The following is a 69,547-nucleotide window of genomic DNA, read 5'->3' as shown; positions in this document are numbered from 1 at the left end:
TCTATGTCTCTGGTGTGAAATAAGTGGTTACATTTATAATCACATCATATTTACACTTCTTCAAGGTTAAAGTAAAAATATTAAATATATCTAATTGTACATTTTTTTTTTGCTCTTTTATTGTAATCTGATGATAAAGTAATATTTTTTTCTGTTTAAAGGATTTATATTAAGCCAGATGTCTGCAACCAAAAGTGCAGAACACTTCCAAGTATTATTTATAAGAGACCTCCATGTGGCCATCTATTTATAGGCATCAGACTCACTTTTAATGTCACCTCCTGTAATGAAACAGACTTACTTGTGCTTATCCTGGAGATTTTTTTTTTATTTGAAAGACATAAGAGCTGGGTTTATCGTTAGGGGCATACAAATTACAACAACAACAATGAAGAAAGGCCTCTCTGGCTTATGGCGATCATCACAGCTGCTCCTGCAGAATGGTGCTATTTACTGGAAGAACATGCCCACACTGATTTTTTTCTCTCCTTCAGCGTTATTGCAAAAGTTGTTGTTAGCATTGCATCCCTAGACAGAGATAGAAAAAAAGTTGACATGATTTAAAGACTGAACAAGTGATCATCACTCAGTACAAAAAGAAAGAGTACTGTTTCATAAGCGCTTGGCAAATCTAATAGATTCCATACTTGCTGTGTATAAAACTGCTTTGCTATATTTGCCATAACTAATGAAAGCCATGAGAGCTGAATACTACAGCAAAACGAAAACACACGTTAGAACCATGGTCCTGACCCCATGTAGGCTGAAGCTGTTAACTTGAATGAAATAAAATTTCTAAAACCACAAGCCCAGAAAACAATAATTAACCCCAAGCTATGACATGAATCATGGCCGTCTTAACTCACACGTTTTCCCTCTGAAGCACAGGACTGTGTTCATAGTGAACTGGTGACACGTTGTTTTGTTGTTGTGTGAAATGCAGATTGTGCACTCAATCCACCAGAAAAAAAAGAGCTGAAAAACTTTCCTTGCATCTGCATTGCAAGTCTCAGATGCTGTATAGCCGCAGGGGCCATTTCCTACTGTATCCTCCTGCATCCTCTCCTCTCTCTAGCCTGGCACTTTTTTTTTTTTATATTTTCTTCTTTTTTTTTTTTTTTTTTTTACTATGACTTTGATCTGTACTCCTTTCAACTCTTCACATATGTTGGTAATAGCCTTGGTGTTCATGGAGATTTTCTTCTCCAGTGCAGGGTAACGGTTTGATAATGCATTCACGCCTTTTGAAATGACAGCACTGCAGACAGTGTCCTTCCTCTCATCTGTAAGCCTGTGTCTGCTGCTCAATCTCTTTGGTTCAGGACTCTTCACAGGTGTGTCAGGCAGAGAAGTAACAGCTGCAGAACATGTTTTACAAGTTCCAACTAAAGTTTGCTGTGGAAAGATGATCTACACTTGCTTACTACAGTAAATTCCAACTGCTGCTTCATGACTGTGCCATTAACACTGCTTTACTTCACATCATGGTTTTCTTATATAAGTCCTTTCTTTTTTACTGGAAGCACAGCAGACCTTAATCTCCTCTGTCAAAGCTGTTGTAGGTTAGCTTGTGTACATATTGGTTTATACTGTAGTACTTTGCTTATCAAGTGGTAGCCACAAATGCACGGTAGGATTGGAATAAAACTGGATTTCTGATATATTGTAGGCCTACTTGTACTGCATGGGATATATCCATTTAATGCTACTTTTCCCTCTAACCCTCTACAGGGGGTAATATTGTACTTTTACACTATTCTGCATTTATTTGACAGCTGCGGTTAAAGTATGAAGTATAGTCATAGTTTCAATCACTCATGCGATTTCTTGGTGGGTGAAGCTATGCTTGAATATGCGTGATGTCACCAAACTCTCCAAATCCACTAATAAGAATCATTACAGGGTAAGTTGCCTTGCCCCAACAGGTACACCAAAGTCAATGTGAAGGTGAGAAAATGTCTGTCAAGTGCAGTTTGCACACACCCACACTGTGTGGGAGGACTGTGGGCGACCAACAAATAAAATGCATGATTATTCATTGTTATTACTAACAAACAGTATAATATCTGCCAGTGTTTGCTTTCCCTTAACCAGATGTAACATTCAAATTCTGCTTATACTTGATTGCATCAGTAGAAACAAATCAGTAATACAGTATAACATAACAGTGACTGTGTTCATTCTGCATATTGAGTATTTTAATTTAGACCTTTAATTACATTTTCCTTATAATACTGGCACTTTAAATTAAGTAATATTTCCATCCCAGGACTACTTATACATTTATTAACTTTTACACTGTGGCACTGGAACTCATACTTCAGTAAAGGATCTCAGCGCTGCTTGTAACATGCAGGCTTTCTGGATTATTCAAGTGTGTGGGTTTGCTTGGTGTAATTTAAATCATTCTCCAAGGGAGTTAACTCCAAAATACAAAGATTTATGGGTATGTTTGCAGATGTTGACATGATAGTTTTTTTCACTCCCTGGAAAGCTCTGCAAAAGAAAATGAACCACCAAAGATGGTAAATTACAACAGAAAGCACATGCAAAGGAATCCTAAACTGATTTATTACATTTTAAGACAACTGAGAGGTGTGATTTACTGCATTCAGTTAAACTTTTAGTAGATGCTACAGTCGTAATCAAAGCTTCTCTGGCCTTTTCCAGAAGTTGTACGGTGTGAAAGGTCACAGAAAGTCTGTCTATTATATCCTATATATCTGCAAAGCCAGAGAACAAATAATATTCTAATATCCCCCTAAGTCAAACAACATGGGAAGCTGAGGCCTGAGAAGGTATAGATGAGCACTAAACACAGCAATTATAGGGCGCAATTACTCTGAGAATCATCCTCCAGAGACCTGTATGCCTCACACTGAAGACAATAAAGAGCAGCAATGAGGGGAGTAATGGTCTCTCAGTACTGCTCAGCTCAGAGGTATTTAATTCTACAATCTGAAAATATTCATCCACTTATTACCTTAACTTTATTGGTGCCCGAGAGGATATTAATGTGTAAGTAACTGTGTAGTGTAATTATAGGTGTCTAACAAGTTGGTCCAGTTAGTTCAACACAGAAGGATTTTGCAGAACATCTGTCTTTTTTCAGTAAATTGAAGACCAAATTACTATTTTAAACATTTTACATTTAGTTATATGTCATTTTTCAGACAATAATGGCAACCTCTCTGGCTTTTCCATATTTAGAGTGACGAACAGCTCTGTGACTGTCATGGAAAAATCCAACATTAGCAGGGACTATAATGGGATAAACCTTTCCTGTGCATGTGTACGGTGTTGTATTTGTGCTGTTGGGAGACATGGGTTATAGTGAATGGTCTTTTTGGGTAGAAATAAACACTATCTCTGTGTAACCACTGGCAATAAAAAAAAGCAATGATACTGACTTAAATATGGGGAAATGAGAGACTGTCATAATGTGTTCTGTGTGCTTTGTTTTCAGCAGATAGGCAGAGAGCTTTGAAGTGTGGATTGGCACAGCAGGGTGCTAGCTTCTGTAAAAGCAGGATGCTAAACGCTAAGGGATGAGAAGGACATGAGGTAGTCTATTACCAATACAGGAGCAAAGAGAGAGAGAGAAAAAAAGGCAAATCCAATGATAATGTACATCTGTTCCAGTGAATTTATGAGCTTTGAACATTTTTTCATGTGGGATAAGTGGATCCTTTTTCTTACAGAATCTCAGAACTTCAAAGCAGATTCGCTTTGGATAATGCAAATGATTGGAATATGCCGGTTCCTGCCTACTCAAGAGCATGAAAAGCAAAAGGGAAAAGGGAGAATTAAAGCTAATTGGCATGGCAGTCTTTTATGTGTGGAACGAAGGGCAAAAATAAAACACTTCAATTATTGTCAAGTTCATTCAATTAGGAAACAAGCTGACAAAGTGCTAAAGTTCAATGTGCCCGACCCAGTAGCCATTTGCATTAAATGTCACTTTTCGCTGTCGACATTTCCCTTGTTATATCTGATGAAATTATAATTAGCAGGATTAAATTCATCCTATAATCACCATGTTGGCACAAGAGAGAGAGCGAAAGAGAGAGAGAGAGAGAGAGAGAGAGAGAGAGAGAGAGAGAGAGAGAGAGAGAGAGAGAGAGACTGTTTTGTTCAGCTCTGATGTTGTAGTGGCTGGCGCCTGGGGATGGAAGTTATATGTCTATTGGTCCAGTATTATGCTGTTCATGCACAGTGCTTGTGCATGTCATTAAAAACCCTGCTGTCCAAATATGTGTGAAAACATCTTAATTTAAAAAGAAATCCCTCTGTAAACAAAGCAAAGGAATTGAGCAATAGCAAGTGGTCACCTCCATGGCCGATGAAAGTGCAAGTAAGGACCGCTAAAGTTTTTGCTTATTTTTCATGACCTCTCCAATTAATGACAAGCAACTGAACCACAAAAGGGCAGTTTGTGTAGGAGACATTTTGCACAATGTTGCAGTGTCCTCACCGGCACAAGATTTGCTGTTAATTAACTTCATTTGTCATACATAGGAAAAGCTAAGCAAAAACACATTTGTCATCTGCAGAAAGCAAAGGTCCTCTGGGGATAGAAACAAACCTCAGCTCTGTGTATAAAAAAGACTGATGGCTCTCTCATACACTCTGTACCTCCCACAGTTAATTACTTTGAAATTAAAGAATAATTCTGTTTATACTCTATATGTCTCTTATTGTCAACAAATCCTGTGAAAAAACAAAACAAAAAACAAAACGAACAATGAATTTATCTTTCTAACAAGTATTGTGTGTGCATCCAAAGCCTAATGTATATTTTCCCCCTGTGTCATAAAGATCTGTTGTTATCCAAAACTATTAAAAACACATCAATGAGCCACACTGTTGCACTGGGTGACATGATCCTTCATTACTATCAACATGGGCAAGGCAGCTTTAGTTTGAGTTAGGTGAAAACTACAGTGCCCAGCTGTTTTAGGATGTTGCTTCTAGACTTTTACCCCTCGTGGATGTCGTATTACTATACATTATTGGATGCTTAACCTGAGATTGCTAATTCTAAATGTCTGTATTAAAATCATACACATTGAGGATATTGTTACTTCTAATGTCTTGGTGTTAGATGGATGTTTTATCAAAGAAGAGTTGAACTCTTCTTTTTCTTCAAAATATGATTACATGAATACTGATTAATTCATGTGATGAACTGTCCACTTACTATGAGTATAATTACTTAAACTGCAGCAGTGGTAATTTGCTAGAAACTGAAAATGTCCCTCCACCACTGCAATATAACAGGTAGTATACATCTCTTTCCACCAGTTGTTCATCCACTTCATTCTGCAAAGAGCACAGTTCAACTTTTCCAAATTCCAGATCTGCTGCCTGGACTTCGAGAGACTGACTCCAGACTTCTTGAGATAGCAAATGAATAAAACAAGGCTCCAGAAAGATGCATTGGTTTTTAGTAGATCATTGGAGCTCTTTCTTTTTGCAACATCAAAGGCAGCCGCAGCTCTTTGATGTGGCAGCATGCTGTTTAAGGTACAGAGTGAATGGAGAGATGTCAAGCTGCAAGGTGCCTCTGTAGTTTACGTTGAGTGCTGCAGAAAGCTGCAGATGAAAGGAGCAAACAGAGTTTGATAATGAATGTCCAACAAGTAGGACCCATCTCAGACAGCGCACACTCAGCAGGGTGCCTCCGCTAACCTTGAGCGCAGCACCCCAAACCTTGGGCAGACACGGGAGACCAGACTCCATCAACTTTGCCTCTCCTGAAAAAAGGGGGGCTCTCAGATGTGAGCTTTAATCTTCCTGTCAATTAAATCCTGATTGACACACACACCCATGCACACATGATCATGCACATGTGCTCCCCTTAGCCAGTTACCTTTAAAAGAGATGCCAGCCACTTCCTCTGCTGAATGCCTCTCTTTCTGGCTAGGAGAGGCCATTTCTAATTATACACTAATCCTTCCAATGTATGAGTCAATTTGAGGCTTGATTGGCTGCATTGCTACAGTATTGCTGCACATAATGATCCTCTTACAGTTAATGTCTCCATTAATCAAATGAGGTAATCCACCTTTATTCATCATGCCCTCCTCAGGGAAATGTGAGATTACAGGTTGTTAATGTGTAATTTCCAGTTTTTTTTTATGTGACATCATTGATAAAGTGGCTTCTCATTGCTTGTATTAAAGGGCAGAAGGATTTTTATTTCATCATTTGTTAGGGGACTGGGACTCCCCACTGTTGTTTGCTTAGTTTAAGTTTGGTGTCTATAAATGTTGATAAATCAGAATATTATCATTAAGTTGTAGCTCTACCCTTTGCAAATTACTATGTATATATGTATAGAATAACTTAAAAGATGTCAAATATAACAAGTCTGTGCCTTTTTAACATAAACGGCAAGCACTGTATTTATCCCCATCCTAACTCACTTTCTGATACCTGAATGCATTACTGTTACTGCATTAGTGTTAACTGTGTGTTACTCTGGGGATATAGGAACGGATCTGGGAAAAACAACATAAAACAACGTTTTACAACATTTTTTTCATAGTTAGGAATGCATTTATACCTGACATTAACAAGGTTAAGTAAGTTTGGTCATTTAAAGGACAGGTTTACATTTTTAAAGTCTATCTTAACTACCTCTTTATTTTTACGATCCCACCGCTGACGCTGAGCAAGCAAACACTTAGCAACAGAAATTGATACTAATGACCTTAACTTTGTATTTTTTCACAGAATGAAGACCTTGGACTTTGTCCCCTATCTCTTACACTGGAACAAATGAGACTTTTTCATGGGTAGTAACCAATAACTCTTTAAATACACATCTGGGTGCTTGTATAATGTATTATACAAGCACCCTTATAGATAGTCTTCAAAAAATGGGCACCTACCTTTTAAGATTGATTGATCAGTTCATTGATACAAACACACATGTTGTCATATGCAGTTTCCACTATGAGGATAAAATAAAGTTTTTATTTTGGGTTGACTGATTGCTTGAATCTTTAATAAATGTATTATTATGTGTACTATATTGATGTCACTAAACTACTGCTCTGTGTGCAGAACAGCTGTGCATTCTTTTAAACTTCATAATATCAAAAAATAAATAATCATTTCTGAACATGAAAGATAGTTGGCTATGTATAACGACTTGCCTGTAGATTTACTTCAGAATACATAAGACATGGTGATTTGCTTTTGGGAGTTCTGAATCTCTGGCAAACCAATCAGCACACATACAGTACATCAGTGCACCTGGCCTGACACTGAGCTCATCGCATGTGCTTTTGATATCTGCACAGAAAGAATGCACAGCGGTGAAATGACTGGAGCCAAAGTATTCCATCTTTGCTATGAGAGAGGGAAGGATCCAGCACAGAACTGCACTCTTATTCATTGACATACAGTTTAAACTGACTTGGTGGACAGGGTTAGTGCTGGGCAGCACCTTTAGTGGAATACCCAGAGCTGAACTGACTCCATATGGATCAAGACCTAACTTTCATGCCCAGTAAATTGCAAGCTGAGGAGTAGATCCTCCAGGCCCTCCAATTTTAAGTCAGTCTGTCTGTGGTGGAGACATTAATACTTTATTCTATTACAATTCTCAATACTACTAACTACTAATAACTATTTTCTACTAAACAGGTTAAAAGATCACTACAGTCATAATGACGGAAGTTATATCGTCAAAATGCACAAAACTGGAGCTGTATATTTTTCATGTTTTGACTCAGAGCATTAAGAATTCTGTTGTTGCAAGAGAGGACAGAAATATTCAGATATCTTTTGGGATTATTTCAGATTTTTCTTTATTGACAATTTCTTACCTTCTTGTTTCTTATCCATTCAAACCTGTCTGGACTCCCTACTGTGATTTGGATGACAGAATTCCACGTTAGGATGCCTGACAGAGAGTACTCTGCATTACACTCCCCTCGGTAGAGTTCCCCGTTTCTTAGACAAGAAAACGAAGAAGAAGGAAACAAAGAAGCTCTCTTTATAAAGTTTTATTCTAGTCTGTCTTTCATTACTTATATCTTTGTGTATGAGAATTTTGCCCCACAGGGCATAGTGAAGAAACTGTCACAGCTTGTGGTGGGAGCACAGGAGGGGAGGACACAAGTGCAGACACACAAGCAGACAGGTGCAGTGAAGGAGCTTTAGTACATTAAGTGATGAGGACCAGGCTTATAGACAGATGGATGGACAGGCAGGCAGGCAGGCACCGACAACAGGTAACTTCATACAGGTAGCTTGAACGAGAGTCCACAACATGAGCAGCACAAGGGGAAATGCACAGACATTACCAAATGATCTAGCAACTGACTGGGGATAAAGGTTTTCACTAGGCAAGAAACTCTGGGCAGATGACCCAGTGGCTGGAGGAGAACTGGTGAGATGAGCTGCTCCAGGGGACAGCAACGAAGGAGGGTCCCTCTTAGAGGAAGAGCAGGGTACTGGGAATTAGAGCAGGCAGCTAGCAACAAGGAGGCCAGACAGTCCAACAGGTGAAGTTGGGAACCAGACGCAATGGTGGCTGGCAACTGCAGCATCGGGCAGAGAGTCCGACAAACAGGGGCAGGATCAGAATGGAGGCTAGCTTGCTTGGACCAGGTTGGAAGTTACAACGCTCCTGGCTATCTGACTGGGATGCATTGCAAGCGACTGGCAGGCCCTGAAGCTAGTTGGTACAGAAGCAGGCCCAAGGCTGCACGTCTGGTGCTAGTTGACCTTGAGACAGGCTGGGGGCTAGCCGACTGGGTTGCAGGGTGGAGGTTACCACATTGGAGCCTATAGCCCACTGGGAGGTAGGCTGGAGGCTAGCTGGCCAGAGGCGTGCTTGCTGGGTAACAGGCTGGAGCCTAGCAGGCCTGGGTCTAGCCTCAGGAGACAGACTGAGAAGCAGGTTTCTGGGAGGCATGCTGCATGGCTGTACAGGTGGTAAAGGTGATAGGCCTTCAAGAAGCAGGACATGGATCAGGGCTGATAACAAACTACCACCTGTAGAAGGCGAATTTAGTGTCCCACTTCCAAAAGGTATACTAGTATCTCCAGTAAGTTTGGCATTTTTTATTAAGAAAAGTGTCTTTAGATATTCCTAAGTCCTCCAAGGTAAATGGCAGGCCAAGTAGGAACTTGATTGCTGGGTCGATTTTAGGCTAGATTGTACTGTCACTCCTTGTGGTAGGAGCATAGCAGGGAGGACCTAAATGCCGACACACAGGCAGGCTGGTGCAATTAAAAAACATATAAATATATTAAGTGTCGAAAACCAGGCTTACAGACAGATGAATGGACAGGCAGGCCGGCAGGTACAGACAACAGGTAACTACATATAGGTAGTGGGAATGGGAGTCCACAGCATGAGCAGCATAAAGGGAAACAGTCAGAGATATTAGAAAAGTCCAGGTAGAAATACTGGGAGCTGGTGTAAATCCTGGGAGCAAATGAGGGACAGGTGTATAGGTAGGTGGGTGACTGGGAATGGGAAACAGGTGAACAGGTGGATCTGAAAACTGTCTGGGGACATCTGGTGCATGGATGGAGTACGACAAGAGGCCAATAAAAAGGGCTGAGACAGAAATTCTGACAGGAACAATAAACAAATCATGATACTCAGGAGGGAACTTTAATAACAGTAATGATAAATCATCTGACTGTCCAATAAGTCAGCCTTGCACCTATTTTATCTTGACATCAAAGAGTGCAGGAGGAGTAAGCAATTACAATGAAGCTTACATCAGATACACAGTATACTGGCTAAGCTGCAGGTTCTTAGTGGCAACAATATTATCACTATTGAAACACTGTAGAATTATTACCATACTATGATGATCATATTTTCAGATTATTTCGTACAAACCATTTAAGAACCTCTCATAACAGCTTGTAATCATTCCAGTAAAACCAAAATTGACTGTACGTTGTACAAAAAGAAAATACTGGGGTGTGGTTAGGATGAAGAAATAAAGGAATGTTACAAAAAGAGGAATAACGAAATGTGTGAAAAGGGAACTAAATAAAAGAAGTTCCAGCCTATTGAACAAACCAGAATGGTTCATTTATGCAACAGTTCCATCAAGTGGTTGTATGAGCAAATTGCAACCAATAAGAAATTACCAACATGGACTTAACGGTTTTCCCTATCAATACATTTCTGCTGGTATTTCTTGTAAATATGTAAAAATGAACTAATTCTGTTCAAAGCTTCTGCTTTTTAAAAAATCAATCACTGTATTTCTAGATGCTGTGCCTTCACCCTGAAAACCTCAGGCAAGAAGATGTGCAAATGCCATTGCATGTCAGTGAATAGTAGTCACTGGTATGTTGCAAACTATATTTAACTTTGAATATCAAAAAACTCCCTTTTGTGATGCAAATGTATTACAGTGCATGGGAAGTTAGTTCACGTGGTTTCAACAGTGTCATTTGCTGGCAGGATTTAGTTTCCATTTTACAGAAGGGACTTGTTAGCAGAACAAGTTTTGGTTTCAGCTATGGAATGAGGAAGAGGAAAGTGTAAGGCAGTGCAGTGTATCTGCGCAAAATACAGAAGGAGGGAAGAAAGCTCTCTGTGGAGACGTGAGTGATCATTTTACCATGACATTAACTGTGTGTTGGATGCGTTAGCTTGTTCTTTTTTGTAAATGTTTTAAATGAGTGTGTAACACTAATAACACAAAAATGGTCAGTGTGTGAATGAATAACAAAAAAGCTACAATGTTCTTAATTAAGGATACTGATTTTACTGTATTTGATGTAAAGGTACAATATGAGTGAGACTGGTAGTAGCAGCATAATGACGTGACGAAGTGATGCTAGAAGCAGCTGATGTTCATGTTGGATGTCTCTGAATATGGAAGCCATCAGTCTGAAAGCATGCTTGCCCAGGAGCTTGTACTGAAACAACGGACAGAGATACTCCATGCACTGTGCAGCAGTGGGTCAGCAGAACATCTGGAAAGGGTTTTGGATATATTGCTGGCCCAGGGGGAGCTTATGTGGGAAGACTACCAGAACATACAAGTACCGGGTAGAACACTGTATACCAATGCCAGACAGTTGCTCAACCTGGTTTATACAAAAGGTGTGGCTACCTGTGAGCTCTTCCTTACCGCTCTCAAACAGGTTCTGCCTGAAGGGCACCAAGCTGCACTCTCCTTCTCGGGATGCTGTTTAAATCTAGAAAATAAAGAAGAATCTCAGAACACATATACTGAGAGTCTTCTGACTCGGAGACCGAGCCTTGTCAACAGGCTACAAGGCTGCATTGACGGTGTTCTCGAGGCTCTGGTTGTATCAGGACACTTCACTTCAGAAGACTGCAATGAAGTGCAGCTTCCTGTACACACCCCCTCTCAGCAGGTACTGTACATAGTCACTTTATATTAAAGGTATAATATGTAACTTTTTTGCATTGAAATGTATAAAAACATTTGGAGTTGTGTACTTACATTATCACAAATGTTGCCAGCAATTTTTATACAGAGAAATCTGTCATTTTAATCAAGGTAATGGTCCGTTTCATTTGGCTGCCTGTCAATGGTGTCATATGTCCTTTGTGCAGGCATCAGCGTGTTAGTCTACCAGAAGCAGTCAAAGTGGACTGTTTAGATCTTGGTCATTTTCCACCATATATTTTAACAGAATGAAGGATTGTAGTCATTGAATGTCTGGATGTTAAGTTAAGTTTGGAAAACAGCTAGCCTGGCTCTGTCTAGATTTAAGGTTAGTCAATTTTAGAGGCACTGGTAGTCAGACTGGTAAGGCTTGCTTTTTCCCAGCATTTCCTGTCTTTGTGCTAAGCCAAACTATCTTAATATTTCATCTCAATCTTTTTACTAACTCTCAGCAAGAACATTTCAAAAACTATTCCCATAATAATGAATCTGTTGTCATTCGCATGTCAATCAGGCAAGGCGTCTGCTTGACCATGTCCGATCAAAAGGCGAGTCAGCGGCAAAGGTGGTCCTGTATTACATTCAGCAAAAGCAGGAATCTGGATCCCCACTGAACCAGGAGAAATTAACTCCCCCAAAAGGTATGTCATTATCATAATCATATTGAAAACTATTATGGTATGTAAATATACAGACATCATTACTACGTGAATCTATCAGCAGCCTAAACCTATAGGAGATGCACTTGTTTAAACTTGTGGGTGCTTTGCCTAAAATATAGAAGATTTAGTAGTGGTACACAGAGATGACTCATTCAAAATGTGGTAAGACCTATACAAATGCACAGTATGTATCATTTTGCAGTGCTATGTACAATTGAAGTTTATCTCATGTGTGCGCTTTCTGTCACAGCGTTCTTAAAGTATCAGAAGAAGCTGAGCAGTTCTGTGTCTGCCCAGTCCTGCTTTCTCAGTACTTATGGAGGGACTGGCCACATGTCCTTGGATGACATCTACACTGAAGGCGAGCTGGAACTAGCTCATGACAGTGCTAACGTCCATGGACCTTTGGGCCTGGAGGACATAGTTGGTACAGCGGGGACAGTGAACAAGGAGGCTGACACAGTGCTAGTATCTGGGGAGGCGGGCAGTGGAAAGAGCACCCTACTCCAGAGGCTGCACTTGCTTTGGGCTCGGGGGGCAGCCCTCCAGGACTTTCTGTTTCTGTTTCCATTCAGCTGTCGCAGGCTGAACTCAGAGCACAGGGAACTGTCTTGCCAAGAGTTGCTGTTTCAGCACTGCTGCTGGCCAGATAGGCAGCAGGAAGAGATCTTCCAGTTCATCTTGGACCACCCACATCTCATCCTCTTCACTTTTGATGGTCTGGATGAGCTCAAGCAGAGCTTTTCAGATGAGCACAGGCTCTGCTGCCCCACCCAGCGCGCACCTGTTCACATACTATTGTTCAACTTAATCCAAGGTTCCCTAATGAAGGGGGTATGGAAAGTGATAACTAGTCGTCCAGAGGCAGTGGGGCCTTTGTTGAAGAAACACCTTCGCAAAGAGGTCCTCCTGAAAGGTTTTACCCCAAGTGGGATTGACTGTTTTGTGAGGAAGCATCACAGTGACCCCACTGTGGCTGTTAGGGTTTTGGAGTCACTACAGACAAACACAGCTCTACTTGGGCTGTGCCATAGTCCAGTCCTCTGTTGGATTGTCTCACAGTGCCATAAGGAGCTGCTGGGTTGTGGAGAGGGCAGTCTACAAACAATCACAGATGTTTACCTGATGATCTTACAGCACTTTTTACAACACCAAAGCATCCCAAAGAGCACTATGGGGTTAGGTTGGCTTCAGGAGCACCTAAAAACAGTCTTGCGTCTAGGCAAGCTTGCCATTGAGGGGATAGGAACCACCTGTTATATCTTCTCATGTACAGACCTGGAGACATGTGGTGTAACTGAGAAGGATATCAGCATGGGCTTTCTCATTCAAAGCAAAGATATGTCCTGCACCCACAGTAAATGTTATGAATTCCTTCATGTGACCATGCAGTGTTTCTTTGCTGCTTTGTACATCATTTTGTCGAGTAACACTGAACGTTCAACTATCCTTAAACTCTTTGAGCTGCAGGACATGAGAGAGACACGTCTGAGCAGCAATTGCTTCAGGGCCTGCTTGCCCGCCACTGACCGACGAGAGCAGGTTCTACAGGGGGGAGTTAAAGCAGCTGAAACACCAAATCTGCAAATCACTGCCACCTTTGTGTCTGGACTACTGTCCCAGCGCCATCGCAGCCTGTGGATCCACTGCTGCCCCAGTGCTATGATGGAAAAGAAGGTCAAACAGGTTTCGAGATGCCTGTCCAAAGGCATGCAGAAACACTTTAAGTCTATCCCTCAACCTGTAGCAGGCGAGAAAAAGAGCATGCATGCAATGCCAGGCTTTGTCTGGCTTATCAAATGCATCTATGAGATGCAGGAGAGCACAATTGCTCAAGATGCTATCAGTAAGCTAGAAGTGGACCACCTGAAACTCACCTACTGTAACATAGGTCCTGTAGAGTGCACTGCATTAGCCTATGTGCTCCAGCATCTAAGAAGCCCTGTAGGTATCCAGCTGGACAACAACTCTGTAGGCGATGTTGGAGTGGAGCAGCTTCTTCCCTGCCTGCACATTTGTGATTCCCTGTAGTGAGTATGACAAATTTAAGTTATTCCATTATTTATTTTCCATTGTTAACCTTTAGCAATCTTTTCATTATAGTGAACAAACTTCCCCTAATAGTATTTTCTATACTATACTTAAGTGTCCTAAATTTGCTGTTATCAGCCTCAGAAATAACAACATTACAGATGAAGGCATCCGCAAACTGATTGCTAAAGGTATCCAGTGTGACAACTTCCGGAAAATTGCGTATGTACTGTCAAGATGATTAATAAGACTATCATGAAGTTACAAATGATATTTGATCATTTACCTTCCATAATCATTTTGTTTCTCTCTAGGCTCTTCAACAACAAGCTAACTGATGCTTGCACACAGCACTTTTCTCATCTTCTGAAGACCAGGCAAGATTTCCTCTCTCTAAGGTCGGCACATAGAGTATTTTCAGCAGTCATCAGATGTGGCACTAATATGGGCCTGCACTAGTAACTATGTGAGTCTGTGTGGTTCGAAAGGAATAACAAATAGGCTTGGCTATTTTCTTTCAGGCTAGGCAACAATAATATAACAGCAGAAGGAGCAAAGCAGCTGGCAGAGGGACTGAAATCCAACCATTCAATGCAGCATTTAGGGTAAAAATATTCCTGCAGACATCCATGCATCTTATTGGTGGTGCATTTCCATTTACTAATGTTTCTTTGTATTCCCAGGCTTTGGGGCAATAAGATAGGTGATGCAGGAGCAGAGGCCCTGGCCAGTGCACTAGAGAACAGCAAATCTCTGTTGTGGCTAAGGTAATGTTTGCTTTAAATATTGGCTTTCATGTAGACTTAAGACAGTGTGGAAAATATTTTACAAATGAAAAAAGTATTAAAATATGCCCCACTTATGTGTGAGGTTACATAATGTTCACAAATGTATATACAGTGTATATCTGTTGTACAATATGTTTCTGTAAGTTGCCAGATATACATCTCTGCATGTTTTGCTTATTGGCAATACATCTTCCTGCAATTGTGGAATACTTTACTTTAGTATAACTCATTTTATGCAGCCTGGTAGGTAATGGTGTCGGGAGTGCAGGAGCATGTGCCCTCGCCAACATTATCAAGAACAGCACGTCACTGGAAGAGCTTTGGTAAGTGTTGGAGGCAACTGGTAACTGTAATGACAAAGCACATGACATTTGTATTAACCGAATGGCTGATCTGACATTTGAGCTCTCACTGAACAGTAGTGCTTTACACTCCACCCTCTCATTTCCTGTAAAAGGTTGACAGAGAACTGCATAACCAGAACAGGAGTGGAATGTCTGATTCAAGCCCTAGAGCACAATACTCATGTGAAATCAGTATGGTAAGTAATGTACTCTGAGCCATATACTCATAAATACAAAGGTTGCCACTGTTTCTTATGTGGTTAGTGCATGTTCTTGGTGGTTGTTTGCATTATGCATTTGGGGCAGAGCATGGTCATGCTGCTAGTTTCAGTGCCAAGGAAAACAGTGATTGTTGACACGGCTTCCTATTCTGGCTATACTAGAATGTTATTTTAACTTCAAACTTCCTTTCCATTTCCAAACTGGCTGTACATTGTCATTGATTGATTTTGTTTTTTCCTCTTACACTGCAGGTTGAGAAACAATGAGCTCAGTTTGGAGGAGGTAGAGGAGATGAAACAACGTGAATCAAGACTTATCTTCTGATTTTGTATTAAGCTGACTGAGAACTATGTATTGTTTTACAAACTGTTTGTATTTCTTATAGAAAATATTTTATATTAAAATGTGAAATGTAAAATATGTTTGATAAAGTGTATCACAGTTTCTCAGGTCTAAATGCCGCTGTTCAGGGTTTATCTGAAGACACAAAATATATTCACCTTTGTTTTAGTTTCTTTTGTGGGTGTAGGTAGTGATGGGATCACATACCACATACCACCAGTATCACTGACACCACCACCACTACTACTACTACTACTACTACTACTACATTTATTTATATACATTATACATTTAACTGACAGCTATAGTTTCTAATTTCTAAATTCAAACCCACAACGTATGATTATCTTAAAATGTATGACACATTATTATATATTAAACCTCCCAGCAGTATATGAAGCAATGGGAAGTAGCTCTACCTAAACTACCTGCAAAATGGAAATGCTTCTTACATACATTATGAGTGCATCATTAATAATAATCCAATAATATGATATTTATTTCATATTATCTAATATATTACACTGAAAGAAGCCTATTCTGCATTCTGCTTTTACTTTTGATTCTAAAGACATTTAGATACCCATAATACTAAGGTAGTTTTAACTAGGTAACATTTTGAGTGTTTACCTGTTATAGAGGATTTATAATTTAGTGTTGCTTCTTTTATTCAAGTAAATATTCTACAGTAAATACCTCAGAGACTCAGAAACAGCATCATCTGCCCTGGATGCTACACTTCAACCTAACTACGTGTTCTGCCATCCATGGGAAAACCCCATAGAGTGGGACATTTGTATAGACACGATGAACAGCCAATCAGCGCCTGAGAATGAAGCGCATGACCAATGCCTGTCTGTGAATGCAATAACGTCATGCATTAAGTTTAGTGAGGTCGTCTCCTGTAAATAATATATCTCATAGCTGTAGCGATACACTGTATAATTTCACTTATTTCCCATGGATAACAGATTTATCTAAATGCTGTTAGTATACTGTATGGGGTGGCAGTCCACTGCCAGCCTGCTTGCTGTTGTCCAGCTTGCTAGGCTAACTTTGGCGTGATACTTAGCTGGTTAGGACGCTAGCATTAGCTAGCTATTTAGCTAATCAGAGGTTAACTGGCATTACGGGAGAAATCCAGCTTGTTTTAGAGGCCTGTATCTAATTGGGATGGACATTTGAAATGACAGTCATCTGCAGCCTCTAACTGAAGTGACGCGTATCAAAGGTAAGGGGACCATGCCATTAACACTGAATGAAAGTGTGTATTTGTTGCATTTAAAGGCTACGGTACGTTAGCTACTTCCCTCTCTTAAAGGGCCTTTGACTGACAGCTCTTGCCTGGTGATGACACACTGCTGCTCTGGTTGTCAGGGAAAACGTTCATTAAAACGAGTTATGATGTTGTCAGTGACACTGGAATAAACAGAACTGTAAACGGGTCTGTGGTTGTCACCTCAATGATCGTGCTAAATAAATGTCAAATCGGGTAAGCTCTAGTTCGTGTTAGGTTGACATTACTTTCAATTTTCTACTTGTTTCTTAGCTGCTTCTTAGCCTCAACACCGTTGTCTTAGTAGCTACTCTGACGATACATGATTTTTTTTAAAACAATCGAGTTAATATTGTAAACCAGCTTCTGCTGTTATGCTTAAAAGAAATGATGGATAGTGTGAGTTCTTTACTGTGACGGGTGCTTGATTTTCACGTCTGAGGTGTCATTAGGGGAAATCCATTCGCCTCATATTAGTGTTGCAACTGTGTGTCAGAAGAAGTGAATTGTCTGCTCACCGTCTATTTTTAGAATATTCAAATCAGTAGATACGAGTAATGTCACACGAGGTCCTGCTAATAACAGGGAAACTGCACAGAGATGACTGAGCAGAGAGAGGGAGAGTACACTGCTGAGACCATCGCGACATTTCACACAACAAAACACAACAAGCAAACTGGACCAGAGAATTGTGGGTTAAAGATCAGTATTCAAGATTAGTTTAAAAAGACATCGGAGATTTTAACTTATGTTTCTCTGTCAAAATTATCATTTATAATTTACCTGGTATCATTCATCATAATTCCTTATCCTTCGCCTTAATGTATTTACAACCGTTTTAGATCATGCTCAGTCATGATTAGTAGTTTCTTATTTCAGTGTGGCTCAACAGTCATCCATTTACAACTGATTTATGAAACTATATCCAGTTGTTTATGTCGAAGCCTGCTTTTAGACAAAAGAAACAAAAATTATGCTAGTTTCTATGCTTAGGAATGAGATGAGGAATGCAGTGGTACTAATGCAAATGCTATTTGTGTATTGTACTTAGAGTTACACTATTACACTTTTACTATGTACTTTTGTTTTACTTGTTGTGGTATGCTTCAGCTGTCTCAACAAAAACACACATGGGGCTACATACTGTATGTGCAGTTATATATTGTGTTGCTGTCAAATGTATTTGTTGGTTTGTCTGTTACGCCATTTTAATTATCTGTATACTGCTAATATGAGGAATATTTTATTTTTAATTGAGGAAATGAGATTACTGTAACAAGCATGCAGCTAACCACTCTTGCTCTTGTTATTTTAATTGTACCTGTCTATTGACATCTCAGCATAAACTGGTTTGAATAAATTTTTTTTGAGATGGTTGTGTTTGTTCTTTTTTACCACAGACCACAGGTCAAGCTTGCCTTGATGTTGGACCTCTTGCCTAGCATGCAGCGATGAGCTCTGTCCTATGGAGCCAGGAAAAGCCCAGTGGGGGCTTCAGGGAGGACTGGCGCTTCTACATGGTCGTGAAAGAGTGTACAGTGGAGAAGCCTCCCCAGAAGACCCTGAGGATCCCACGTGGCAGTCTTGGCCAGGCATGCCAGGAGCGCAACAGCCTGGGGAGAACACTGCCCCCATGCAAAGGCAAGAAAAGTCTCCGCATTCTGGACCAGACCAACGTCGTGCTGAGCCTGGATGAGCGGGACGTCCAGGAACTGGATGAGAAGCTGGCTGAGCTGCTGTTCCCCATTACCAACTGTGAGGAGAGATATGCCCTGCTCTGCAACAAGTCACGGCTAGAACGCGTCTGTGATATTGACTGTGGATCGAAGGTCCGTGTCCAGTTGCGCTCAGGAGATGAACCTCTGCCTGGTGTGGTCCGCTTCAAGGGCTCGCTGCTTCCTGACAGGGCACTCTCTGGAATCTGGTTTGGAGTGGAGCTGCTGGTGAGAACTCTTGTGTTTTGTTTTTTTTTTGCTCCCATTTCGTGGCAATGTTGATCTATTCGAAGATGCTTATTATTATTATTATTATTATTTTTGTCTTTGTTCATTGTGCATCTTTATTGTCATTGCATTAAAAACACAATGAAATTAAGTTTGGCAGCAATCCTCTTGGCAGCATATGTTAAAATAAATAAGACTAAAATCGAATAATAGAAAAATTAACTCCAGTGTTAGAGATTTATGAAGTTACACAGTACAAATTAGACAATTTCCTTTTTTAGGAAAGGTATTGTTGATGCTTAAATTTGATTCAGGTTATTTTTATAATAACACGACAAAAAGAAAAACAGGGACAAGAAAATTAGTCTAAGCAACACCACTGTGATAGTAAATGCATTTTTATAGGAAACAGTTATTAATGGCATGAGTCTGATAATTGCAAACTAGCTGTCAGTGTAGGAACACAGGTTACATCTGTGTCTGAATGGCTTATGTACGTTCCTTTCAGTCTTATCTGACACAATCGAAGCAGCTAGTAACTGGTTCTTGAGAGCTTTCTTAAAACAGGTGACTTTGTGTGACCCAGGTAACATTTAAAAACTTGCTGTCTTTATTACGGAGCTCCCCTTGTGTCATCTGACGAAAAAACACCCACGTCATGTCTAAATCTGTGCTCTCAGTTTACAAATACGTGCACACGGATTACAAATCCGAGAACATGGTTTATTAACTGATTTACACATGGCTCTTATTTTTGACCCAATGCGGTCTCTGTACTTTATATATTGGGAACAGAAGTATAACCATTTCTGCTTACCGCTAGCCTTCATTAGTGAAAGTGCTTATGACATTTGCAATGAAGTGTTTGTACTGCTGTTCCTAATAAATAAGGCATAAAGAAGTGTGTGGTTTTGCTGGAATCCATGTCAGCTTGTACTTGTATTGTTTGAAAGTTTTAAATACAACTTTTGAAAATAACAAAGTGCACTTTGAAACAAATCAGATTATTTGAGAACTAAGTTGGTGACTATTGAGAGCGGTTTGTACAGAGCACAGAGCAGTATTGCTAAGGCAGAATGAAAAGCTGAATATTCACAGTTCATCATATACATTTTTATTTGTGGAAAATGCACTTTTAAATTAAGTATTAAGTACTTTCATTTGGTTGTTTGGCTTCAAATTTCTTCACAAATTTAATAAAGTTAGAGACTGGCTACAAATGTTATTTTAGTGAAGGCTGAAACAAAGAAGAAATGACAACATTTTCATTTTAGTCCTATTATTCGTTTAATCTCAATACTAAATTTAATCATTCAATGTCATACCATTCATTCTGTACCGTATGTACAATAAGTAACAAAATACAAAGGCCTGCTTTATTGTAGCACAATGTTGTTTTTATTCTACTCAGTTCAGCTGTAGCTTTCTTGAGTGGGCTGATGGAGCTCAAGCATTCAAACTGTAGCTCAGTATAAAGGCCTCAGAGTTTGCACATATGCTTCAGACAGAATTCTAATTTTATGCCCCTTACCAAATAGAGATCACTGTGTTCTTTTTGCTAATATATGCCAGCAGTTATAGTGATTTGGCACATTTTAATATCTAAAGCCTGCATGAGAGAAAATAAGCACAATATGTAACAGTAGGGTTGTGAGAACATCCTGCACCTTGTTTGAAATTTTTTGATGTATTTATCATCGCAGTAAGTCAAGTTGTATTCCTGCTGCAGTAATCGATCATATTCTCTCAAAGCTCTATGACATCGACTTCCTTTCACTGAGGAATGCTGAGCAAGCAGCCTTGCTACCTGCCCTACTTGTTTTGACAATAAGTTGAACATCTCTCTTGCTCCTGTTCTGTTTCACTCTTTGCATTTGTCTCATCATCTTTCCTCTACTTTCTTCTCCCAGGAGGAGGGCCGGGGCCAAGGCTTCACGGAGGGCTCCTACCAGGGCCGCCAACTTTTCCGCTGTGAGGATGAATGCGGTGTGTTCGTGGCCCTTGACAAACTTGAACTCTGGGAGGATGATGATGATGAAACCTTGGGTGAGCTGGAGGTTGACCATGTAAATCTAGTGGAAGAGGACCAGGACTTCCCTCCACTGGAGATCAACTCCAGGGTCCTGGTGCAGACCAGGGATGGACCCGAGAGAGGCACCATCATTTTTTGTGACCTGCTGCCAGGAAATGAGAGCCTGGGCTACTATGTGGGAGTTGACATGGTAAATAAGGCTCTCTCTACATAGGTAGTTTTATTGTACCCACTACAGTATGTCTATAGATAGATGCAGGAACAGGTTGTAAATGTTAACGCTGAAATAGTTACTGTAGTCAATCGACAGAAATCTATTTTAATCAGTGGGCGTTTAAGTGTGGCACTTTCTCGGGAGGGATCACTAACTTTTTGGAGTCTGCACTGGTTGCTGCTCCTGAACAAGAAATAGCTCTGCAAGGTGAGTTGTCGTATGGATTTAGCAAACGTGTTAATTAGTAAGCTTTATAGGTAGCAACAAAACAAATATTGATTTCCCAAAATGTCAAACCTTTCCTTTAAATACAGTTCATCGCTGGTCCCTGACATTCTAGCTACGTCTTTTAACAAATCGTCATTCTACACAATGAGTTAAAATATGTAACTTCTTATGGTTAGAAATTCAGAAATTTAGGTCATATGCGTGGTCTTGGGGGGGAACATATGCTGTGGTTGGACTATGCTTTGCCATGCACTGTGATTGTTATGTGTAACAATTCGTTGGCTAACAGGGCAAATAATGTGCGTTCAAACCCAACTTGGCATACAGGAAGTGAAACTTGCTCCAATTTTGTAAAATCTACATCATCTCTGCTTCTTTAGTGTTTAATTCCATCACTTTTACATTTGCATTCAGTTAGATAGCACTTTTTAATAAAGTGAGGGGACATCACGACTCATGATGATCTCCCATCTTTGTTGTTGTTTGTTTGAACATCACTCCATGGATCCTGGACTCAGTAGAGGGCAGCAACATGCAAAAAGTCACAGGTTTTAGTTTAAATGCACAGAGACGATTATGTGAGTTACTGTGGATCCCAGGTTTTCTGTCATGACTTGCCTTTGTTTTTCTTTTTCTTTTTTTGTTGCGATCGTTTCTCTCTATGTCGAAGGAACATGTCTTGTTGCCTGGGATCACAGTAGCTGGTATCTATGACTACTGTTGTCAGGCGGGAGTTGTATTGTAGTCATAGAGAGATTGAAACACATAACTGAGGCATTTGACTGCTGATCGTTAGCAGCAGCACCAACAGCAGCAGCAGCAGCAACCCACTCAGTGCATCTGAGCCACCCACACAAAGGCAAGGCAGTCACGCGGGGAGTGAGGTAAAGACTTAGTGCTGTATGACCCAACAGCATGGCAAAGGGCCAGCAGGCAGCTGAGGAGAGCCCACTGCTCTGCCTCATTCTGCGTCCAGCCTCGCCCTGCCTTCTTTAGCAAGTGGCACTGGCCTCATGCTTATCTTAGATTATCCCACCGGAGCAGAAACCTGGATTCATAACTAAAGAAGAAGAATAGTGGTTGTGCTTTCAGAGAAAGTAGAGCTTCTGGGTGGTAGGACTTCAAGTGGAAGATCTCATGTTTAGGTGGAGAAGATTACACGAGCAACTGGATCATCACAACACACAGGATCAAGCTTAAGCATTATTTTTAGGTAGAGCGATAAGACAACAGACCTTATTAATTGTCAACAACATACTAGAGGAAGAAGCACATGTGGCACCAGGTTGAGCAGTTTTACAGAGGTGAAGAGCATCTGTGAGGGTTATAAGGGTCTCATGTGTCCAACTCTTTCAGGACAATCCTATCGGGGACTGGGATGGTGTGATTGACGGGAAGTTGCTGTGTAATTTTGCCAGTTTGGAGCACACTCGACTTGTCCCCATCTGCGACGTAATGCCAGGTGAGTCACCTAGTATTTGTCTCTGTTTTTGTACCATATGTGTGTCATAAAACCTTAACGTTTGCAGAAACTATTCAGCTGTCCATCGCTCGGACCAGCACCAAGCTCTTTCTGAGCGTTCTGAGTTTGTGTTTTGCTCACAGCGGGAACAGAGAGCCTTTTGTGCTGATGGCTCGCTTGTTTTTGAAAGTCAAGTGATATACTCAGGCTCTTTGTTCTCCACATTAGCGTATTGGTTTGTTTATGTGTGCTACCGCTGCCTCTCAAACTATTGTTAATTTTTAAAAATTTGTCATCTATCTTTGAGACCCCTCCTTTTGAGATCTCTAGGCAAGTATATATGACCACTAAGTAGAGCTTCTTTAAAATCTACCGCCAAAAATAATTTATTTTCTAATTTGTTAGGCATGTGGTGCTGGATAGTTAAAGTTGTCCTTTGTGACAGTCAGTCTTTGTGCAAAGGCAGAAGCAAGAAAACTTTATATATGTACATGTTTACTGACTTGCAGGTAAATACAATATCTTTAGCCTGTTTCCTTCCTCAAGCAATGCACAGTCTGTTGTTATTGGCTAAATGTTGTAGGCTGGGTTATTACTTCAGAGGCTGTAACACAACACAGTTATCCACATGGCAGATTACTTAAACTACAGTGTCTTCCATTAAAGTCTTTTTCTTTATCTAGGGAAACTAAAGCAGAGTTTTGAGACTACTTTTTGGATCTGTAATTGTGTTTTTATCAAACTACATTTCTTTTGCAAAATATAATCATTGTTTTGGGGTTTGTTTTTTTGACAATGTTGAGTGACAAATTAAAAAAAGGAAAATGGTAGAGGGTCAATGTAAAGTTACATACTAGCAAGTTGGCTGAAGACATTCAGTGCATGTTAGTTGGCAGATAGAGTTGTCGTGCCTCTAATGTGGATGTATTTCTGGGCTATACAGAATATTCCATGCAGGACCAAAGGCTGCAAAAGCACAGTTTTGCCCCCAGAGGCACCAACAGTGACAAGTCGTCCTCTGGCCAAAGCAAACCAAAGAGCAAAGGTATTGCACTGCTGTTATGATACAAACCTAAGTGATGTACCCACAACTTGGTGTAATGATAACTCTTAAAGGGGCATTCCATCAAATCGCGTGGTTGTGATTCTGCATATATATACAGTATATGTATATAAAAGCCATCAAACTACTTGATTTTTGCTGAATCACAAATTTTGATTTGTCAGTCCCTGATAGAAGAAGCCTTTTCGTTGTTACAGAGAACATGTACAATTTTAGGCAAGCAAAGCAAAGAATAACAACCAAGAAAACATTTTTAGTGGAATGTCCCTTTTTAAAAAGCTAATAATAATAGAAGGAATGCTTGACTCCTAAAAGAAACTCCTGTTGCTGCTGTATTGATTTAATTTGACTTGACTTGAATGGAATGTGTAACTACCTTGATTCTTTTCTTTTGCTGCGTGCTTTTATGGAGAAAACTGCCTTCAGTTGCTGATTTATTGGCATTTTTGACGTGTTTTTTACCCTTTTATTCTTCACTGGCTTTGCTGTTGAAACTCTCACAAAACATATTCCCAGACACACATGCACACACTTGCAGACACGTACACATTTTCCTTATCTGTCTGTTTTTTTTTTTCATGTACTTGTGCTATTTACAGGATTAGGTCATCAGTGTGGCAGTAGAAGCAAGTCTGAATTTTACTATACTTTAAATGGCAGCTCTGTTGATCCCCCAGCCCAGTCCAAATCCAAAAGCACATGGTACATTGATGAAGGTAAAACACTGGTACTCATGGGATGCCAACCATCTCATCAGCAAGCTCCTGTTCACAACAAGCTACTTACTAATCGGTTTTGCTCAGGCACACTTTTATTGGTGCTGTATATTTTTAATACACTAACACTGGCAGGATCAGGGGTTCCATTCCCAGTGGGCCATCCCTGTACTAAAAGATACACTCCGTCACTGTGGGTTGCTCTGAATAGAGGTGTCCTCCAAAAATAGCATAAAATAGACTGGAGATTGTTTTAATAATTGACAGTCGTGTGTAAGAACTTGTTTTTCCCACCTGCAAGAAACACATGGACACATCATCATTTTTCAATGATTATGGCACTTTTTAAAATTATTTTTACTGATTTGACTTAAGGTTTCTCATAATTATTAAATAAAAAGTCACCAAAATTTGTTTTTCTCATAATATATCATAACTAGGAAAACTCATTCTTAAAAGTTTTAAAATTTAAAATTTATACTTATACTATATTTTAAAATCTTTGGGCTTTTTTGCCATAATTTGACAGTTCATAGTGAAGAGGCAGATGGAAATCATAAGGGAGAGGGAGTGGGGGTGTGTAACCAAGATCCACTTGTATTTTATTGTATTTCAAATCTATGAGGAATAATTATGAGGAAAAATATTTCATAATTTTGACACACAGTAATGTCTAATAATATGAGACACTAAATCAATGAGGAATTATATATATTAGATATATATAGGTACATATATTATATATTATAATTATGAAAAGATCATCCAAATCCCATGAATATTATTTGATCAGTAGTTCACTATAAGTTTGCTGAAAACATTGATATGTATGTATGCTGTTAACAAACAACAAAAATAGTTTTCAGTAGGATACAGAAGAGGCACATTTTAGATGTATATAGGAGAAACACTGGGGTTAAGGATTGTTATATATATATATATATATATATATATGGCATTGTGAAACTGGGCATCTTTAACAATGTACCCATGGGAAAGTGGTCTCTGACTTTTTCTGTAAGATGACTGAAATGCTTCAGAAAACGGTGTCAGAGTGGATTTGCTGAAGTATCATATAAGTGTAATAGTACCCTTGTAATTATAAGAAACCTTAAATCAGTTACGAAAAGTTATCTGCTTTCTTTTAGAATTTTTTCAAACAGGTGGGAAAATTGGAGTTCCCTACAAAATGTACAATATATGTAGGTTACATACTATTATAACTTTAAGTTGGGACAAAAAAGCCCCCCTTCATTCTGCATAAGGAGGATGACTTATTCAGTTGCTTTAAGGTTCAAGACGTCACAACAAACTTTAAGTAAATGTTTGCAGAGAAAACAGTAGTTTGTTGCAGTAGCTTGCTATAAAGAATTCTCCACTCGTCTCGTCTTTCATCACCATTTTAGTGTCATATCCCACCTGCATGGAGTAATTGGTGTTGCATAAGGCTTTCAATGATGCTCAGTGCTACAAATGACTCATTAACTAGCTGTTGACCTGTTATGGTTGCAGATGCAGTTAAACAATACAAAAAATCTGTGTAATAATATTTTGCAGGCCACAGCATTAGTAAAAGCCTTTATTTCTGATGTCAGGACGGACTGATTCAGTCAGCACATTGTTTCATTGTTTTTGTATGTCCATTGGTGTGGGGTCACAATTTCAGGATTTTTTTATTTTATTTTTATTTGTTTATGAAATTCTACTGTTCATTTCATAGCCAATACATATCAGTTGTGAAGAATTTGAACCTTTTGAAATGTTTGTTGGAGTTTAGAGGCAGATTATGAGTGAATGTTTAACAACAACAACTCTGGATGTTTAGCTCTCTGTTTATGGTCACATTGAGGATAAGCTTCATGTTCTAATTGTGGATTGTGTTTCTACAAAAACTTCTACACATCCCAAAACATCCAGGAAATTAAAAAGAAAAAAGATACACAAGAAAAGATGCTTATGTACCTAAACATCATGGAAAATAGTTGAGTGCCTGCAATAGTATTTCAGTACTTATGCATGTAATCTCACATATTGTTTGAATTGCAGAAGTTAGCAGAAGTCAGTCATAAATGACTGATATGCTGTCTTCACAACTGCTTACTCATCCTGTGAATGTGTAATCACTGTCATGTTCCTCAGGGTCACTCTCTGTGTTTTAACTATGGTTATGGTGCTGTAATTTCTGTCATGAAGTCAACAGATAAGGCTACAAACCTCTGTAGTTCTTTCGGTGAAGGAACAGATCTTAGTCAGCCAATAACAGTCTGTTTGGGATACATTTGTCTGTCATCACAGTTCAGTCAGTACCTGTGATCTTGCATCACCCTTTCTGAGAGTCAGAATTCAGAGAGAACAATATACAACTAACTATACATATACAATATTACATAACGCTGATAAGGTTGTTGTGTATGTTTGTACTGACTCAACTGTTCTGGTGCACAAACATCCATTCTTAAAAAGGGTGACACTTTTCTTCCACAAACGCATAGTTATACTTTTAAATGGAATAATCAGAGTAATAATCAGAGTTATGAAAGTTATGAAATATTTTCCGTAAAGCACTTTCAATTTGATGTGCACATAAATTGATAGAAATTCTCATGGTTAAATAGATAGTGTCAGTTCAGAAGCATAGTGAATCATATTTCAGTTAAGGGTATTTTCATATTTTGGCCAGAAACTTGAGTCAAGGTAAAAACTTGTTCTTTCAGGAATTAGGGGGGGTCCATCATCAATGGTTTTTACACATAGGAATATTTCTGAGCTGTGGACCAGTGAATAGTGCTGATCAGTGATTCAGCACTGTATACCCAACACTATACCCTATTACAAATAACCTGGGTGCATTTTCTTCTTACTTAAATATAAAGTTGATATTTTGCCTCACCTTCTGACCAGTCACTCCAACTGTGGCTATGGTAAATATTTTTTATACATCTATAAATGCTACGGCATCTTTTTGTAGTTATCCAGAAGAATATGTTTGTACTGTCAAATAAAAACCAGAATGTGCCAATTGAGAAGTGTAAAAGAATGCTGGAAAATATGACATTTAATATTTACAAGAAAAATCTGGTTGGCCTAAGTGTGAAAATACCCCAAGACGCTGAGATTAAAAAAACCCCCAACATTTTAAAGTAGAAGAGCTTCACTCTCGACATATGAGAGTTGTTTTCTCTCACTATTTGATTTTGGAAGTTCCCTTTGTGCAGGTTCCTTTCTTCATTCCTTCAGATGGTGGTATTAAAGAGTAACTTTAGCTTACTCTTTAAACACTGACATCTACATTAGGAAACATAGCCTACACAATAGGATGTGTTTTGTACTGTAAAATGGACATTAACTTTTCTTTTCTCTCCTGCAGTTGGGGAGGATCCCGCCAAGTCACTTACTGACACGCCCCCCGACTTCAACCAATCCTCCCCGCCCTCCAGAGCCCCGCCCTCTTCCTCGTTGTCTAGTGACAACAAGTTCCACTCTCTGCCCTTCAGCCTCAACCGGAAAACTGGGCCCATTGATAGCATGAGTCATGGGCCTCTCTCCCTCTCCGTCCAGTCGGTGATGGGAGAGCAGCCTGAGCCCCCATCGCCTGCTGCGCCTCCCTCACCGCGACCTCCGACGCCTCCCCGTGGGCAGCCAGGCCTAGAGGTCGGCTCTCTGGTGGAGGTGAAGGAGAACCCCCCTTTGTGTGGTGTCATTCGCTGGGTGGGTCTGCATCCTGGCTTGCTGGAGCCTCTGGCTGGGCTGGAGCTGGTGAGACAACACAGCAATGTAAACTTAGAAGTTAGATTTAGATTTCTGTATCACTCAGTGAAAAAAAAAAAATCACAGTTAGGGTATAATGTTCATGGGACAAATTGCTTTCTCGCCAAGAGTTAGATGAAAAGGTCTATACCACTCTCATATCTGCCCTGTCAGTATAAACCTATACCCAGCAGCTGGTTATCTTAGCTTAGCATAAAGACTGGAAACAATAGGAAATACTAGCTTGGCTCTGTCTTAAGGTGACAAAATCTGCCTACCAGACCTCTAAAACTAACAAATTAAAATATAATGTTTTGTTAGTTTAATCTGTAGAAAAACTGTATAATACAAATGACAAATTGTGAATTTATTACGGGGGTTTGTTCCTGACTATTTCTTGGCACAGTCACCTCCTGCCTGCCAGCCTCATGTTGACAACAAGACTTGAGGATGTTTAACTTCTTTCAAACACAATGTTGCTGTTAGTAAAAGTTCTGAGTAAAGTGCAAAATCCAACATATTCGTCACTAAACAGCCAATCACTGGCTGAATAAATGAAAGCCCATGTTTTAATAGTGCATTCACATGCAGTACCTAACAATAGATGACCTGAACTTGACCTTCTCTTCCAGGAAGAAGAGTGTCCTGGTTGCACTGACGGCACCTTCAAAGGCACGCGGTACTTCACCTGTCCACCCAAAAAAGCCCTGTTTGTGAAGCTCAAGTGCTGCCGGCCTGACTCCCGCTTCCCGTCCCTGCACCACTCCTCCAATCCCATAGAGAGGTGCAACTCCATCGGTGAGTCAGTAGGAGGCGTACAGATTATTAAAGGCACCAAATTGACGATTGCTTCCAAATGTTTTATGTTTAAACTTGTATGTTGTGTGTTTATGTTTACCCAGCATTTGGGGGTTACCTGAGTGAGGTAGTACATGAGAACACGCCTCCCCGCACAGAGAACGATGGTCTGGATATCATGGTGGGAAAAAAGAAAGGCATCCAGGGCCACTACAACTCTTGTTACCTGGATTCAACTCTCTTCTGGTCAGTACTCTTTTGGTCTAAGAGTAAATACTTCAGTCATATTGATTGACTACATGGTGTTTCCTCAGCCAACAGTGCTGTGTTTGCCTAGCGGCAGAGGCTTATTAGTAAACTATTTTAACTCTGACCACTGGCTCTGACAGGAGGTTGTATTCCAGCTGTGCACTGGCTGGATGATAGTGGTACATCTGATGTTTCTGCCAACATTGCCAAAGGGCCTTTGAAAGAAGCAGTCAACCCAATCTACTCTCCCAAACTACAGGAGATCGCTTTACTATGCTTTGACCAATTTTGAAATCTAGTTTCAAACTCTACAATTCTTATAAAAAAATGGGTTTACCATAGAAGTAAATACAAATGCAATTGAACATCACATGAAAATGTACAAATATTTTTTCAATAATATCTGGGTTTTAATATAAGTGACTATAAGAACAATTAATACTAATCATCATCAGTTATCTTATGTAAATTAGAAAATAGATACATTAATTTAAATCCCTCTGTTGTATATTCTGCTCTACAGTCTTTTCTCCTTCAGTTCTGTACTGGACACGGTTCTGCTGAGACCACGATCAAAGACTGATGTAGAGTATTACAGAGAGACCCAAGAGCTGTTACGCACAGAGATAGTCAACCCCCTGCGCATGTAAGTCCCAGTGGTTCATTGCATACATACTCTGCTGCAGGTTTTGACATTGACACTTACAGTACAGTACACATACAGGTATTGACTTTTTTACAGTGAGCTAAAAGTTTCTGCTCTGGAGTTGAATGCTAAAGTTTTTACAGGATCTTTGAATAACACCTCACAGATGGTTTAAACTCAGATAAACAAAACAAAAGAGACCCACATGGTTTTGAATCTGGAATATTACTGGTATTATTTACTTCATCAAATCCTGAGTGCATACACAATGCAAACTGTACTAGCAAAGCTAATGTCACTGTACCATATGTGGCTTTTTAGCTAGCTTGTAACTTGCCCGGTCTTCGTCCTACAGACATGGGTATGTGTGTGCCACAAAAGTGATGAAACTAAGAAGGATCCTGGAGAACGTAGAGGCTGCCTCTGGGTTTACCTCTGAAGAAAAAGGTAGGAGAATGATACAAATGATTGGTAAAATAGAAAACACTGCAGCAAGTCATAAGAAACAAAAGAAAAAAAAGCAGTTTTAACATAGCACATGAATTCATGCCATCAACTTTCCAGCTTTTACAGTGTCTACACTGTACAGCAGCATTTGTACATATGTATGTTTATGTATGCATGTTACTTCCAAGTGTCTCAAATCTTACTGAAGCACAACTTGTACTACAGATCCTGAGGAGTTCCTCAATATCCTTTTCCATCACATACTGAGGGTGGATCCGCTGCTCAAGCTAAGGTAAGCCCAGTCATCTTCTCAAAGAATCCAAAACATCTCTGGTTACATTTACTTTTGTATTGTTATTACTGAAATAGTTAAACTTCTTTTAGTATTGTTTTAGTTGTTGGTTTTACAGAGCAAAAGAAATGCCTGAAATAGTTTAATGATGCAGTTATTACTCTTCACACACAAACCATACAGTATGTGTGACATGTCCTTGATTGTCACTGCTTACCAAACGCTGCAAATATAGTTACAAACACACCACTGCTAAACCACAGGGATATAACAGACTGTGTCTAAATCTGTAATATTTAGATCTACACAGTCACATAAAGTTTCACTTCTGCTGCAATGCTTACATTGGAGATTGAACAGCGGACAGTGTGGGCAAAGCGGTTTAACTGTAGGAGTTCTTTGGTCACGTAATAAAAACTCCCTCGATAGTCCTGTTTAAGGCTCTGCTGTTCAGATGAGAAGAGTTGATGTCTCAGAGAGCCAGATGTCATCATTCCTGTCTACTGTTTTATAGGATTATGCAAAGTAATTCTATAGTGATCTTAAACTTAACAAAATCCTTCCTTACGCTTTCATACTAAAGCCAAGCAGTGACACACTCACAAAGTTGTAAAGCCACATCATGTACCATAACACATGTTATGTTACTGACAGAAAACAAAAGCTTTATTATGGGACCTTGCTTCACTTGAAAGGCAGTGATGAAATTGGTCAACCATGGAAATCTGTCAACACCTGATAAATATCTGTCTTAAGAGACAGGATACAGAGACAGGATACAGCTTTTACAAAAAATAGTTAAACATATTTCAAGATGTTAAATGTCAAGTTAAGCTGCCAGATGTCCTGCTTTCAAAGGAGAAACAAAGTATGAATTTCTTAATTTAATAAGCCTCAACTGATGTCAAAGCAACCTAAAATGTCTAGGTACTACAGATAGTCCCTTTGATGTTCTGTTATCTTTGATCCTGTGAGAATTGAAGATGTGAATGAAACTGAGATAAATGAATAGGCTTTGTTCTCCAGGTCAGCAGGACAGAAGGTCCAGGACTGTTACTTTTACCAGATCTTCATGGACAAGAAAGACAAGGTTGGAGTTCCCACTATCCAGCAGCTCCTCGAGTGGTCCTTCATCAACAGTGACCTAAAGTTTGCAGAGGTGAATTTCATTTTGTTGTATTCACCAGGTTAACATGTGTAAAGTTCAAAGTTTGGTAATATGTTGCTGTGGATTGAGATAACAGATTGATTCTGGTTTTGTACAGTCAAACCAAACTTTGGATATTCATTACCATTCAAAAATTTGACTTTTATTCCAACAAATGCAGCGTGTGAGGATTCAGATTTAGAAAACATTAAGCTTAGTGCGCAAGTTATCCTTCACTTATGGATGGAATTGGTGTCTAAATCTTCAAGCTTCAAGGAAATAAGATTAAGCTGTACATTCCTTAATTTAGCTGAAAGTACACGTTTACATTTACTTGTGCAAAATAACATAACAAATAACTTAACATCTCCAATGCGTAGTATAGAATTAGTTCCCCCTTGTGTTAATTATCTGTTTTTGAAATAAAAGTGGTAAAACCTGAAACTACATTTGTAGTTTTTATTAGGGTACATAGGGGTATTAATTATTATACCTTTCCGTAATCTAAATTAAACTACGAGTAAAAGACTTACTCATAGTTTAATTGTTTAACTGTTTGAATGCTGAATGTGAGAACAAAAAGCTGCGAGCTGAGATCCAGAGGGAGGGAGAGTGAGAATGCTGGAGAGTGGAAAAGGTTTCACACAGGTAAGCTTGTCTCTGTCCATGGGTTACAGGACTGTGTGAACTAGGCCAAAAACAAACCCAAATATGGCCCTTCCCATATTAAAAGAATCTAATTCAAACAAGAAGTGTGGAACATAAATCACAGAATACAGATTGTGTCTTCGTATTCTTAATGTTGTATCCTCATTTCCTTACCTTTTTTTCACACTTGATAAAATGACACATTTTCAAAGAATCAAAATTGACTGTTGTCTTTACTTTCTTTTACAGACTTAACTGTAATGTGGCTCTATACTGTGATGAGTATCAAGTACATTGAGTACACTCTGTTCTGGAACCCCTTTGGCTTCAGGTTTCAGTTTGTGTGTGCACTGAGCTTTGCTGATATGTCCATGCTGCTTTGTTGATGACTACAGTTTTCTCCTCGTCTGTTTTCCCTGACCCCCCTCTCCAGGCTCCCTCCTGCCTTATTATCCAGATGCCCCGTTTTGGAAAGGACTTTAAGATGTTCAACAAGATTTTCCCTTCGCTAGAGTTAGACATCACAGACCTTCTTGAAGACAGTGAGTTGTAGCTAATATTTTTTGTTTCCAGTGTGTAAGTGTGGTGTGTTCTTGCCGATCAATGGTGATTCAGAGTTGTGTGGCATTCGGTAATGAAATTTCGCTGAGTTGTCGCTGCAACTCAGCTGAGATGAAGGAACCCTTTCCTTTCTCTTTCTTTCAAATCTGCTCTTAACTTCTTAAAGAACTACACTTGTGTGCAGTATGTCACCAGTAATAAAGGTATGTGTCTTTATTATTCAGCTCCAAGGGAATGTCGAATCTGCGGAGGCCTGGCTCTGTACGAGTGTCGAGACTGTTACGAAGACGGGGATATCACTGCGGGCAAGATTAAACAGTTCTGTGAAAAGTGCAATACACAGGTAAACAACAGAGGGCATTATTGCAACACCAGTTGAACAAAAATGAGTTGTAGAGTCTGTGTTAGGACGATCCATTTGGTGGCGCCAAATCCAAAGGAATCATACTGTCTGAATGCAGAAGTTATGTTGCAGAACAGAGGCTTAAACAGTACATTGTAACACATGGACCGTTCATTTCTTTCCTTGCTAGTGGTCAGTGCGTTTGCTGAAACATTATTTAATTTATATCTACTTTGCCTATCTTGCAGTTTGAATCCTCAAATATACTTCAAAGCTTTTATTTTCTGCTCATTTTCAATCTATGAAATATGTACATCTTCTGTTTAGCCTTAATAAGCCACAGTAACAAAGAGTGTGTGTGTGTGTGTGTGTGTGTGATGGTGTGTCTGCATGTACTGATTTAGGTTCACCTCCACCCGAGGAGGAAAGCCCATCGGCACGGCAAACTGTCTGTCCCCAAGGAGCTGCAAGAAGGTACGGGGCGGCAGGGCAGTTTTCCCCGTCAGAGGATGGAGCTGTTCGCCGTGCTGTGCATCGAAACCAGTCACTACGTTGCCTTCGTCAAGTACGGCAGCGCAGATTCCGCCTGGCTCTTCTTCGACAGTATGGCAGACCGTGATGGTGGGTGTCATGGCCTTTCGATGTTGCGTTTGTTATGACATCAAACTGATCCTTGAAATGAAGCTGTTATGCAGGTGTAGGAAATGTATATGAAATTGTAACTGCAACATGAGTAAAGGAATTTAACAAGTTGTTAGTGACACTCAGAAATCCAATGAAGAATGGACTAGAGTCATTTATTACTTCACAGAACACATTCATGCTAAATGAATGTTTGTTTTGTAAATTTTAAACCAAACTTAGGGTTTGTGATATTGTAAAACTTTGAGACACAGTGTAACTATTAATTTCAAACGGCCAAAGCATCTCTATATGATCTGCTGCACTGCATTTAACTCTAATCTTAACTGGGTATTAGTGCTGTAATTACTAATTTACTGATTTTTTTTAATTTTTTTTTTACGGTTAATACATTCATTGTTGGATCAGTGAAATGTCAGAAAATAAATAAATAATAAATAAATAATAAATTAAATTAAATCAAATCCTGTAAAGGAAAGACAAACAGCAAGTGGAAGATGTAACAAGGCTGGGTTTGCTTAAAATGACTTATGATCAATTATCAAGTATTCATTTGTCAAAATAGTTTCTTAAGTTTTTTTTTTTTTTTGATTGATTAATTGATCAATTGACTAATAGTTTCAGCTTTAATTGCTGTTGTATTTAAATATAGCAAAAACATTTGAGTGCATAAATATATGTAACAATACAATGAGTGGTGGAAAATTACTATAGTATTTACTTATACTATAGAATATAGTGTTTAATATTTGAAAATCAACTTGATGTACATATCTGCTATTGGCAACATCTATGACACTGTGATTTGACTTGATGTATTAAATCCTAGTTATCCAGTGTTCCAAACAACAAGAATTTGTTGGGACTATGATATACCCTAGGCTTTGCTTCTATAAGTTATTTCTAATGACTGCACATGTGGCTCTGCAGGAGGCCAGAATGGTTTCAACATCCCCCAGGTGTCACCCTGTCCGGAGGTGGAGGTCTACCTGAAAATGACCCCAGAGGAGCTGCACGCTCTGGATCCCAAGAGCATCCAGGGCCAGGCCCGACGCCTGCTTTGTGACGCCTACATGTGCATGTACCAGAGTCCGACCATGAGCCTGTACAAGTAGAATCCTCTCCCCAAACCCCTACCCCTCCATTCCTGTCCCTCAGCCACACCACCTCCCCCTCCCCCAGGGCAGGAGATTCCCAGAAAGACATAAAAATAAAAAATAAACTAAAACAAGAAAGGCTGACTGCCAGCAGGGGTGCTGTCTGGAGTTAACCCTCTCCACCCCACCTCTTCTCAATGCCTGGCTATCTCTGGAGGCTGGAGAGATGGAAGAAAGGGGGAGAAGCCTATTTGCACTGTGCATTAGTTCAAGTGTTGTGTTCTTCATATAGTCCTATGTAGCTTCCCTGTGTCTCACAGCTGAGCATTGGTGGTGGATGATGAAGCAAAGGTAGGCCTTAAGAAGATTCCCTCCCTCTTTAAGGAGGAAGCAGGAGAAGAGGGGCGGGTGGGCATGTTTGCGACGTTGCGGCTGACAGAACAAGCAACAACGACAAGTTGAGCTTGTGGGAGAACCTTGGCCGCCTCATTTACCTTAAGAAAAGAGGAGTCCTGCTATTCTTAATCACTGTAAAAGACGGGAGCTTTCCATTAATGCCACGTTAAGGAAGCAATTCAGTGCGCAAATCCTCATCCAACTTATGTGTACTGTTCTAAAAACTTGTGTAAAATCTCTTAGTAGCATAGATTTCTCCAGGTAGTAACATCAACAGTATAGATGTCAACCTACTGTGCAGTTGCATTAAGACCAGAGTATTCTGCTCTTTGTGAACCGGTTTGCATATTTCCCCATCACGCTGTGTAAATGTCTTTACAGTATATGTTTTGCAGAAACAGATGTAGCCATTGTAAAAGCCTCATGTTTTACTGCATACTTGCTCAACCAATGCTGCACTTTTGTTCTATCCCCAAGTGGACTTATCAGGAAACATTTAGGTTTTGCTCTTTATTTTCTCTCCCATTGGAAGGCACACTGAGTGCTAATTTGTTGGTCGGGAGACATCAGAGTTTTGTGTTACAGAATACAAATTTGCTTCTCCTCTGTAGCTGTAAAGAATGGGCTGCATTGCTAATGCAGAGTAGATGCCAGATAAATGCATGAAGGGAGACTTGTACAATGGCTCCTGTTGTAAAGCTGGTTGGTGGAGCACTCCATGCATTCATAGGGTCAATGAGGTGAAATACTGGAAGAGCCTGACTGTTTTTAAAGTAAGAGTGTGTGATGTGAAGAATTTCACATGCAGTGTTTTACGTCTTTGACTCATTGTGTTGATGACTAAATCTAAATTATATTTTATGTTTACGAAGCCTTTTCTCTGCCCGTCATGGGGGGTCTGATTTCCTGTGGGTGAAGAGGAGCAAGTATTGACTTTCGCTGCCTTTCATGAAGATGCGACATGCCATGTTTCCAGCCATGCGCCAGATAACTAAAGAATTGTGATCAAATGTTATTATTTATTATATTCTAATCATATTACAAACTCATATGTCATCCCTTTTTTTTGAAAATGACACAGGGTTGATGATACTGTAAGGTATGGGTACTCCTTGTCCTCTTTCACTGTATATTGAAGTGAGTTTTTGTAGTTTACGCTGTCTCATAGCAACTACTGAATGTTAATAGTGACATGTTGAACAGTGTAGAGCTGACAAAAGGAAGGAAATGAAGAGGCACAAGGCTGGTAACCTTGGGGCACCATATATATATATGTATTTAAAGAAGAAAATTAAATTAAAAAATTAAAAGCTTGATCCGTGATTCCATTGTATTCCAGTTTTATAGAATACTTTATGTACACCAATCATACTGTGGATCAAGATATGAAGTAGCTGTTGGGGTTTTTTCATATATCCCACAAAATTGGATAAAATCAATCAACTGCAGATGTTGGAAACAGCATTATATATATTTTTCCTAAGTCACAACTTAATCTTGGATTTAGTTGTGAGTATAAAACAAGTGTTTAAAGGCGTTTTATAAATTAGGTTCCAGATGACAACTTCCATTTTGCTGTGTGTTCGTTTCCACTGTCCCAGGGATTCTGACAGAGGACCTTCCTTTTCTGCACTGCTGAAGCTTGTCACTGACTGGAGCCTTGTTTTCTGTGAAAGAAGTCTCAGAGCAAAGGATGGGATTTTGATTTTTTTTTTTTTTTTTCTGTTGCATCTGTACAGTACAGAAATATGTAATGGGTGGAAAATTAATGTCAGTGATATTCCTGTAAATGTTAACAAAATAAAGCCCATTTTGAAGGGTACACAGAATGTTGTGAGTAAATTTAGGACTTTTCAGCAAGTTATTGACAAACACTTTTTTAATCAGTTATTTCACTTACACGATACAGCAACACCACTCTCAGTGACAAGCTACCATGGAGAGAAGGTAGAAAATATTACCATACAGTATTACATGTTTTGTCTTACACAATAGATAACTAGTAGGTTTAAATTGATATAAAACACACATTGCTATGTTGGAGAGATATAAAAAAAAAGCTAATTTTAAGGGATACTACAACACTTTCACTTGCTGTTTGGCTTCAACAAGTAACTTTGAGAGTTTGAAGTATTTAGTTACATATATATTAGAAAATACAAAAAGCTGGGTTTGGATATTTTTCAAATTTATGTGCATGCACAGTTTTTGTGTTGTGTGTGCATTTAAAGCAGGGAGTTGTAGCAGTAAAGCAAATTCTTTACAGTAGTGTTTACTAAAATAGACTAGAACAAAAAACAAAACAAATAAGGTTCATATTCAGTAATTTCTTGATCTCCCTTCAAGTTGCTACAGTATGTTGCAAAAAGTTTTACTCGACTGTTTCTTTTCTGCATTTTGTTAAAAGTGGGAGTTCTGTGTGAAAATGTGGATTTAAACCTTCTTCAAAACTTGCAAGAAACAAACGCTTACAGGGATAAATTGACTACTACTGAGTGTTTTTGTAAAATAACACTTTCTGAATATGGCCAGAAATATACTGACATCAGTGGCTGCTCGAGAAAATATTTTGTATTATTATTATTATTTTTACATAGTGAGGATTTGGAGAGTGTAGCAGTAAATCCTTGTCAAACGTGGCTTTTGGTGTATTTTTCAATGTTTGAAGTGTGTATTATCCTCCTCTACAAAGATCTGGTCCTGTACTGATAGGATTACCATGATCAAGCCCAATTTAGGACTCTTGAGACAGTGATCATCCACTGACTTGTAAACATACAACAACAATATGATCACAGCTTGTTATATTTACAGTGGGATGAGAAAGATTAATCCTACTGTTTTGACCACTTGGTTGGCTTTAGTCTTCTATCTGTCCTATATGTTCAGATTAAGTCTACATCCAGTGACCCAATTCCCCAGACAACCCCTGACAAACCGATACCCTGGAATAAATCAGCATGTATTATACATGCATCTCCCCCACAGGAACCCTATTCCACCTTACCCCTTTTAGTTTTTAGTCAAACTTGAAACCAGCTTAGCAAGCTGACTTCAGAAGTGCCAGATAAGTATTTGTCAACAGAACAGCTGGCACACAATGCCCTCTTGTAGCTTTATGCCACAGCATATGCCAGCCGCTCGTAGCGCGTGGTAATTTAGCTGGGGCTGGTTCTACAGGAACAGATGGGCTCAAGTATTGTTATTCTCGCTCCAGCTCAGGGCCCCTGGGGGGAATCACTAAATAAAATCAAAGCAGATGGACCTCTCTGGGCTAGGCTGTGTTTATGATAAACAGCCAGTGCAACCATTGTCCATCTAACACCTTAACCCCACCCTCCACACAAACTAACTGGTAACAGGATTACAGTAGTTTAACCTCACCTGCTCCGAGCTTCAACTCTCTATTCACCAAAACAGCATCCAAACCCAAACAGAGAGAAGACAGGAAGTACATTATGACTTACCCTATTATGTGGAAAGTTTCAATACTTTCCATGCACCACAACAAGTGCTATTTTTTTTACCTCACTGACCTTAAACTGTAAAATTCTCTCAAAACAGAAACTCTTATTTTGGTGCTGATTTAGAAACATCTGACTTCCCTGTTCTTTCTCACTGACAGAGGGCTGTTTTGTTCTTTTATAACCTTGCCAAGATTTCATTGCTGTGGTTCTCACATCCATGTCATGGACACAGGCCTTGGTGGCAGTATGGTTATAGCAAACACCATCTCATAAGGTAATATGGTGTCCCCCTATTTGTTATACAGTACATGGGAATGCAGGTCAGTTCTTGCTTAGCATTGAAATCCAAATCTACTTTCATTCCCATGGGAAAAGACAGCAATAAACAAAGGAATCCTATCACTGGAGGAGGAAGGTAAATGTTTAAGGCCATTCAGACAACAGGAAAGCAGTGATTTCCGGCACTAAAGATGAAAAAGAGTCGAGCTTGAACGGTTTTCAGCCAATCAGTCCTAACTCAATATACCACTTAGGTGTTGTTTTAACTCCATCATGATAACCAGTTTTATTTAGTATCTTCAAAGGTCAGTTTCTGATGAAGTCAAAGTAGTGTAATCAACATAATGTTTATAGCCAAATGTTTTAACTCAGCACTTACTCAGTCACTTTAAGCTATATTAAAATCTTTGCTTTAGTTTTTTTTCTCGCAACCTCAGCAGACAGTTATTTTTCATCATTACTCAGACTGTTTTTTCATGGACACATGCCCCTCTAGAATTGCACGCATTTAGCCTATCTATCAATTAGAGTCATCAGTAGAGGGACACAAGTGCCTCTGGCTTGAATGTTGTCAGGACACAAAATTAACATTTGTCAGTTGTTGTCTCTTGCTTTTTCGAATGATTGTGTGCAGTCATCTAGGTTTTATTAGTTCTAAAAGAGCTTGTAAAGAAATAAATAAAGTCATTATTTATTTTATCCTCAAAATGTAGACAAATAAATTCAAAATTGATATAGCAAACCAATTCCAAATTCAAACATTTTTTGGTGTCTTTGGATGCTCTAAAATTAAGGTTGATGCAACCATAACTGGCTCTCCATTCTGGATTGCTTTGATGCTACTGAACTCCATTGTAATCTTAACATTTTTATTCATCTAAGTAACACATTAGTCCTTCTCCCACATTTTCAGAAAGGACCCTGGCTGCTTGGATGAAGAATTAATTGCCTCTAAAGCAACAGCGACCAGATGTTGTTGCTCCTAAGAGCCAGGTGTGGATAAATTGCATATGCAGAATGTGTGTAAAATATTTAAAGTCGTATCTTTCACTTAAGGTGTGAAGTGTTTTTATTGCCCATCACTGCTTTGAGTATGGCGAGAGGAAAGGCCGGCGGCCCCCCTGGGCTCGCCATGCTGGAGCTCAGCACCTGTGGTGTTAAGACGACGAATGGTGAGGCTGAGAGTGAGACTTGGCATGGCAGTGTGTCGTGGTGGGGTTGGTGCATGGGTGGGTGTATCGGTGGAGAGAGAGTGGGGGGTGGAGGTGCTCATCCACCTGGTCGCTCTCTAATTCCCTCCTGGCTGCCACGTTTAACACTGCATTATTTACAGGTGCTCTCTGGATGGAGACACAAGCTGCTGTCTGCTTTAAATATGGATGTTTGTGTGTGTGTGTGTGTGTGTGTGTGAGAGGCTGCTTGTTAAAGAGTGGAGCAGAGTTGTACCGTGTCCTCACTTTTATCCACGCAAACATTTTTTGTTGCAAAAAACTGTTCTTCAAGAATTGACGTATATGAATTTGAAACTGCTGAGTTTGCATTGCAACCCCCGATATGCGACAGTCAGTTTGTCTTCGTTTTACATTGCTACAATGCGGAAGTGTCTGGCAACTTAGTTTGTGATTTAATACCATTAATCACATAAAAAAGGTGACAATGACATAATCTACATGTCCATCTACAGATAATGATGTTATTGCTCTTTGGGACAATTTCCTGGGAATGTAACCTTCCGATAGCATGACTAGCCAGTGAACATTGTGAAGATTTAGCAGCTGTAGAGATAGCTGTTGCCCTCAGGAGTTGGTAGAGACCAAAAACAGAGCTAAAACTGAGTGAATATTTGATGTACTCTCTGCCAGGTGGCTGGAAACATGAGCCCAGATGAATGATAATGTTAATCTGTAACTGCTGGATGTGTAATTAAGCAACTTTTCACCGTATCAACTTAAAAGGTCATGATGATGTTTCAGTGTTGTGTGCACAACTTGTTTCTGTTGCCTCCAAGTGGACAAAAAAATCTGTTATTGCAGGTTCAAAATAAATGACCAAAGTGTGCTTTATTGGCATGTTGCTGTCCATTGAAAACCATGTATCTCCATGAAAATTCTCATACTTCTTATAAATAATGTGTGTGTTTCCCCTGTACTCTCTTCAAGTTTATGCAGCACAGGGCAACATGTCCTCCAACCAAACCTACCAGATAGGATGCTCATTCCCACCCTTGGATATGACCCATAGGACCGTGTCAGCAGCAGGTGTACAGACCATCGTCGTCAGTAATAAGAATTAAAAACAATAATAAACACAATTAAGGTTTGGTTAGGTTAGGTTTGGACATAAAAACTACTAGTACTTCTTTAACATTTGTCGTCACGGTTACATTAAGAAACATGTAGGTAAGGTTGATTGTTGAGAATGAACAAGCGGACTCCCGTGTAAAAGTCCTGTACTTTGTCGACTCTTCCATCCACTGTAACCCTCTCTATATACCTCACCTGACTTCCTTTTTTGTTCCCATCATAATTACTCCGACCGCTGGAGGTCACCTAACAATAAAATGTAACTATGGGTCGTAATAAGCTGCTCACACAGACGACCTATCACTTTTTGTACAGGAGGACAGTCTAGCACAGGGAGCAGTGGGAAATGGATCTGTCACTTCACCCCTGCCACTCTAATGTGTTTACTGCTATTAACCCCACGGCCCATGAGGTTACATCCAGTACTTACTGTACATAATTCCCACAATAAAGGTGCATAGGAATATCAATTCCAGTTAAACAAGATACAGTATGTGGCATCATGAGGGCAACATATACAGAGACTGGCCTTAGACAGACACTAAACATTGTGCTCTTTTGTGAACTACATACTATCGTCCACTGTAATGAGTGCAAGATCACAGTGAGGGTTAGATTAGCTTAAGTGAACTATGTCCTACTTCCCTCATCAATGACCTTTTAAAATCTGCTTCACAATTTCCTGTCACAAACTAAACAATAGTCAGATTGAACAGATATATTAAAAGGGACTTGAAGTTATCCAAAGCAAATAATCATGTTTGGATCAAAGGACAATTAAAGGACCAGTCATGAGGTCACTCATTATTCTCAAAGTAGGAAGCCTTTTTTTGGTTTAGTTTAGATTAGTTTATTGACACATAAGGTGGAACATGATTATGCAGGCAGCCATGTTCATTAACATTATATTATATAGTAAAGTCATAGACTTGAAATTGTTTAAACACACATAGCTTAATACATGTCTGGAAAATCTTCAGAAATTAGTTGATAGAAACAAATTTAGGGAAATAATCGACCCCTTCCCACATGACCATGTTATTACATCATTTACTTTTCTTTTGTACCACTTGGTACAGAATCTCAAAAATGACTCTCATCTGCCTGCTGGATGGACGAGGTACACCCTGTACAGATAAAAGCATAAACACTCCTTGTACCCAAACAAAGGCATCAAGCAGGCATTTCATTAGACCATTGTGTGATATGGCAGGCCGCTGCTGTGAATGTATTTATTAGTTTGCGATACATGCCTTTTCCTGTTGTTCCCGGGGCAGTGGATAATGCTGGTTTTGTTCACGGCCCAGTGTGAACGGCGCCTCGGCTGCCAGCTGTCAGGGCTGATACCGTCTCATTTGGATTCCCAGCCTGCTTGCTGAATGGCTAATTAGATTTGCCATTTTCAATCCACTGATTGCTATACATAGTAGGACAAAGGGGCTGACAGCATGTAGCATTCAAGTCCAACTGTAACAATTAATAACTACGGTAATTAACGTGTGTTGGGCACCATTGATTATGACATTACCTGCAGAACGGATGGCCTGGCCCCTGCCATTTCATTAAGGAGCACAGATATAGATTGTTATTAATAAACTGCTCTCTGCAGCTGAGAAGAGGTTATTAATTACACAAATTAGCGGGTGCAAAGGTAATCAAGTTAAAGCGGTTTCGTTAGCAATAATTGATCTAATTTTTACTGACCACTCCTGTTGGATCATGTCACACGCCCCCGTGTGAAGAGAAATCACCTCATTAACAAAAGTTTAATCCTAATCATAGTTCTTGGTCTGCCTGGCTTTAAGGTCATATCTGAATGTCAGAACCATTTGAAATTGATTGGTGGTAAATTGAATCAATGTCATGTTTAGAAAACAATAACAACTAATGGATTGAGCAAGCTAGCCCAAAACAAACAGGTTTATTGGTAGAGGTGTATGTGTGAATGTGTATGTGTGTGTGTGTACGTGTGTGTCCAGAGGGAGGTTGGGCTTGATCTGGCACTTTCATAATTCATTATGTCCATAGTGAGAGAAGCGCCAGGATCTGGGCAATTAGCAGCAGCTGCAGGGACCTGTTGGTTGGTGGGGTGGGGTGTGGGGTGGGGTGGGGTGGGGGGTGAGGGGGGGGTGCTTACTGGAGAATAGACAGAGATGGAACAGAAACAACTAGAGTGAGAATGACTGAACTCTGGTGATAAACTGAGGAGTTAAAGTTTTACTTTTTTGTTTTATAGTTTACAACTATTTTACATAAAATGAATCAATAGGCCCAGTGTGTGATGCCTCAGTGGAATTTAATACAGAATATGCAATGTTACATCTCATATGTGTCATAATACAGGACAATTATTCATATGTTTATATTTTCATATGTTTATTACAAATAGTAGCTACCCCATCATGCAGAAACATTCGCTAGCCTCTGGGTAAAAACAGTGTCAGAGCCATGCATCTGACTTTTTTCTTGTTTCTTTTTAACCCTACTCAAGTAGCACTTGACATTTGGCATGAGTTGTAGTTGACTACTCAGTTGACTGAGTGTACTTTATAATAAAGCCTGCATCTCCCCACCCCACAACACATTGCCTCTCTGCCTCTTTGCATGTCAACAAACACACTCATCAGATTTCTATTTCCCCTCCACCTGGCAAAACAGGAGCCATTTTCATCATCCGGAGCGTGTGAAATTTCACACTCATTTTTCACAACACATCTTTTAATATGCACTGCTCCTTTCTTGTTTCTTCCCCTCTCCTCCTGCATATGAAATCCTTCCATTCTTGGCTGCCAACACCAAAAGATGCAGCCAATCATCTCCAAGCGATGGCAGTTACAATTTTCTGTGAACAATTTGCTCCCTTAAGAGGAAAATTGCTTTCAATATAAGCCCCCTTTGAAAGACAACAACAATAAAAAGATACAACTGTAATACCGCTGCCTCTGTCAGCACTTGGCCGGGACAGCTTCAGCAGGAACGTATGACTGGGGGATGAGGTGCTTACAAGTCAGCCTTGTAATATCAGCATCTGTGTGAGACAGTCCTGGCAAATGAATCTCACTTTGAACATAACAGCTTGGCATCACATGAAAATGACTGCCATGAGCAGTAGTTGTCAGATATGCTCTTGCCATTGTGATGGTGAATTGTCATTTATTATATGTTGTGCCTGCCCCTGTCAGCTCCTGTTGACTGTGTGTATTGATTTGCAAGAGCAGAGGGGTGCAGAGGTCACTTTGATCAACACTCTGCAACACACAAGAATCACACCGAGTTGACATTCCATTACCTGAGACAAAAAGGACTCAAAACAAAGAATATGTTAAGGAACGCTGGACTTCAATACAGCAATATGACTATAATTAAGAGAGAAATGGATGGCCTATGTTGAAATGGCTAGAGGCTGTCTACTCCCGGAGGCTATTGTGCACTGGAGACAAGTGCGCTGTCTCCTTGATATTACATGCTTGACCTTTTGGCTCTACCACTCTCCTGGTGGCCTTGCTGCATTTCCCGAGCTTCTTCAAATCAAATATTGTCCTTTTAGGTGCTCTAAAATCACATGGCACACCAAGCAGGGCAGTGATAGAACCTATATAGATACAAACTTAAATCACAATGTTTATTGTCTTGTATTTCACTTCGAGCAATACCTAAAAAAGACTACAGACTGAAACACTTTGGTTTGTGTTATTGCTGTTGCAACCTAACGGCAGGATGAATGAGGTTGACAAATTGAGAGAAAAGTCTATACCAGTAATTTCATACTGAATTGTATGTGTCTAAACTAAGCGAATGGAATATTTACTTTACAATGAAACATACACATAAATCCGTCACTTTATTGAATTCTACACAAAAGTCTTTTCTAGTTTTTGAATGGGTGTTTTTGATCTGGGATTGATAGCAGCTCCCACACTGCAGTTCTTTCTCCCTTTTTCTTGATTTGAATGTATCCAAGGTCAACTGCATATGTTACATACATTACAAGGTTTTCTGTTTTTTCCCGAAGTGCAAACTGAATGTTTAAGTTGTGAAGTCATTACTCACTTGCAAACTATTTGAGACCTACAGAAAAGCATTATCAGCTATCAAGCTATTATCAGTAAGGTAGTGTGATTTGTACGACATCCAAGTGTAAATAAGATTTCACTGGATTGCAGGATATAGGAGGTCTAAGGGGGGAAAAACACTTGTTTTCAATATACAGTCACATCAGCAGACACTGAAACACGGGAACATATTACACTCATTTATCTTGTCTAGAAGATGGAGAAACATTTCAAATTGTTAGAAAAGTGTTTTTTTTTCTAAATCTCTGACAGAAATCAGTTACTGTAACTATCCTTGGAAACAAGGTGGAATTGTTAGGGAAGTGATAGAGTCTCCTACAAGCATCCAAACATAACCAAAGTGTCTATGGGGAAGAATACTTTGCTTATATCATTGCACGTCACAAAATCAAGACAGAAAGGGATACAATTTAATTTTAAATGTAATACCTTAAATTGTACTGACCTGTTCTTGGTGTTTCCAGTTCATGTGTGAATTTTGACTAATGCAGATTCTTTATACCCAGAACATCATTCATCACTTTTAGTTGACACTTGCTGGAATCAGAATAATTACCAACCATTATTTTTACTTAAGATTTTCAGGCTCGTACACTGTAAAAGAAAATGCACGCCCTCGATAAACATATCTAAAACCCATGACATGGTTTAAGTGCATATTTGTTCATTTGTATTCTAAAAAACAAAATGAGGGACCCGTGCTACTGATCTGACAGCAGCAATAAAGAAGCTGATGGCAATAATTAGGGACATGATGGTGAGCGTAGGTGTTTAGTTTGACTGCATTGTTGCAGATGAAATACGTGTCTCAGTGCTGTGCTTTGAGTGAGAGCCTGGTTGACTGGCATTATTGCGTGGGCCAACCCTGCCGCTGTCTGTCGTGCCTGTCAAAGTCATGAGAGGATCACTTTATCATCATTTGTCTGCCGCGTCTGATGCTATTGAGTAGGAGGGAGCCCTTAGGGAAATGGGGGCAGGCTGCTGTATTTGCTGTATGCTCCTTTTTTTACTTAGTTGCTGGCTTGGCTTTATCAGGATTGTTGTTACAGCCTGTCAAATTGCTTGGTAAGGTTTGTGACACTGCTCACAAAAACCAACAGCATGGCGTCATGTGGTATTACTCAGTATAATGGCTCATCGAGGCCTCAGTGGCACTGAAACGACGGCTTCAAGGGTTTGAACTGTGGCATTTTTACACACAATTAGAAATATCTTACAGACTGGTCAAAGATGCACTGTAACTGTGTGTATGGTTTTCTCTGTTTTGCTATTGCACATTTACAGTACCTTAAAACAATGAATTATCTCCACAATTTTTTTTGATTTCCCCTGTGGATTGTATTCTCACTGTACTGTTTACTACTTTGACAGAAAAAGTTTGGATTGTGGATGTTTCTCCAACTGATGTATAACAAGACTACGAGTCTATAGCTACACTCACACTGCTGCACAGCTGGTGCTTTGTGGTAAACACTACTGTCTGCATGCTAACATGCACACAATTATGTGGCTAACATGGATGTATAATGTTCACCGTGTTCACCATCTTTTTTTAGCATGTTAGGATGCTAACATTTGCTAATCAACAATAAAGACAAAGCACAGCTGAGGCTGATCGGTTTGGCATATATTTGGCCTTAAGTTAAAATATCAGACAAATTAAGATTTTTACCTGATGATGGAACTAGATAAAAAAAAATATTTAAGGGGTAAACAAAGTTATTATAAATACTCCTTTGGGGAACATGGATGTCTGTACCAAAATACATGGCAATCTATCCAATAGCTGATGAGACTTCACTCAAAACCACAACCTCATGGTGGTGCCAGAGGAAAAGTCACAGGATCAACATGTCATGCCAAGATAAATTGTCTGGGAGTCATGAATGTCTGTACAAAATTTTGTGCCAATCAATCTAGAAGAGGTTGAGATATTTCAATCTGGACGACAGTGTTGGACTCACCCAACATTGAGAGAGAGAGAGAGGCAGTGTCCTTTTTTTTTTTTTACATGAGTGTTATTACTATATTTTAAAAGTCTTTGCATTCTCATTAAAACGGCCCAAAACTGATGTTTATTTCCTAAGGCAGACGTGAAGAGAGTTCAGCTTATAACGAGGCCAAATAGTCTCTCAGCATCACTAGTTGATGATATTAGCAGTGCCCATTATATGAAAACATGACACAACACTGGGAGCTCGTTAGTGCAAAATTATGATGCAGAGAAGAAAATTACACAGGCTATGAGCCTGAGCACAGGAAATCACAGTATTATTCCAATACATTACACTCAAGTGAAACTGATGAAACTTCCTGTGAAACTGAGTACTCGTGCTGCGGCCCAGTGGAATGAGGTTAATGAGTTCTGACTGGTATTAACATTAACAGACCATGGCAACTGAAACAGACCAGTTTGTATGACTCAGACTAACTTCAGCCTGTTTTTGAAAGATTATCATGGGTGGCTCAGTAGGTATTATGATCTCAATAGGCAGTATCAGTCGTGGTTGGACAATATGGATGATTCAGTGTCGGTTAACACGTGCCACTGCCAGTAAGCCAACATGCCAGCTGGCACTCCAGATTCTGTGTAATCATCCATCGGAAAGGTCATATCTGCAAGTTTGAAATGAGTGGACTATTTCCTGGTGAATTTCCAAAGCAAGCAAGGAAAATAATTTCTCCTCTAATGTTAGCTTGGAGAGGCAGTCTGTCTCTAAAACCATACCAGCCTGAGATGGGTCATCGAAGGGCATGTGTGCACCTAATATGATAAAGCTCAGTGACACCGAATCAGCCTCTTCACAGTTATCATCAGAAGTTTGAATGGAGGGGAGTCTGCGTACATCCATCCCGGCAAAGACACTGCATGTATTATACACTGCTCTGGGGCAATCCACAATGCAAAATTGATTAATATTTGCTTTCAAAATGACACAGCTTGATGCATGGGGGCTCTCCACATGTAAATGAACACTTTAAAGGAGATGAATAGCCTCAACGGAGGATTGTAAAGTTCAAGCAGCAGATTTGCATATTTATATTACAAGTTACTGATAATAAGCAGGGCAGGAAGAAGGAAATACAATCCGTTTGTCAATGTACAATACCTGCATCACAAAACAGGGTCTTATTAGCCTCTATGAACTGATATCGTCAATTACTTACCACAATAGCTTGGATGAAAATGTACTGTGTTACGACTTTATAATACAATTTAGATGAAGACGGAGACATGAGACAACTGATGTTTCATTTAGGATGGCACCAAACTTAAAAAGAAAAAGAAAATAAACAAGAATGACCTGAATTTTATTATCAGCCATTTTTTAAAAATCATATATGAAAGTGGTTTAACTCATTTCTGTGCTGTTTGCTGGTAGACAACTTACATTTCATACTGAGGCAGAATCACAACAGCAGTTCAATCCAACCAGCTATGACAGGTTTTATGTTAAAAGGGTTTTCTCTGCAGTCATCACTTTCTTTTGGAGTGCCACAGCTCGCCTTCACATGGATTTCCTGTTCCTGAGGAGAGATACAAAGACTGGACACCACTAGAGAGACAAACTGCCATTATGTGTTGTGATGGGAAAAAACAGGAAGCTTGTGGTGTCCAGTAGTGTTCAGGATGATGTCACTTCTCTCCCTTCAGCAAAGTACTATGCCAGTGTTCCCAGTACTCTCTTGTCTCTACTGATGCTTTGCTGTGCATCAGTAGAGTTGCACAGAGTTGCAGGCAGCTGTCAAGAAAGTCAGTGGTTTTCAAATGTCATTTGTCTTGAATTACATTGAGACAAGGTGATAATAGTTAAAAAACTAATAAACAAAATTAAAAGTCTCCTTTTAAGCCTTTTAAGGCTTACTGCAACCACCACAATGAATAATTCTAATAGTAATAGTCCTGTATTAATACTAGTAAATAATAATTAAACCTGCATTATCCAGTTAGTGTCCATTTATAATGCTGTAACAATGAAGTTAGAAAAACTTAAGGCTTGTTTAACAAAAAAAGAAAAAACAAAAAAGCCCCTCTGAGAATTACCACCTTAACGTGGTGGATGGGTTTGTGTCTCAGTGATCGCTGGGGCCTGTGCTGTCAGGGGACAACACTGGGTCTCCCATGGTAAAAATTGATGCCAGAGGAGAGGCCAGACCATGACTTATTCAACAACAACCAAAAGTAGGTCATTAGGGAACCCGAGGTACCCACCTGGTAGTCAGACTTGGAGCTCGCCAGCAAGCGTCTGGTGACTGGGCTTGTTGGGCACACCGATGGAGCCACCTCCCTGTGGGCCCACCACCTGCAGGGACAGGCATCGGGTTGGGGTGCAATACCGACTTGGTAAGCCCAAAAGAGTAGTGAAAGTGAACTGGGAACGTTTGGCTGAGGCCCCCGTCTGTGAGGTCTTCAACTCCCACCTATGGAAGGATCCCTCCCAAGGGAGGTTGGGGATGTTGAATCCAAATATGCCATGTTCAAAACCTCCATAATGGGTGCTGCCGTCAGGAGATGTGGTCAGAAAGTCAACGGTGCAATAATTAGCAAATATTAGCACGCTAACATGCTAAACTACAATGGTGAACATGGTAGTTATTCCCTGCTAAACAGGCAGCAACTAACAATTTTTTTTTTTTTAATTATTAGATATCATATATATATAATATATATTATATTATATTATCTGCTGATTATTTCTTCAGTCGATTAATCATTTGGTCTCAGAAACGCTGTTTCTGTTTGAGAAATGAATGAAACCATTAAGTGTTTATCAAAATTGTTGATGATTATTTTTTCTGTATATCAACAAGTGGATTATTTGTTTCAGCTCTATGTGTCAGAAATGTCATTGTGAGCATGTTTGCATTCTGACATTAGCATTTAGCTCAGAGCACAGCGAGTTGAAGTGTAGCCTTACAGAGCTGCTAGCGTGGCTGTAGGCGCTTTTGTCTTGTAAATGTACAAGGTAACTGGCTTGAAGGAAGATGTGATATTACTATGTGATATTGAGCAAAGCACTGAGCCCCAGTGGTTCCAGTTAATGTGCTTGATAGCTCCAAAATGTTAGGTAGGTGCATGCATTTGCAACTAGTCCCCATATTCATAACAAGTTCACAGTCAATTTTTTTGTTTTTATAGGAACTCAAAAGGCCTGTTAATTACTCAGCGCTTCTTTTATGCAGATATAAAGTACTATAATAGCTGCTATCAAATACCAGATAGACTTCAATGGAGGGATGGAAGAGAACATATGTTGCATGAAGTCATTGGATGAGAAAGATGATACTGCCAAAACAATACACAATATATGAGTAATCCAATATGTGCCATATGTTTACCATACATATAGGACCTCCTCTCTTTGATGAAGTGAAAAATGAAATCAAATATCACAAATGAGGAGAGGCCATTAAATTAAGATGATAGTGACTAACCGAGTGTAACACACACCATCCTTTCAATGGGGCATTTTTTGTGTTTGGCTGACACTCAATATCTCAAGTTGGTTTTTGCCCCCTCTCTTTTTCATCAGGTGATTTGCTCCTGTTGAGCTCCTTAGCAAGTCATTATAGTGTGGCGCTCGGAGAGGACCTAGCCCTTGGCTCCAGGTGTTATAAAGCGCTTGGCTCGGACAGCAGGCCAGACCGGCAGGAGAGTCAACCAGCCAGACTGCTGCTCCTCACCTCCTCCACTCCTTCACACTGTTAGAGGGAACTCCAGCTCTGCTGACTGCATCATAGACACACTAATTCACACATACTCCACCACAAATGCTAGACATGCACAAATAGACACACACACACACATCTCATTTACTATATGACAGAATGTCAGGGGCAGACGCCTGTTTTGCACATTAATTCACAAAACTCTAACTATATAACCATCTTGCCAAATCTTAGCCTTTACCCTAATTGAAACAGAGTTATAAACCTAAATGGACCCAACTAACAACAAGGAGGTGTGAACTGGCAAAATGTCCTTACTATGGATGATTTTTCTGTTTTTGTGAGGTCCTTGTTTAGTACAAAAAGTACACACACATACTGCATACCCATAAGTCTATAAATGGGAGGCCAACACCAACGGAAAATGCTTATAACAGTTTCATACTAAAACACTCAGCAGACATTTAGTCAGTGCTCGGCTGTGCAAATCATCCCCTCTCAGTATCTAATAAGAATGTTAGTTTTGCTAATGAATTGGACATAAAAATCTAACAGAAGACAGATGCAGATTTAATTTAATTTGGTACAATTGCTGTGACTATTGAAGAATGAAACATTTTTGTTGGTGTATTTATGAAGCTGATGTTGGCAAGGACAGGAAAGCGGCTGAGACCTTGCGATAGACCGAGCCATAAATCTCCATCATTTTAACAAGAAGAGACAGGAACCAATTTGTGAGATTTATGTTTTTTTCCCCTCAAATATGAACCAAGAACAGACATATCTGTGAAGCCATGACGATAACGCTAAATCTAATCAGAGTGGAAAATGAATTTTAACGGGCTTGTCGTTACAATTTAAGACTCATAAGGAGCTACTCCTTCTGTCACGTTAATTCAATTCCCGATCACAATGATTTCCACAGAACGCAGAAACTTCTGAACCATAAAGAGGGGCTTTAAGGGCAAGCATTGCATGTTTGAAAGGGCGAGATAGATCTTGTAATTGAATAATAAACAATGTCTAAATCGCATTATAGTCATCGAGAGTAACTGGATTAGAGGGAAAAATGCAAGTAAACCACATAATAATAACATATAAAGAAAATGGATTGAGAGCAGTCTGTTGGTCATTGATGGGACAGGAAGGGTCTGTGCTGCATGGCTGCTGTAGCTTCTGAATGTACCACTTTCAGCCTGCCTTGTCTACAATAGAGGTTTCATAGTCAGGCGAATGAGCATGGTCAAGTTCGCTAACACATGCATGCAAACATAAGTCACTGTAAATAAAAACATACAACACGAAGTATCAACTTCAGGTTCCTCATATGAAAGCCTATTCCTTCACAGGCTCTGACCCAGGTTTAGACTAATACTATTATAGCAGAATCCCTGATATATTTATTCCTCTGAAGGGGAGAAATTAGCATTAGAAAATTATATTATAGATGAAAGAGTCTGATCTCGTTATCTAAATACATCTCTCATGACAGAGGAAGGGCTTTTTCCAAAAGAAAAGAAAAGGAAAACCACAAAACCATAAAACAACGTTAATGTACTGAGGTGGAAGAAAATGTGAAGTGCTCAATCCAATCATTACACTTGGGGAGTCATATAAATGTGGTGGAAATACATCAATGAGGGAGTGCACCAACTTAGATTTTTAGCAAACCTATTCATTTACTGGAGTCAAGCAAAGTCAACAGCAAGGACATTTTCACACCTTCTGACAGAGAGTCAGAACTGTCACCATGCAGCCTTCACACCAGATGGAAACTCCGCTGTGCATGTGTATACAGAAATATGGATCTTTTATATTAGCTTCATGGATCAGACTGCCATCCTTAAGTTTTAAAGCCAATAAGGTTATATTTCCCCCATCAGGATCTCTTATACAACTCACTACTCAACTATACACACATAGAACAAAACACAGTCTCATGCACAGTCACCCGTTCACCACAGACCCACCATTTTTCCCACAGGAGGAATTAAGGGAGACATCCTGGAAGAGTGAAGAATTCAGTTCAGCTCACCCAGCATGCCTTGTCGTGCATGGTGTAATCTGATAATATCAATCATAATTGTGTTAGATGTAATCCATCTGACTTTCAGTTTGTCGGGGTCAGGGTAGAAAGCAGGACCCCACTTGCCATCAATTATCAGACATAAGAGAGTAGTGGATGGAGCTCTCCTCTATAAATAATATGGTGGCCCCGGCACGGCCGATCGATGCCGTACAGTTCCACTGTCATGGCTTTAATGGCAGCTGGCTTTCTTGGCTGTGCGGATCAATAGCGTGTCTCCTCAGGGCTCAGTCTGGGTCCGGGTCATGCCTGGTGACGGGGACGTAAATGACACCTCTGTTGTGATTGGAAAAATGCAATCCTTTGGGTTATTTAGTCCCACTACTGGATGCTTGGTCTTTTTCCAACGCAGCGCCTATAGAGGGGACACCTGTTGAGATGAGTTGGATCTTCCTCTGATCATCTGCTGATACTTTGTTCTTAAAAAAAGGAATTTTCTTTCCTTTCAAAATAAAATCCCTGGTTATATGTATTTACTTTCCACCTCACAGTTACTGGGTAAAGTATAAGGTCACAGGAAAAAATTTACACATATTTACATTTGTCAGGAAAAAATCCTAACACTACAGATTTTTATTTCCCATGTTCCCAGGGTGTATAAACAGGGAAAGTGAGCCCTTTAAATTCCAAACAGGGTGGTTTGAAGTGATGTCTAATTGAAAAACATGAAGAGTCACAGCTGCTCAGTCTGAATGTCAATGGAGGCAAGAATGACAGGCAGCACAGCAGGCAACCAGGCCAAGATTGCTTGGCCAAGACTTACGAGACACATAAACAAACGCACACAAACCGAGTTAACATGGAGACGCAGACACAAAGCCAAACTAAGTGGTATCAACAAAAAAAAAAAAAGGAGCAACAGACAAATAAAAACACTAAGATGGGGGAGATGGCTAAAGTGTTCTGCCTACAAAGAAACACAAGGATAGAGGTTAAAAATCCTGACCCTTGAAAACCAAGATGTTTATCATAAGGACATAATGTTGGTTGCATGTAAAGTACTGAAACAATTAATGGATTTCCGCTGTGCACACAGTCACACACACACACACACACACACACACACACACACACACACACACACACACACACACACACACACACACACAAACACAAGCATGGACTTTGAGCTTGTTTGATTTTCCTCTAAAGCAAAACAGAAATAAATCGTCAGGCTAAAAGAGATGCAGTGAAAATATAATATTTAGCATGAAGGAAAACATGTTCTCAAATGTCAGTGTCACATGTAAAAATACTGTAACATCTCCGGGGTGAACCGATAGCTGTGTGATAAGTGTTGTTTGTGTCACAGAGAGGCCGCTGTGCTGACACAAATCTGAGCCCTTGTCCATTTTTATGGGGGAGGTGGTCAGACTGTAAGGGTTTGACGGTGTGAGAGATAAACTACATTTGTAATTAACAGAGACATGGGTGAGTAGGCAAGTGAGGCCTAGTTTGCCAGTTGGCCGTCTCTGTTTTTCTTTTTCCTCCCTGGTTGTTCTAAACTGGGATAAAATGAGAAGTGAGAGTCTCATCTTTCAGAATACAGACATTTCTGTTTCATTTTGGCAGAAGAAACAGCCTGATGTGAATGAATCAACCTCTGGTGGAGCACTCAGGGTGGGGAGGAGCTCCTGAGAGCATGTCTGACTTTGATGTTAACACAATCCTTCTCTATAAAAGTGTGCTGGACAACTTTTGTTCCCCAGCATTTCAAATGCTCAGACAAAATAGTATTATAGAGCTGCTTCACTCGTAACACATTTTATACTGATACGGGATCAGCTTTGTTATACAGGTGTTACACTGTAAAATACATGGCAAAGTCATAGTTCCACTTCCATTCTGTGACATGTCCATGTTGTGTAGACGTGACATGTGGTAAGACTTCCTCAACGGATTGCTTTTTCAGTGAGACAATACTTGGAACAAAGAACAAGCTTGACACTGTTCACAGTCAGCGGCCTACAACAAAGGGAAACACAGAGTAAATGGCTCTCAGGGCCTTGACCACACTAGAAACAAGACTCAGGTAAAATTCCTGTGCACTTTTTCCAAAAGCTTATTTCACTGAGAACAAGAAGAAACTTGTGTAAGTATAAATCAGTGCTCCAGAGGCTGTGTTCATTGTCCACAGACCTCTTTCCCAGAGAAGTAATTGAGTGTGGAGGGTTGCTGATGCTGGGAGAGAGGGAGAGTGTGTTTCTGCTCTGCTGCTGCCATCGGCCACTCTGGGCCCAGGCCGCCCTGGAACTAATGGAGCTTCCTCTGGGCTGCTTTTCCCCTCAGATGGGCACAGCTGGGGCAGATCCCCCCCACCCCTCTCACACATACCCAGGTGCCGCCTCCTCCCCCGTGCTCCTGCCTCCCAGTCCTGCTGCGCCACTGCTGGGGCTGCGCCTTCAGTCTGCTGCACAGCTCTCACTCCTAACAGAAGGGGAGGTGAGCATGGGAGTTCCAGACGTGGGTGGACCACCGGGATGAGTGCTGTCAGGCTCGTATCTGCCCTCAGAGAATAGAGAATGAAGGGCGGTTGGATTGCCTTGCCCATTTCTACATAGCAGGTGTCCCCACAGAGGCCAAGACACAGGCATGCTTAAATAACACAGCCATCTAATGAGGGCAATGAAGCTCACTGTATGTGCTGGACCAGAGGGTGGTCGGCTTTTTGATATGCCTCTGTGGAGCAGCCCTGTGGGCTCGCTCAGTCCTCCACCTCACTGACATTTTACATGGCCTGGAGACAAGGCCAGGAAAAAAGAACCTGTGTCATAAAAACATTACAACAGTGCTGTGAAGCAGGCGCACAGGACTGTTTGATGTTTTTCACCCTGCATTCTTTGTGAAGCAAAAAAACATGTCCATCAAACTTTACCAACCTCTACTATTATTTGGTATGACATGATCTGGAAGTGCTAGAGCCTTAAGCAAATTATACTTTAATTAAATGCAAATATTATTCATATACATACAGCTAATTCACTCAGTTTAAAACCATCACAAAACCAAAGGCACAGCTTGCCAAGTATCATATGTCTGCAGTGATGATCTTTCACTAACAGTACCAGGGGAGTGAGGACTCCCCTCCCACTTTGTGTGTGACGGATGATGCGTGTATGAGCGGGTTATAAAAAAAGTGTACTTCCACACTGTGGAACTTGTAAAACATAGCGAGGGCTACACCCTCTGCAGCCACACAGCAGGATCCAATTAGGACTCTTATCTACTAATTATGTCCCTTACACATCTGCATTCCAGAATTAAAAAAAAAGCCTGCTGTCCTCTCTCCGTAACAAGCTCTCGAATTAATGAGATTGCTCTGTAATTGAACCTCTTCATGGGTCCCTTGGCAGGGAAAATACGCTAAGTTAAATTTGTATTAACACAGCATCAATCATAGCTGATCAAATGATAAACAGTGTTGATGATCACAGGCGCAAAGTGGTTGCAGCTTAATGTAAATGTGCTGTCCACCTTGGAGCAGAGGCACAGCAGTTAGGAGGACGAAGGTGCTGGGAAAGGTGAGAGGGAGTAAACCTGTCCCAGGCTGGGCCACTGTGGGGCGCTGTGCTCCAGATCACAAACTGTCATCAGACAGAACTGGCATGGATACACAAACACATCCTGTATGTACATGTTTGTGTGTTTTAGTGTACTTGTATGTGTACAAAAACACAGATATACACACAGATGTACACACGGAAACAAAAGTTGAACAAAAGCTGTTTATTGGAAATGAAGACTGACATCCAGACTGAGGTGGAATATGTCCTGTTGTGGTTAAAAGTTATGAGAAAGCACGCTACATATGTCCACATGTCAGATATAACAATTGGCTATTATGTGCAAGGGGAATAATCTGAGAGGGCCTTTGTTATACTGTCGATCAGTATACCTTTACAATGTTTTTAGACTTCCTGGTAACTCCAGTAAACTCCACATTACATCATGTGTGAGTATATATTATAATATAATGATTATTGCATTAAAAGATCAATATATATATATTTGTGATGAAACTGAAGTTCTAACAAGGTTTAAGGTTCACATGCTAATTAATGTTTGTCCCTCACTGCATGAATTTGAACTCCGGTTAAACAAAGTCACAAGTTTCAGTACGACGAAAAAGAGTAGAGTTCATTCAAGTTTCCATGAACATTTATTCCATGAATGTAGATTAAATCAAACAAGCCTTGTGTAACTCGAACTCTATGTGCAGATCCTGGTGGGTCTTGTACTATGCACATGTAAACTAGATACAACAGGTTACAGACTTTTAATGTTTCAGTGAGAATGACATCCAATGTAAAACCTACGTACGATGGAACTGAATTATAATATGACCACTACATTATATTTTATACAGAAAAGGCTTTTAACTTTACACTTACTTTTACACTAATGAACTATTATGTGTTTAATTGTTGACATTAAATTAATGTAACAGTAGAACAAGCTTGAATTTCCAGATTCCCATCACCAACATTACAATTTCTGGAGACTATTTGTCTGCACACAAAGAGACCGTGCTTTCCCAGGCTGTTTCAAGACTTTTTAGGGAACACAGTCATGCACTCAAGTGTCCTCAGAGTTTAACAGGTGCTTGAGAGTTAAGAGAGGGAGACATGCTAACAGTGTGGAGGTTAGCACAGGTATGTAGAGTGGAGTCCCAGTGGTAAGCACTGGATAAACACCGTGACAAGATGGAACATATTCATCACTTTGCACGACATTTAACAGTATGCTCTCCTCCGAATGCTATAGTTTATTGTACTTGTCTGCTTTTTATTACTAAAGCTTTGACTTAAATAACCAGGTCTGTGGAAGAATGTTAATTATGAAATACACTTTTGTAGCAAAGATGTTCTTGAAACACTGTTGAGGATTTTCATGGAACAATATAATAATATGAGGAAATTTTATATTGATTGTGTAGAAGAGTGTTATATGTTTTTCTTAGTTTCACATTTGCTCCTTTCTCCCTCTTGATTGTTCTCTTCTCCTTTACTGCTCTTTTAGCTAGAACCTGATAATTAACAATTGTTAATAGATGTGATCTCTGACCAGGGCGTTGTGTTACTGATTGTCGAGCATGTCTTGCATATGACTGACCGACTGACTGACTATCTATCTATCTATCTATCTGGAGGTGAATGGAGAGGGTGGAGGCTTTCTTCTGAGTTTGGGCTCATTTTATTAGCATTGATTCCCTTTTTATGTATTTTGTCACAGCTAATGCTATCGATCAGAGCTGCCTCTAGCCATGCCCCCTTTAAAACTTTAACAAATTCTTTTTTTGTGTCTTTCATTTAGCTTCAAAAGTGTCTTATTATCATCCTTGCTCCTGTAACAAACAGACCATGATGTAAGTTTAAACCCTGCTCTGATGGGCCACATCTGCTTTGTGTATTTAGGAAATAGACACTTTTCTCAGGATTTAAATCATTTTCCATTCATTTCAGATTCACTGTACAACATTTTAGTCACAATATAAAGATTTTGACTTTGAGACGTCACGAAATTCAAACTTACCATAATAGATAAAGTTGGTAGATCAGCAGATTCCTGTTTCTTTCCATGTATCATATTGAATGTTTGTGACATTAGCTTGTATTTGGTGGTTATTTCAGTACACAGCGATGGAGAATCAGGTCTCACACCAATGTAGCAGCTAGAAAACGCTCTTCTCTTTTGGTGAAAAAAGGAGAAATGAAAGGAGGTGGATTTAAAGTATCCTAGCTATTGTTGGTGTTTGCTCTCCTCTCCTCCCCATGGCTCAGCATGCTGACAGTAACAGCCACGAACAGCAGCGGAGTTCACGTCCCGTTCGTCTCAAACAGGATCCCCACTGAGGAGCAGAATAGCAATTAGCATGCTAAAGGTAGCACTAATGCGGGGCTATCTTTGAACCCCCTGTGAACCAGTCTGCCCATTACTAGCTTTGGTAATGGGCAGATTGGTTCAGTGTTTATACAGGATAATCAAGCATGTGGAGTTTAGTGAACACATTTTGGAGGCTAACTTGTGTTAAACTGAGGGTCAGACACTCAGAGGGGATCTGAAATGGAACATCACATTAATGGCATTTATTCACTCAAAGAAGATCACGTTAAATATACAAAAGATAATATACAGAACAGCTAAAGGTCTGAACTTTAACATTGGCAATGATATTCAAGCGCTTTATGACATTATGATGACAAACTACATAGCGTTTAAGTGGTACCTTTTTGTGAGGTCAGTTCCTCAACGGATACATTTGAAAATATAAGTAAATGTTTATGTGTCAAATGTGGTTCTGTTCACACTACTGTTTAAGATATGTAGGGACAAATGGTTATTCTTCTACTTCATCATCTTGTTTTGTTTAACAACAGTTGCAATAGCAGCATCACTGTCATCCTCCAGTGAGGAGCTGGGTTGGGAAAAAAATGGCTGGATACTATGTTTGGTCTCAGCTAGGACTGTAACTAAGTATTATTTTCATTAACAATTTAATCTGGAAATTATTTTTTTGATCAACTGATCAATCACCTAAATATCTAGAAGAGTCTGACCGACAGTCATGACATGAAAGATATTCAGTTTGCAATGACGTAAAACATAACTTAAAATCCTCACACTGGAGAAGCTGAAGTTTTTGCTTGAAATTAAATTTCAAAAGTTCAGCATTTGAGTGAACTAAATGAGTCATCTCTGTGCAGCTGTTTAGTATTTTGTACCTCTGTAGTTGTCTGACAGGATAAACAATACTATGGCAATGAAAGCCACTAAATTGTGTTGTATCAACTGCATTAAGATACAAACAAAGTGTTTACAGAGTGCAGGAGACAACAAGAAGCAGAGCTGTAAGTTCTCACCCATGAGAAGCTGACAATCATACGTCAGCCTCTTTGAACAGTTCAGGTTTTCACACTAGAACATGATTCAAAATTCACCCACTCTGGAGAAATTGTGTTCCTGTGGCAGATGTTGACTTAAAGTGAATGGAAGCTCAAAACAGACAAAAAAAAAAAAAAGATGGGTCTTCAGATTTAGAGTTGACACGGTCTGAGTGGCCCGTGTGACATCAGAGCTACAGATCAGAGTGTGTGTGCTGAGACGGGCCCGAGCGGTCCTCATCAGCTTATGGTAATGTTGTGAACAGTGTGACTGCTCCGATAGAAAGCCAGCTGACAGCCAGTGACATGGCCTGCCCGTCACCTGACACCTGCCAATAGAGGGGGAGGGCCACACACACACACACACACACACACACACACACACATAAACACATGCACACATACACACACCTGATAATCATTGAATTATACACAGAGCGCCTCTTTCACTAACCTCTCCTCTCCCGGGACCCAGCTGTTCATGAAATACCTCCCAGTAAGACAGTGGGGATGGAGGAGAGGGGCAGCTGGGGGAGGCTGGAGGGAGGGGCGGAGGGGAAGTGGAGAAAAGGCATAGAAAAAAAAAAAAATCACGCCTCACTGGCTCCCAATACCATGCACATTTTTAAGAGAGCCAAAGTGAAAAGATACAATTTCACTCAATGAGGCGGCCTGCAAAGGCAGGCACAAAGGAGACAAGATAGTGCAATCTAGAGGTCACTGACACTGCCTCTGCTGTAATTACTACACTTCCTTTAATACTTCTGAAATGCAACTGTTCTCCCACCCCCATCACCCTCCCAACCACCCCAGCACACACACGCACGCACGCACGCGCGCACACACACACACTCACACACCTAATCCAGACAAACATTAATATATCTGTAAAAGAACAAGTGCTCACTAGTATGCGAGCTGAATGCTGTCTTCATTTTCTCAGGATCAGACTTTTAATACATTGATCTTATTGATATTTGATGACAAAAAGCAGGTTTGTGACCCTTTACCTCAACCTCTGGATCCTGCCATAAAAACATATTCCCTACCCTCACTTCTCACGCCACTGACTGTCAATAGGTGAATAAGATACATAATAACAGCAGCTCTTTGGTCTCAGGTAACATGACTGTGGCATTAAACTGCAGGTCACAGTGATGATCAAGAGTATCAGAGCTGAAATAGGTAAACCAAACCCAAACACACACTAACTCAAATGGACATGAAAGGTATTGCAGACCTATGGGTTTGGTCTGGTCTCCACTGAAACTTTAAAGTCTATTATTTGGCCTTGCTCTGTGTTTGGTCAAAATATAGGTCTACTGCAACTTTCCCTTAAAGTACAGGGTTACAGCCAGATTAATCTGGAACAGTTTTCAATTGCAATTCAGGTTCGAGTTTGCAATTTTCAAACAGGAAAGTAATGGTAAAATCCAAAGAGATTCAAAGTGCATCTTCTGTTTGTACACTGCTTGACGCTTTATCATTTTTCAAATCAAAGTTCTGTCCCACAAGAGAAATTCAAGGGTTGAATGGGAATGAATCACATCAAAAAGCAGTGTATTTGTCTTGGGTTAAGTTTTGATGTGTGTGCTTGTGTTGCTGTTTTAAAGGATTGCAAGCAGGGTAAAAGGAAAGGGCTGCAGTCAACAAAAGGCATTATATACCGTGCCCTGCCAACCACTTAAGATATCTTTGAAGATGAATCAATCACTATATTATAGTGAAAGTCCACAAGGTGCCTGGCTCATGATCGAACACTGCGTCTGCACTTCATAGCAGTCTACAGGGCATTGATGCTCTGATTGATCGCAGAATGGAAGTGACTGGAAAGAAGAAAAGGATTACGCTTGTCAAACGCAGTCAATACACCAGGCCGGTGGTCAAATGTTTGCAGTAAATCTCAAATAGTGTCTGCAAAGCTAAAAGGGAAAAACAGGCAAAAAAAAAAAAAATTCATTTGCTCAGAGGACCATCCTCTTGCATCCCCACTCAAACTGACAGGCCTGCAAATATGCAGTGGGATGAGTAGCCTAAGGCTTTAGGAGATTAGCAATGCTTTAAACATCAAAACAGCCCTTCCTATTATCTCGAGAGGAACCTGCCATCTAAAAGTGAACAGATTTAGCTCAGAACAAAGAATAAACTGTTTCATACACAATCGATGTGCATTATTGTTTCACTTCTGCAAGATTGTGATTTCAAACTCTTCACACCACAGGTTCAGTGTGTGTCTCTTGACAGTACTGGTATTAAGTGTTGCCCCATTTGAAGAAATTATGCGCACAAGTCAAAGCATCAAATCCCTCCGTTGGCATGAGGATATTGGAAACAGGTAACAATGATATCTGCGCATCAACCAGAGCTCAGCAGGACTGCTATTGGGCTTAGTGTATTCAATGCGCCAATAGCCTGAGTGTTATTTACAGGGGGTTTTTCTTTTATGGAAAAATCAAGATGTGATTGATTCAGGTTAATGTGACTGGAAGCCAGCACCAAGCAGCATTTCAGTGCTCAGGTTAACAGAAAACCCTAACTTCCATAAAGTGCTATAGAGATAAATCACTGTTATCTTGACAGCACTGACAGCAGTTTAAGCAGCGGCAATCATCGGAAGCACCTCGGGAGCCCCTGCGCTGCATTTTGCAAAATGTCATGGGGGGTTGATGGAAGGGGAGGAGACAGGGTGGGCTGGCATAGCGATTCAAGGTGGGAGGAGGAGGGGGTCACCGGGAGAGATGGTCATATCAACCACCCATCAGTGTGCAGGTGCTCTACATAAACATCCCAGAGCAGTAAGCAAATTCTGTTGACGAATAAAGGTAATAAAACAGAGAGGGGTTGGTGGGGCGACCGATCCCCCGTGTATTCCCATTGCACTGCGCGCTCACTCACTCACCAGCTCACCCGAGTGAGATTATGGTGTTTGCTTTTATCTGTCAGAGATCAATATTTCAAACGTCCGATAAAAGAGAAAATTGAACTGGGAATAGACTGAAGTGCTGTAAAAGTACAAAGCACAATTATCAAAAAGCACTTAAACTGCCTTATAGGATACACATATTAAAAATGCTCACATGGATGTCTCACAGCCATAATGAGAGCTGGTTGTGGTCTCCCATCCCCACTTGCCTCACTGCTGTCTTTTGATCACAACAGTGTCCTTCTGGATGGAGGCACAGTGGTCAATGCACTCTGGGTAGTATTATGGACCCCTGGAGGCGCTAACTGTGTTTTAACACACCACCATTAGGTGTGATTGGGCTCTTTTGGCCTTTATGGGAAGTGCATTACGGATTTAAACTTTGTGTGAGAGGGCTAACCGTGTGATTCAAGGACATGTGACAGGCCATTGGAAAACAAACAGAAAAGGAGGCAAGTTCATAACCCTCTTTTGTTAGAAGAACGTCACTCACTTTACTCTGTGTAATGGTTGCTCTGTTGCCAAGAACTCCACTTCATGTCATGCTTGCAGCACAGAATTAGACTGTTAAGGTTCTGAGTAGCTCAGCAGATAAAATTAGCTGACCGCAAGGTTGAGGATTCAACTCCAAGTGAAGATCAATGGGTGGAGCAAGGCACTGCACATAACCCTGGGTTAAGTAGAATTCCTCCTGTGACAACCCTGTCTCCAATAAAATACTCCTAAACTGTTGTCCCAACATAATGGCAATGTAATCACTGGCAGCTGGACTATGTTCAAAGGTGATTTCTTTTTTTTTTTTTTTTAATGAATAAATAAAGTGCTACATTTATTAACAACAGCAGAGTTGCCAAGGAGATGGAGTGTTCACATCACAGTCCTGTGTATGGTTATGGCAGGTGTTGCAGCTGTGTCACTGACCTGCTGCAGCTCACGCATGTGTGTGTTAACACTGTTGCGTAGCTGCTATTGCCAGCTCTATGTTTCTACACACAGTTAAGATTTCTTTTCATTATAAATTAATTTCTTACTTATTTTTGACAGAAAATGTCATTGAATTGCCAATTCTCCAAATGCAGCTGCTAAAAATCATTTAAAAAAAAAAATTTATACATTCAAAATATTTATATAGTTTTTTTAATGTCAATTTGACCAACAACAGGTCTTTTCATGGTCTATTTCTGCTGGGAACCATGCACATCACATGTGGAAAATAAACAAGACGTCGTATCTCTACATCAAATGATGCAGCCGCGACGGGTGTGTTGCGGCCACGAGGGGTGCGTTGCGACCGCTCTAACCCGTTAACATGGGCGTCAAAATGAAAACCAAGACGTGCTGCAGCTGCCATGCATGCACCATGCAGCCAGTGTGTTCCAGGCCTTAGGTTACGCAGCAAAAGCACTTTGGTTAAGGTTGAGAAAATATTGTCGTTTTAGTTAAATGTGAATCAACACATTGCATCTGAAGTCACTTTGAACTTTGTCTGTATTCAACCAGATCACAATCTTTCCCTAACCTTAGTCTCTAAACATAACCATAAAACAGTTTAATGATACTGTAGTTACTACCTACGAGATCAGATATTTTGGTGGAAAACAAGGACGCTGTCTGTGAACATTTTACTGATACAATCCGTATCAACATAGTTGTGACTTGCCAAATACGTGAAATAGCAACATATCCTCATTCCCTTAAAGGAGCTATTTGTAAGTTTTGTCTGCCACTGACGCAGAGAAAAAAAGCAGCGCTACGTCTTCAGGGCAGATTGGAGGCGACGGTGAATCGCTATGGGAAAGCGACGAGATGTGACGGTGACGGAGTCAAGAGTTAACGTTGGCGTTGCTTTCCACCACTGGAGACAGCTCTTGGTGAGTAAAGGACTTAAGTTTGATGCTGAGCTCACAGCATTTCTTCTAGACGTTTAAGTAAACTGGTGTTAATGCTATGTAGCAATAACAATAGCTCCTTTAACAGAAAATGTAATCCAGTCACAATTGTGTTTCTGTCAAAATGTATTCCCTGTTTGCAAATGAATTGTCACCCTGTGGTTAATGTGCAGTTAGGTTCAGGCAACAAAAGCAGTTTGGTATAGGGAAAGATTGTAGTTCTGGTTATATTTAGTCACTCACAGAACTTTGTTATTGACTATTGATTTCCAGATTAAATGAAACCTTGACACAGATTGGGGTGGGTTTTTGCTATTACTTAGCATCCTGTTGCAGAAGAGATGGGAAATTGCAAGGGCATGATGCAGAAATGAATTCTACAGTGTATTATATTTGGAATATCCCTTTAAGCAGAGAACATTAGATAATGAGTCAGCGATGCAGGTTTCCATTATGAAGATATAGAAAGCTTGCTTTTACTGATATCCGGGAATCTTCAGATAAAGACATCCTATTACTCCTTGTCATGATATGATACCCTGGCCTATTCTTTTCCACCCTATCTAAATGATCCTTCATTACAAACCTGATCAATATGCTCTCTTGATTAAGTGGGATGAGAGACACTCATTTCATTTTCAAGCATTTTTACGAATCGATGGCAAGATTATCTTCCAACAAACGACAGAGATGCAAGGAAGACATTCTGAACACAGGCCAATAACCTCATCTCTCACCCTTTTATTTTTGTCAAACACCCACCAAAACACGCACACACACACACACACACACACACACACACACACACACACACAAACAATATATTGAAAGTATATTGTGACACAGTGCTTCACCACTTGCATAACTTTCATGAATATGGACACATTAGGACAATAAACACGCTGAAACACTGACTACACAGCTGCAGAGTAAATTATGGAACTTGGTAATCACCGGCCTAATATAATTGCAGACAGAGCTTTTAATCGGGAATGGTAAGACATTAAGTAAATTAGTTTTTAAAGATTTAAGATGTTTAAAGATTTCATTTGCAGGTACCTCTGATTCAGTGTGGCAAGGGGAATCACTGTTGATTGAAACTGATAGATGGTGGACCTCTGTAAAATGTGTCGACACTGCAAAGCCAGGCTTCATTATGGAATAGTATTTACCTCACATTCCCTCTACGTAGGGTTTTAACCTTTGTTTATCCTGTGAAGTGCACATGGTGTTTTCCGGTAAGACTTGCTTCACTTTATTGCTGTGTATTTGTGTGTGCTTTTATAGCCTGTAGCTGCGGAGTAGACATATTGTCTCTTATTGTCATTTTATCTCCAAAGATATATACAGTAAACTAGGCTAATACTGTATTGTATTCTATACTGTAGCTGCGACAGCATGCTGCACCTTGATTGTAGTTCTTTAAAACAGTTTAACAATTTTGGAAGTATGCTTTTTTGCTTTTTAATTAATGCCGTAGATAACTTTGCACCAAAGATACATTTTTTGATCTGATATCTATGGTGGACATGGCCACATGACTTCCTCAAAAATGTGGACACACATTCCCAGCTTTGAGAATCGTGTAGTATCTTTTGTGAACCAATAAAGATCACGACTTTTTACTGTTAGGGCCGGAAATAGCAAGTGACGCTTAAACTACACTTAACTGTGTGACACCTCAATGTGATGACAAGATTTGGGGGAAGTCACTGTACCTGATGTAACAACCCCAAAACAAGTGAAATACAAGTTGTTAATTAGGAACCTTAAATCTTGGCTTGTTAACTGCACATTTTTAGACTATGGACATAGCAAATGTAGCTGTTTGCTAGCCTATGCTGCATTAATGCAACATTGTCAGAATGAGAATAACAGGAATAACAGCCCAAATTCTAATTTGGGAATGTTAATACATCATTCCAAGGTCTTTAGTCCAACTTCTAACCTTATAGTGTGACATTCCCAGGCTGCCCAGGTATTTAGCTTTTCTCACATGCTACTTTAAGTGAGCACCATCCACTTATTACAGAGAAAAGATACTTGTGGTAATAGCATACAAACCACAGGAAACAAGAAGCAGTCATATTACTATCAGCCTAAGCCTGTTGGAGATGTTTCTTTTGTTATTCAAGTCGAGGATGTTAAGTGTTTTTAAGCCCAGCCACATCCGAGTTCTGCTCTCAAGGACGGGAACAATGAGAAAAAAAGGCCCATGAGAGGATACATTTTTTCCCATTGCTGTTCAGAAATACAACATTTTATAGGTTGACCCATTAAAGAGGGGGCGCTGGAGTCACTCGAGGGACTTCAATTAACCCCGGGGGCAGTTTGGTCTGCCGCTCACTGACTCCGGGCACAGGCTCTCCAGGGTTTGCCTCGCGCTCTAGCCACCTGACAGTGAGCTAAACAGACTCAATCGATGCCTGTAAAAGAGAGGCGAGTGAGGTGGTGTGTTGTCACCCACCACACTACACTCTTCCTCCTTCTGGTGCCCTTCAGCTTTAATTTTTCCAGGATTCAAATCACATTTTTGATATTTGCTTTATATGATAGAAAACTGAAGAGAAAAATCTTCGGGGAAGAATTAAAGGCTGTGTGCTGGCCTCAAGGGTACCGATCTGAGGCTCAACCTAATTTGGAAAAATAGAAAGGTCTTGCTGTGTTATTATCATTTGTGCTGGTGCATTTGATACTGGGCTGCCTCTGGGGGTTGAGCAAACAGACGCTGGTGGCGAGAGGTGACATCTTAAAGCGATATTTCACTTTTGTGAACTGTTTTCACTTAACAGAAGTTCAGCAGCATACAATCTCCAACATTAGTTGCCCAGGGGATCCTCTGACTCCAGCCCCCACCAACACACACACACACACACACACACATACACACACACACACACACACGCACACACACACACACACACACACACACTTTGAGGCACTGAGTTGATCACAGAAACTATAGCAGATAGCTACTTGCAGAGCAAGTAGTGAGGCCAGTTTTTACACTATGCAGTCAACTTTCACTTTAGGTAAAGTTTAATGATATTTCTGACTTACAAAGATTAAGAAGACTTTCACATTGTCATCTTGATTGCAGAAAAAGGGGACGGGGTATAATCTTGAACTGGGTCAGATCAGTGTGGGAAAATTCAGCCCTCAGTTCAATAAATTCAAACAGCTCCATGTTATGAGACGTGGGATAGTGCAGCTTGCGCACACTGTCTTGGCCCCTGTGAGGATAATTCATTAACTTCCCTAATCCTCTCATGTGGTGTTGCAGCAGAAAAAGATGAAAAGCTCACTGAATATCAAAAACAACGGTTTCTGAGCTCCTCGCAATGGCCCTCTTTCACAAGTGTCTCTGAAAAAGATGCTACATGTTCCAAGCATGCACGTCCTGTGTTAATGAGCTTTGAAATACATTTTCGGCAGCTTATGGCTGCTGCGCACCGCTGTGGGATGAGAACAGCTCAATAAAATATACACAGGAGGTCGAAACGGTAGGGAAATAAAAACCCCTTTTTGACAATGTTAAGCCTCGCAGCTGCTTTGAGGCAACTGAAGGGTTTTTATCAGCTCTTCAGATGTTGGATCATAGGGCGCCGAAAGCTTTCCAAGGGTAAGCAAAGTCAGAGGAGTCAGTACTGTACTAGCACATGCCTCTACCCACATGATTAACACATATGTCATGGTGCTGTCTTGTATTATCCATCTGCACTATATATGAGGTCTAGCTGTCTTTATTCCTCGTACCAAATATTTGTATGCACTGTGAGAATATATGTTAAAGTGTCTCTTAATTATAAATGTGCAAGTTTTTCCATATTTATTAATTACACACATTAAAAACACACTGCCTTATCCATGCCTTATACTTTTGCTCTGGCGTTTTCTTTCCTTTTTTTTATTTCAAAAGATTCCATCCTTCCAACTCTTTGGACACCTAGCCCTTAACACCCTTACTACAACGCCATGCACACTAAAGTCTGACAGGCTTGATGTGCGTAGTAACAGTTGCTAAGCTATGACTGGACAATCACTATTTGGTGAAGGAGTTTAATGACCAGCTAATTTTTTAAAAGCATTTTAACAGTTGTGTTTGTATGAGTAAAGTATGAGAAGGATGCCCATATTGTTTCCATTAAAAATATACAGAACAATAGCAAGTGTAGATCATCATAGGAGATCATTTGGAAGTAAATTTAGTATACTTTTATAAGAAAATG

General features: G+C 40.0%; 2 protein-coding genes across 6 annotated transcripts; both read left to right on the top strand.

Annotated features, from left to right (window-relative positions):
- The first annotated feature begins 10,553 nt into the window (after window positions 1-10,553).
- nod2 (nucleotide-binding oligomerization domain containing 2) lies at window positions 10,554-15,880 on the top strand. Of its 3 annotated transcripts, XM_056380633.1 has the most exons (11): window positions 10,554-10,593; window positions 10,777-11,376; window positions 11,926-12,052; window positions 12,324-14,103; window positions 14,243-14,326; window positions 14,419-14,502; window positions 14,626-14,709; window positions 14,788-14,871; window positions 15,132-15,215; window positions 15,350-15,433; window positions 15,710-15,880. In XM_056380633.1, exons 2-11 carry the CDS (start codon window positions 10,843-10,845, stop codon window positions 15,780-15,782), a joined length of 3,018 nt encoding a protein of 1,005 aa, XP_056236608.1. In that variant the 5' UTR covers window positions 10,554-10,593; window positions 10,777-10,842; the 3' UTR covers window positions 15,783-15,880. The 3 variants fall into 3 exon arrangements, 1 of the variants encoding a protein (XP_056236608.1); XR_008828239.1 differs by lacking the exon at window positions 15,710-15,880 and having other exon boundaries at window positions 15,140-15,215; window positions 15,350-15,399; XR_008828241.1 differs by lacking the exons at window positions 14,243-14,326; window positions 14,788-14,871; window positions 15,132-15,215; window positions 15,350-15,433; window positions 15,710-15,880 and having other exon boundaries at window positions 14,626-14,653.
- Window positions 15,881-16,680: 800 nt separating this feature from the next.
- On the top strand, window positions 16,681-37,569 carry cylda (cylindromatosis (turban tumor syndrome), a). 3 transcript variants are annotated; one of them, XM_056375362.1, is made up of 17 exons: window positions 16,681-17,031; window positions 18,477-19,019; window positions 20,930-21,241; window positions 22,850-22,955; window positions 23,899-24,000; window positions 24,618-24,734; window positions 28,102-28,490; window positions 29,114-29,279; window positions 29,384-29,525; window positions 30,052-30,174; window positions 30,530-30,621; window positions 30,847-30,913; window positions 31,940-32,072; window positions 33,142-33,250; window positions 33,494-33,612; window positions 34,017-34,233; window positions 35,185-37,569. In XM_056375362.1, exons 2-17 carry the CDS (start codon window positions 18,528-18,530, stop codon window positions 35,367-35,369), a joined length of 2,871 nt encoding a protein of 956 aa, XP_056231337.1. In that variant the 5' UTR covers window positions 16,681-17,031; window positions 18,477-18,527; the 3' UTR covers window positions 35,370-37,569. The 3 variants fall into 3 exon arrangements, with proteins under 3 accessions (XP_056231337.1, XP_056231343.1, XP_056231350.1); XM_056375368.1 differs by lacking the exon at window positions 24,618-24,734; XM_056375375.1 differs by lacking the exons at window positions 23,899-24,000; window positions 24,618-24,734.
- The last annotated feature ends 31,978 nt before the right edge of the window (window positions 37,570-69,547 follow it).

Source organism: Seriola aureovittata, chromosome 1 (genome assembly GCF_021018895.1).
Source record: "Seriola aureovittata isolate HTS-2021-v1 ecotype China chromosome 1, ASM2101889v1, whole genome shotgun sequence".
Classification (NCBI taxonomy): Eukaryota; Metazoa; Chordata; class Actinopteri; order Carangiformes; family Carangidae; genus Seriola; species Seriola aureovittata.
The sequence above is the reverse complement of the archived record's forward strand: the minus strand, read 5'-3'. Positions and strand labels throughout refer to the sequence as shown.

Coding starts and splice junctions, on each gene's coding strand:
- nod2 (XM_056380633.1), top strand. CDS start 10,843: ATGTTCATGTTGGATGTCTCTGAATATGGAAGCCATCAGTCTGAAAGC. Junction 14,104..14,242: donor CACATTTGTGATTCCCTGTA/GTGAGTATGACA, acceptor TGCTGTTATCAG/CCTCAGAAATAACAACATTA. Junction 14,503..14,625: donor CAAGATTTCCTCTCTCTAAG/GTCGGCACATAG, acceptor ATTTTCTTTCAG/GCTAGGCAACAATAATATAA.
- cylda (XM_056375362.1), top strand. CDS start 18,528: ATGAGCTCTGTCCTATGGAGCCAGGAAAAGCCCAGTGGGGGCTTCAGG. Junction 21,242..22,849: donor ACTATGTGGGAGTTGACATG/GTAAATAAGGCT, acceptor CAACTCTTTCAG/GACAATCCTATCGGGGACTG. Junction 22,956..23,898: donor CATCTGCGACGTAATGCCAG/GTGAGTCACCTA, acceptor TGGGCTATACAG/AATATTCCATGCAGGACCAA.